The 58,968-nt window shown below is 40.1% G+C and overlaps 1 protein-coding gene and 1 pseudogene across 2 annotated transcripts; one reads left to right on the forward strand and one right to left on the reverse strand.

Moving 5' to 3' along the window:
- Positions 1 to 5,718: 5,718 nt before the first annotated feature.
- On the forward strand, positions 5,719 to 18,848 carry MFAP3L (microfibril associated protein 3 like). Of its 2 annotated transcripts, XM_010709485.3 has the most exons (4): positions 5,767 to 5,787; positions 5,996 to 6,066; positions 10,339 to 10,741; positions 13,645 to 18,848. In XM_010709485.3, the coding sequence occupies exons 3-4, from the start codon at positions 10,459 to 10,461 to the stop codon at positions 14,502 to 14,504; spliced, it is 1,143 nt and encodes a 380-aa protein (XP_010707787.1). In that variant the 5' UTR covers positions 5,767 to 5,787; positions 5,996 to 6,066; positions 10,339 to 10,458; the 3' UTR covers positions 14,505 to 18,848. The 2 variants fall into 2 exon arrangements, with proteins under 2 accessions (XP_019470019.1, XP_010707787.1); XM_019614474.1 differs by having other exon boundaries at positions 5,719 to 6,066; positions 13,648 to 18,848.
- A 33,865-nt stretch (positions 18,849 to 52,713) lies between these two features.
- Positions 52,714 to 55,108, reverse strand: LOC100540167 (annotated as a pseudogene).
- Positions 55,109 to 58,968: the final 3,860 nt, after the last annotated feature.

The following is a 58,968-nucleotide window of genomic DNA, read 5'->3' on the forward strand; positions in this document are numbered from 1 at the left end:
CCGCGGCGCTGGGGAAGGGAGCCGCCGCGGGGAGCGGGAGGTGCCGCGCTGGGAGCGCTGGACGGCTGCTCGGGAAGTAATGCCGGATGGAGCGTGAAAGTTCAAGGGATGGATTCGCAGCGGGACCGGGGCTTTCGGGAGGACGCGCGGCTTTAGGCAGGAAGACCTGGGGCTTCTGCCTTCCCGCTGCTCCCGGGGGGTCGATGCCCGCTCCGGGCGGGAGAAAGAAAGGGCGTTAGGAAATCCGCACGGGGACCTTTTCTATGGAGCTGGCCTCTTCAGAGAGCTGAAGTTGTGTTGCCTTACATTTAAAATAAAGGTGACCCCCTGCTTTTTCGCCGTAATTACCTTTTCATTTCACAGCCTCATGAGATAGAAGTCAATTTCCAAAGTGCCCTGCAGGTACTGCAGCCTGGCAGAAGTATCCAAAGCAGAATCTGGCAGAAGTAGCCAAAGTCGAGCAGCAGCAGCAAAGAGGGCTTAAAGATCAGAGCGCAGCGCTGCTGAGCAGGCGATCGTCCGGTGCGTTTGTCTGGGCGCCTAGCAGGAAAGCGTGCTTCCCAGCTGTCCTCTGAGAGCTGCTGGCGTGAAGCTCCCCTGCTCCAGAAACAGAAGTACCTGCAGGGCAGGCAGTGCCAAATGCCACATGCGACTTCATTTGGTTTGGCTGAAGAACAGCGAGGTCAGTTCACGGTGAGAAACACAGAGGAGTTTACAGGGGAAAAGTGGAGCGGTTGAGATGTTTGGAGGCGATGCGTTATGGAACAGTTCCTCTCTTCGCTGCAGTAGGACAAAATCTGGCAGATCTCCTTTCAGGGGAGGTGATGTTTGCATGGCAGAATCTTTTGTCTGGCTTAGTGTGTTCAGTTAGCAGCAGCACCATTGGAGTACTTGTGCTTGGTGCCGTAGGGATCCTTTTTTAGTAGAAAGGCTTCTAGTTCAGACTGCAGTGTGCCAATATCCGTCAGTTAGGAGCACAGTTCAGGCAGCATGAGTGCACAACTGTATGTGTGGCATTTCTTCTGAAGAATTTGAAGCTGAAAGTCTGGACAGACAGCAGACAATCCACCAAGAAAAAGCTTGCTTTCCACTTTAATATTTGGTATTAGTCCAGCACAGGCAAGTTTCCCATTGTGAAAGCTTGTAGCTAACACAGATGTGTTAATGTGTCACCAGAAGGCTGTGGTGTACGACCAAGCTCCTTAGTACTTCCTGGGATATTTCTTCCTCTTGCCTGGCCTTGGAGCTGTGCACCTTTGCAAAGCCATCTCTGTAGCCTTAATTCTGTTACTTAGTTGTGCTGACTGAAGCGTTGGCATTCTTCATCCACGTACAGACCCACCTCAGAAACATCATTTCCATGATAGTGGGCGTGCTGTTATTTTTTCCCCAGTTAATATGATTAAAATAAATCATAACAGCATTTTAGAGCATCGGATCTTCCGTCTACCAGGAAAGAGGTAAGAGGCAGACAAAACTTGTCCATGTTTGTATAGGTGCAGGATAGAGCAATTCAAAGAGGCGTTGTGATTTTCACTTAGCTAACACAGCATTAGACAGAGGACTGTCTTACTTCAGAGTCATTACCAGGAGCAGTGCTTATCAGAAATCAGGAGCTCTGTAAGGCACATAAATCTCCTACTTTGGAAGGAGACCACAACACGTGGAGGGATTGCATTAAGAACAGCCTTTCTCGGCAGGCTTAACATTTAATTAACACATTCTGCCACTCCTGAATGTGTTGTAGCCACAAATGATTTCTGCTGATGTTTTTAAGTTGCACAGGGACAGGGCATCTGTACTGCACTGCAACCACACTGCTGTGCGTGCAGTCCCCACTCACACACACACGATGTGTGGCACACAGTCCTACCAGCACTGCTGCATTTTGATCAGTGGGTTTTGCCTGTGGTTGGTGGCAGTGGTGTGATGTGATATAGCAGATTGCTCTGTAAGGGTTACATTTGTAAACTCATTTCTGAATGATGTTGCTACAATTAGTACATTATCTAATTGTGATGAGCTTGACAAAAGATGCTTAGAAATTTCTTATTTTGATGTTACTTTTTTTTAGCCCAGAGCAGATAAAATAGCAGAGAAGTTATAGAGGTCCTTCAGTAAACTCTTGATGAATTCTACCTAGATTATTTCACAGCAGTGGCCACAAGAAGACACACTAGGAGGGGGCTGTATTGAATCACAGAATCACAGAAACACCAAGGTTGGAAAAGACCTTCAAGATCATCCAGTCCAACCGTCCACCCAAACCACCAATAGTTCTCACTAAACCATGTCTCTCAACACAAAATCCAAACGTTCCTTGAACGCCTCCAGGGTCGGTGAGTCCACCACCTCCCTGGGCAGCCCATGGCAGTGCCTGACCACTCTTTCAGAAAAGTAGTATTTCCTGATGTCCAGCCTAAACCTCCCCTGGCGCAGATTGAAGCTGTTCCCTCTAGTCCTAAATTGATCACATTCGTGTACAAGCAAGGCTCAAGTTTCTGTCTGGTGCAAGGCAAACTCCTTTGAATAACACTTGCTGTTCCTTCTGATACTTGTGGAGGAAATAGGCACAGCACTTTTAATCTGAAGTGATCCTTTTCTATTGCACTCAGCTATGACTGGCTAGATTCGTTTAAATTCCCCCTTTACAAGTTTAATCCTGTCTTAGTCACAGCATCCACATATAACCTCTTTGCACTGAATCCCAGCAGCCAATACAATGCTTAAGCCAGTCATTAAAAATGGGTAAATAAAAGCATCTTGCAGTTCTATGAGGACACAGATGAATTAGTCATACTCTACACTGTTTTCTTCCTGTTTTTTATTCTGTTTTAAAAATGGGAGCCTTTTGTTAAAATATTGTTTCTAATGAAAACTGTATGCAGTGAATTGAAAACACTCAAAGCACATACAAAATTTAGAATTTAAAAAGTAGAGATCTCTTGAGCCCTGCAAAGGGCTAAATTCCCTACATTTAGACTTTTTATTCATCATTTGGGAAAAGAAAACATGCAGACGTATCTAAGGGATGGTCAGCTTTGCCAAACAGCTCAGTTGAAGAGAAAGCAAATGGAAATGAGTCGGGCCCCATTCCACATTGCTGTGTTCCTAGCACTAAGAATAGATAAGCCATCCCAAGAGCATATGAGATCTGTTGTTTTAGCTGATGTTGGTTACTTAAGCTGTTAGTAGTCATACCTGCAATGTGCTGGTATAAGTAGAAGGTAAGAGGTGAGTAAAGAAAAGGGAAGATAACCCAAAACTTGGTGAGGCCAGGCAGTGTGCAGATGCTTGTGGAAGTGTGGGACAGATCTCTGCATCTTCTTTGTTCCTGCCTTCTCAACAAAGGGAACTTCTAGGCATTGAATCATCTGCGTTTATTGCCGACAGTAAAACAGCAGCTATGCTGAAAGCTTGCAGGGAGTTGAGCCCCTTAAAGCTGTACAGGTGTTTCTGGAATAATAGCTTTGTATACAAAACAAGGTTGAGTAGGAATTATACAGCCTCCAAATAGATACAAATGCTAAGTAAATCTAAATCATCATCATGAAAGAAGCACTTACTTGGAAAATCCTGACAAGAGCTCATACCTAATCAAATGTGAGCTGGGCTTTAAAAAGTCTCTGCTACTGATAGCATTCTATCTGCTGTAGGATCCAGGTAGCCCACAACTCAGTAGAAGGACATTTCCATCGCAGTACTTGTGTTGATTTAAAAACAGCAAGCTTCTCCACTAAATATAAAACATTGTTTTTACTGCAGTCATTAAAATACCTCCAAGAGAAAACAATTGAATTGCTCATTCCGTATAAAAATGTGCACATATACTACATCTTATCTAATGAAAAGCTAAACGTCCAAGCTGCCTCAACAGTTTTGTTTTGTTTTAATTTGGTGTATTTCTTAAGAACAAAAGATTTGATCCTGGGATTACAGGAAGTGCAACATCAGAAGGGAACTTTTCAGAGGTTTGGCATTCTTGAGGTACTTTTAAATAATCTCTCAGTAATTGCCTAACAACAGCCTCCGTCTGTTCATTTTTAGGTTAACGGATTAGGGTCTTTGAGCATTTGTTGGAGTGAGGGGAACAGCCACCAGATCACTTAAAAACATGGCCAAATCAATGGAACCATTCAAGTGTTTAGAGTGAGAAGGGTTCAAATTCTCCAGGATTTCATATGCTGCTAGTTTTGCAATACCGAGGCATGAAGTAGAACAAAGAGGAACGATAATGAGGAGAGCTTTACGGTAAAATACTTACTTGCAATAAGGCTTCTAAAATATTTACAGGCTTGTGAAGGCATAATCTGGAGGATATTTTTACCATCACTGAATAGAATGACATATCCTTCCTTCCCTGCCCCAAGAGTCTGGATTTGCCATGTAGGAAATGTTTATAGGATATTTTTTATCACAAATATAGAACATGGGGTAACCACATTGCTTATTGCTTTCTTGCTGCAATTAATTGTATGGTGCGTGATCTGTGGGGAAATTCTGAGCGCTCAGGCTTCCACAACCCTGAAACAAATAAGCAGTGTCTCTCTTGAGTGTGTGATGATTGACATTGCACGCCAGGCAATGAATGCACTTTTCAGACAACAACATGAGTAAGGTGTGATTGTGAAATGAGGGGGTCTCCCTTCACAATCATCCTGTGTTACTCTCAGTCTTAAGGAGTTCTTGCAGGAGTCTTCATTTTAGTCTAGCCATTCTAGCTGTTCTCTGGTAGGAGAGGCTTATGGAAGTCTGGTAAAGACACAATCACACTTTAGAGTTGAATGTCTGATTGCAAATCCATACGTTCCGTCTGAAAATCTGCAGGTGATGTGTTTATACTGACTGAAAATGGAGTCGCAAACATAAACTGTTGATTTTTTTCAGCAATCTTGAAACCCATTCTCAAATTCCTGTATCAAAACACAATGCAAGGTGCATATTTATTGCTGTTCACAGGACTGTGTTTAGCCAATATATTAAAAATGCATACAATTATTTGCCATCACTTGAGTCAGCACTGCACAATGCCCCATTCTGGGCCTTGACTGACCTCCCAGTTTAAACAATCTACACAGATAGCCATAATTTCTGTTGCAGCAGCTTGTGTCCCTTGTCTGTAATCTGTGCTCCTGTGAGAGGAGCCTGGATCTGGGTCCCCATACCCTCACATTGTGTGCCTGAAGGCATAAGTGTGACACCAAGTGGCACTGCCAGTACGGCCAGGGCAGCATCATGCAGCCTTGACAAGAAGTTTCTGAAAGCTTCCCAGGCAGCTGCATTCAGCCAAAAAGATTGAAACACACCTAGCTGGGAGTTGCTGCCCAGCTGGAAGCTGCAGTCTGGATGGGCAGAAGGAAGCTCTTCAACCTACAAATGCTGCCAGCGTGTCAACTATTTGACACAGTAGCCAGGAAAGAGGAAGACAGTGAAGTTAGGATGGACTGAAATCCTCCCAAAAAGAATGAAAAACAGCTTTTTGAGAACCAAGCTGCAGTATTTTATTGACTAGCAAATAACTAGAGATACAAGTCAGGAAGTTGCTGCAAGATGTACGTGAGCTGTAGTTCTCTTCATTTGCTATCTGGACCCTAATAGCTGAATCATTTCATTGGGTAGTTTTCACTCTCCTAGGAACTGGCAATGAACTTTCCAGCTTGTGTGTCATTATGATGAAACAGTGTTCCTTCATTTGCATTCCTGTTCCAGTGGTTAGCTTTTACGTTGCCCACTTTGAAAAGGCATTGCCCATGGCAACTAAGAGATGGATTGGCCTGAAGAGGAAACGTAATATGTAGTTAAAAAAAAATAATTAGCATTAATTTTGTTTTGTAGCATCATCCTTGATTGTTATTTATAAAGTGAAAATCACTTCATTTTCTTAGTCACTTAAAAACTAAGCAAGACAGCATTGAGATGTTAAAGTTGTAGGACTATAATTTATGCATTGGAACTGACTTCTTGTGCTTCACTTCTGAATCGAATAACCTCACAGTTAATAGGATTACACGTTATTCCAAGTACAAGAACAGGCAAGTCTTACAGGAGCAAGCAAGCCAGGAAAAGGTATGCATCACTGACTTCTGTTCTTTTGTGCTGTCATTGTGTCATTCTGCACAACTGCTTATAAATGTAGCACCTCACTCACAGCACTTTTCCTTGGCAGCAGTAATACTGGGAAGCAAACTCATCTGGGATGTGAAAAAGCAAACGGTCAGTCAGAACATTTCTCTGAGTCATTTGTGTTTCCAGCCAGTCTGAGCTGAAAGTGTCTTCTATTAAGACCATCAGTGGTCTTAATTAGAGAAGTTTTAATCTCAGTTTTGGTCCATTTCACAGTCAGGACCAATACCATCAGCCTGAGGCTGTGCTTGCTCTCAAGCCTATTCCAGGCAACTTCCCTAGATAAAAAGGCAGAGATAGCACCACACAGACAGCTGTCCTGTCACTTAAAAGAAAAGCCTGTTGCAGTTCCATCACATAGCTCATCCTGTGCTGTTTTTCTTGGAAGTTAATCCTGTGAGCAGCCCTGTTACTTTCAGATTGTCATTTTATACCATGTGGAAAGAAAGAAACAGAATTATTTAATGTAAGGACTCCTGGCAAACATCTTGCAGTAGTGAATGTTGCTACAAATACAGTATGCCAAGGGAAGATATCTTTGTATTAGATGATGGTGGAGAATTTGGACATTCCTCTTGTATCATATTAGAGGTAGGCCTGTCCCTCACTAGCTTTGGGTGGAAGAAGTAGTTCAGGGTCGTTAGGGATGTTGCTTTTCCTTTTCATGCACCACAGTTTAAAAAAATAAAAATAAAAATAAAAAAAAAGAAGGAAAAATAAGTGTATTTAAGTATATAAACTTACCATAAACCTTTAGTTTTTCAGACAGCTCATGTTTTTTTTGTTTCTGGGGGACAATAGAAAAGAATGCATCCCTCCTTTCCATGTCCAGAAATGTAACTTTATATTAACTCCCATTCTGTGGCAAAAGTGCTCCCAGAGATTGAGTCTGTTCCTTCAGAGCAATACCCTATATTATGTCTCCCTTCACAATCATCCTGTGTTACTCTCAGTCTTAAGGAGTTCTTGCAGGAGTCTTCATTTTAGTCTGGCCATTCTAGCTGTTCTCTAAGAGTGAATTTAAAAGGTTATGAATTTGGCAGCCTTCATAGTTTTCATTATGGGCCACAGTTCAGTAAAACCTATCATGGCCAAGAACCAGAGTGATTAGCACTGAGCCCACTTCTCCCACACCCTGGATTCTCAGGTGTCTTTGCTAGAAGTGGGCTGACATCACTAGCAATCCTGTTTCAATACTCTTAGCCTGCCTTTTAGTTGTGTAACTGAATCATAACCCATTGCATCATTTATGTTTAAGAAAGCAGCTGACTCCCAGAGTTGCTTTCCTTAACATCCTCAGCTGCTACTGCGTGTGAGGCAAAAGCAGGATGGAAACTCTCAGGACATCTCCCTTTGCACCACAGTCTGGTGTCAGCACATTTTCTACTGTTTCCAGTTCTCCTTCCTGCTTTCCAAACCTGACTACAACGTTTTTGGTCCTGCACAGCAGCTTAGCAGAGGGTCCAGGATGGATAGCTACCCAAGTGGCTACCCTTTAACTTTCTCTTATTAGGTGGAGCTGAGAAAACCTTTGGTTTCTTCCATATTTTTTTTTTTGTTATCCACTAACAGTGCGTAGGATGCACACCGAAGAAAAGATTTCCTATTCTTCGTTGCCTAGGAACATTTGTCTAAACTAGCATCTTAAAACACTGCTCTTCAGAAAGATTTCTCTTAACTCTTCAGATAAAACCAAATGACCATCAATAGCCCTGGCACATGAAAGCAGCAGCCACCACTCCCAAACGTTCTGTGTTAAGATTCCTGCCTGGTTATTGCTCATAGCAGCCATCAAACTGTGTTTATTTCAAGCAGATATGCACCTGTGAAGGTATTAAGTGCTTTCATAGTAGAGATTTTTCTGCCATCAGAAAATATGCTCAAATACAACAAAAACAGGCTGCAGTCAGTAATTAGCAATAAAAGCTTGAGCAGTTTATGTTGTTCCTTTGCCCTTCCCATTGTCTTGTACCAGCCAGTCTTTGTTCCTCCTTCCCTTGCCAAGAAAGTGTGACATGTCTTTTGGCTTTTCTCTATGGTGCAATGCAGATCTATAACACTGTACACAAGCATTTTATAGACTGAATCTGTGTAACCATAAAGAATGGCTGTCTCCAAGGTTAATGGAATAGTAGAAATTAGATGTAAATAGTTACTGAAGTGAATAAGCAGATTTGAAGGACTTTTTCCAAGGCAGAGATTTAGACACACTGTGCCTGTCTATAGAGAATGTCTAGAATGTAGACCCTTCACAGTTTGCACAGAGGGAAATGGATTTCTGAAGTGACTGTTCATATGGCTTTATAGGACAAATGAGATTTGCATGTTAATTTAAGGTTAAAAATTATTCTGCCTCATCAAGGCACATATTTCCACGTTCAGTATTTAGGAAAACTGAGAGAAAATGAGGGCAGACTTGAAGCAATGACAAACATCCATACCATTCATGCAGCTTCTCTGAAGAAAAAAAAAAAACAAACATAGCTTTTTGTTTCCACTAATGATCCGTCCTACAAAATAGAGGAAACTAATTTGCTCTTGTAGTAACAGCTGTATCCATTTGTACGAAATCAACTTCATTGCATTACAGAGAATAGGGAATGGAGAAGAAAACAGCCTAAGACAAATAGAATCAGTGAAAGACAGTAATGTTGTTTTCTTTTTGAGTAAAGAAGAGGCTTTTATTTTAGTTTTTCATGTTTATATGTTATTTGCCTAACTTTGTCAGCAGTCATTTCTCCATGCTAAAGCAGATGAGGTACCATGACATCAAACAAATCTTCAGTATAATGTAAACTGTTTTGCAAGTGAAATGTTCACTTAGGGCAAGTTTGTTGGATACTAACTGTGACCTATGTTTAGATTTCAGATAGATTGCTCAAACTAATAATCACAGAATGGCCAGGGTTGGAAGGGACCTCAAGGATCACGAATCTCCAACCCCCTGCCACATGCAGGGCCACCAACCTCCACATTTCATACCAGATCTGGGGCTGCCCAGGGCCCCATCCAACCTGGCCTTGAACACCTCCAGGGATGGACGGGGCATCCACAGCCTCTCTGGGCAGCTGTTCCAGCACCTCACCACTCTCTCTGGAAAGAACTTCCCCTTGACATCCAACCTAGATCTTCCCTCATTAATAAGGTTCACTAAGTTTCAGTTATTTACCTTACAAAAACGTGAGCAAAAACCAATGTGGTTAGCTATTCTGATGTGATTTTAACATATTTTGCGGCCCTTAGACTGTGAGTGAAATTTTGAGAGGTGCTCATCTTGAGGCCAACATTGTGCCATCAGTCAGTAGCGAATGCCCGTTGTGTTCTCTGGGAGCATAATAAGGCCAATAGAGAGCACATTTGTAACTCCCCCTCCTCTGTCTACACACTGAAGTCATTGCTAAAGAAAGGGCTCATTGTAGATGATTAGTTGAGGAAAAATATTGTTGTGAGAGCGTGCAAAAACTGAACAAGCAAAATACTTAAGGCCACATAAGGAATGGAAAAGTCCCAGCTTCATTTGTACCTCAGAGCAACCCTGCCCATAAGTATGTCACTAGCAAGTATTTTTCTTTCCAAATCTGCTCTAAAAATGACTTTATGAACTATAAATACCCTCTTTTACATATCTCTTCCATGTTACGTTTTATCTCAGCAAACCTGAAGAAAAAAAAAGAAGAAGAAAAGTGAATGGTTTTAGATGTTCTGTTCTATGCTCTACTGTATTCAGACAGAATTGTGAATGCTAAGGACTCTAAAAGCAGCACCAAAACCCCTTCCTGGAATGGTTCTTCCTTCTGACACGTTCCACATTTCAACTAAGGCTGTGCATGACAGAGCTGCAACACTGAACACTGAACTGGTAGTGACAGCTTTAATGTGCTGCACCTTTGTTCGCCTGTTGATTTTGCAGGTGACAAAAAAAAAAAAAAAAAGAAATTCTGTAGAACTTTTGGTCTAAAATTGTAGCTGCTGCTGTAGCTAAATTGCTGCTAAGTGTCTAGGTGATAAAAGCTTTCTCCTACGCCTGCCACTCTGAACAACAGGAAAATGTATGCATCTTTTTCCAGTAAGAAGAAGGACTGTGATAACATTAGCATTTAGACAAGACGTTGAGCTGATGATTGTGAAATGCATTAATGGATGTGTCACTGTTTTAAAGGAGCACATCTAATGGATTGTTTATACAGGCCATCTCATTATACTTTTTTTTTTTAGGATATTAAAAAAATTGCATGGATCAAAATAAGGCTCTTTTGTGACCTCCTCACCTCAAGGGCCTACATTCTACAGAACCAACTCCAGTTTCCAGCCAGCTGCGTATAGCAGTGAAGGAAAATGAACATACTGAACAGCCACCACTCTTTGTGCTTTCTGCCTACCATACGCCTTGTCATCTTACTAGCAGCTCTGACAACTGCTGAGGATGTGACTAATAGCACTTTCAACCGCACTGGCACAAACACAGGATCTGTGCCTGTGGTCATCTCCCACATCGACCACATCATAGTCAAGGAGGGGTGTAGTGCCTTGATTGACTGCAATGTCCAAGGTAGCCCTAGTCCACATTACAGATGGTACAATTCTAACGGCCGCCTGCTCCAAGGGGAAGAGAATAAAGGTAAGATTTTAGCATTCTCAGCAATGTAGCCTGTCCTGAGACACTTCTGACTTCAGCAGGTTCACTAAAAGCCTTAATTTAATAACTGATATTTTCCTGCAGGAAAATATGTGAATCGTATCAGCTATAAATGGTGTGTACATCTCAGAAGAAAACAATTTTTTTTGTAGTGTGTTATTTATAGCAAAACATAGCAAGAAGCTGAAATGCTTATGTTGTAGGCAGGCTTCTTTTCATTGGAAGACTTCAGGTTTGATTCTGTTATTCATTCTCTCCTCTTTGTTCTTCTCTGACACCAAAGAAGACAGAAAAGCTGTTTTCCAACTCAAGGAAAGATTCTCTTGGCATATGGGAAGAGTTCATTGGCACAGTTTCAAAGAAAATAACTCTCTGCTAGCCCTCCCCATCTTTATGTACCTTGACATATGTGAGAAACAGGAGATGCCCTGAATAACCGATGGAAAAGTAGGGGCATGTTACAGTTGGTGTTACAGCTGGAAAGATTATTGCGGTGGAGATGGGAAAAGAAACAAACTGGGAAGGAATGCTCACCTGTATCCAAAGATCCAGGTTCATAGGAGAGACTCCACAGAGGAGAGATCTCCAAAAAGAGATCCTTTCCCAGTGGCAGTCAGCCATTAAACGGGGGTCTACAGCTTCACCTGTGCTCCCAGGGCTGACTCAGTCCTGTCCTCAGGTGATCAATCAGTGGTTCAGGCTGTGACTCAACAGTTCCCATACAGGGCAGCAGTTAGATGGACAAGCCAAGTCTGAGCAACTGTGGCTGCACTAAGACTGTTGTACTTGGCAGAGACCTTCATTTCACATGAGCTTGTTTTCCTTAGATAAAAGGAAAGTTTGGTGAATAATCGTAGTTATACTTTTAGGGAACATTTAGTGGGGGGAGATGGAAGATGTTTTGTTCATGTAATCCTTCTGTACCGACTGCTTTGTTCACAGCATGATGAAATAGACTCTTAATAATTCACAATAATTGCAGGACAGCTTGTCTAAATAATAGCTGAACTGAGAACAACTCTATGGAGTTATGCAATTATGGAAATGATTGACCCAACTGTAAGTGCTACAACAGCGTATCTATAACAACCTACTACAGAACAGATTATATTATACATTTCAATATTTTATCTTTTTTTTTTTTCTGTAAAGCTAGAGTAAAGAGGCTGCTTGACCTAGTTAAGAAGACTTTCAGATATAATATGTGCATGGTCATAGGAACATATAGAGAGTTTTACTAGGGCTCACCAAGAGAAGTTTTCCTGTTTAGCTAGGCATCCAACTTTTGGTCTTTGTGTAGCTGACAGAGAGGTAGCTGCTAACACAAGCATTCAGGTAGATAAGCAAAAACTTTGACCAAATCAATGAAAATGCAAATGTGGCATAAGAAAATGTCATTTTATCTTAGACTTTCAGCACTGCACTTCTTTAAGAATACGGTTCTTTTCACGTAAGAAAGCACAAGATGCATATATGTGGTTAGGCTGAAAAAGGTGTTGAGCTGTTATAAAAAAAAAAGCAACGATACCTTTTCTATTTATTGTGGCTTACACTGTCTGCCAGGGTCTTTGAATCACAGTTCAGTGCTGTTATCTCATTTGTAATAACTGGAGCCAGAACACATCAGCAAGATGTCTTGTCATTTTACAGTGAATAAAGACCTACTTTGCCAACATTGCAATTCAAAGAAATACACAGCAGCCAGTACTGTACATCTTAACCTAGAACTGGAGAAGGAAGTGTTACAGATATTGACACATCCACTGTAAGACAGTTTTACTCACAATTTCCCCATCTTTAACTGATTGGAGTGATTTCTTTTATGCGAAGTTCTGGTTTAGACTAAAGATTTTATTTATTCTATGCATGTTTAATTAGGAAAAAATAAAAAAAACCATGAAAATGATAAAAGCCCATACCTGCTCTGTATTAAAAATGTTTTTTTGGACTATTGAGTCTCAAAATTGCCCAAAGATTCTTCCTGGAAAGAAATAAGGTAAGAAATAGGAGAATCTTTTGAACAACAACAGAAAACTTTGATGAAAAAGATGAAATAAATGTAGATATAAGATGTGCAGCAGCCTACAGCAGGACTGCAGTCCTTGCAATGTGAATTTATATCCACTGCTTTGGGGTTTTGTGTTATTTTAGTCCTTTCATCACAGATTTGCCATCTTTGGTCAGCTACTTCAACAGATTTAAATTGCAACAAGCTAAGTTAGATTTAAGGAAAAACAACTTTCTGATAGTAAGGATAGGCAAGCACCTGAAATCTCTTGCTGTGGAAAATAATAGAAACTCCATCACTGACTTCAACAAATGCCTATCAGGAATGGCTTGGGGCTGTGTTAAGGAGGTGGAAAATACTTGAGTCTATATCTCTGGAATTCTTGTTTTTGTAGGTTTATATTAAGAAAATTACATAGCTTACTGTAACAAACCACCAAAAATAACCCAATGAAAATGCAATAAAATGCACTGTCATGGAACAAAACAAGGAGAGTTTAGTAAGTTTTTCTGTCTCATAATCTTGTTGCTATTGTTCTTTGAGTATGTGGGGCATGTGTTTGGGAGGCTCTCTGGGATAAGCTGCCATCCTTTTATCTGTCTATAAGATGTCCACAGATGTCATACGTATTGTCTAATTTTTATGAGACTCTTTTAAGGCATGAAATATAATATATTTGAAATCAGTGTCAATGATTTGTTAACAAGCTAGGATCTCAAGGGGAGAAACCCCTTTATGATGGCAAATTCTTTGTTTTCTCATCAATGTTATTTCCCTTTTCCAAAATCTGAGGCCAGTTTGACAAAGCTGATGTTTAAACTGTGCTGATCATGTGAACGAGATGCCTCTAAGCGAGTTATTCTGTTCTCCTTTCCAGCAGGAAAATGGTGGTTTCTTGACAACGGGCTCCTAAACATTACCAGCGTGTCTTTTGAAGACAGAGGTAAATACACGTGTGTCGCATCTAATATGTATGGCAGCGTTAACAATACTGTGACTCTGAGGGTTGTCTTTACTTCCGGAGATATGGGAATCTACTACATGATTGTCTGCCTTGTAGCTTTCACCATTGTTATGATATTGAACATTACGCGGTTATGCATGATGAGCAGTCACCTGAAGAAAACGGAGAAAGCAATCAATGAATTCTTCAGAACAGAAGGAGCAGAGAAACTCCAGAAAGCCTTTGAGATTGCAAAACGTATCCCAATTATCACTTCAGCCAAAACGCTCGAGCTTGCCAAAGTAACACAGTTCAAGACCATGGAATTTGCTCGCTATATCGAAGAGCTTGCTCGGAGTGTGCCTTTGCCACCTCTCATCATGAACTGCAGGACTATAATGGAAGAAATTATGGAGGTAGTTGGTCTGGAGGAGCAAGGACAGAATTTTGTACGGCAGACAGCAGAAGGCCAGGAAACTACTGAAACAGATGAGCTCTACACGATCCCGAACGCTTTGAAGCGCAGTGACTCTCCCACAGCTGACTCTGATGCATCATCACTGCATGAGCCACCTCAACAGATTGCAATAAAAGTGTCGGTTCACCCACTGTCCAAAAAGGACTGCGTGGATGGTCAGTCACAGGAAAGTGTGCAGTTGGACACCAAGGAAGAAGACCTTCCTCAAACACCAGCACTTCCAGCAGAGCCCTCTCCTGAGCCTTCTGCCGAACTGACTTCTGATGACACAGCATTGGCAAATGACACGTGTGTTATATATGAAAGCCATGTATGATAGTTACTCCTGAATCTATGCATAGCAGGAAAATCAGGTGGAGCTCTTTTAAAAATACATATTGTACTTGCCGCTAAGCCTTACCAGGAGACTATCATAGCAAAGCATGTATGTGGATTATTGGCACTTTCTTCTCGGTTTGACTTTAATTTATCATGATGTATGGCAGAGTAATTGCTAATACATTAATACTATTTGCTCTTTTGGATTAGGAGTATTTCCAAGAAACATTTACCTCAGCGTTTTCTAGGCTGGAGTCACCTGTATGGCCACCTGGAAGTCACTGGTAGTATTTGATGTAGGACACTTGAACTTATTGAACACAAAACCAGTTTTCATTTTCCTCCTTCACAGCCATTATTTTCCATTATTTTGCAAATATTGTCTTGTGAATTTGAATTATTGCCCAAGAGGCAGCGCTCCAGTAGCCAAATAAAATCCTAATAGATTACTTTTACAAAGCCTGTTTGCTGAGCTGCATTGTGATTGAAAAGGCCATTAAAGAAAGTTAAAATGTTTCCATTTCATTTGGGACCAGCCTGCTTAGGCACAAGAGAAATAGTTTTCCCTTTTCCACTGAATGAAGATGCCAATGAGTGGGTGGGTTTTTTGTTTGTTTGTTTGTTTGTTTTGTTTTTCTTGTCAAGAAACAACTTTAAGGTGTATTTTAAAGATAGGAAAGCCCTTAAGCATCTTATAAAAATTTGCAGTCAGAGCCCTGCGGGTTTTTTCTTGCATTTGTTTGTCTGTCTCCAACTTCGTCTGTCCCCGACCTTGCCTGAAGTTTGTAAGGAAAACAGTTGCAAATATGCAGGATGTCTTGCTTTTTAGTAATTTGGCAGGAATGCACAGTGTTCGGCAGAATGCAGCTGCATTAACAGTCCTGCAAACTCCAGTAATCAGATGATGACAAGGATGAAATGCAGAAGGCACCTATACTTGGATTCTCAATTTTGTGCAGATTTTTTAGTCGGGGATCAAGTCTAAATTTATCTGTGAGCATAAGTTGGAGGACGTTATATCCAAATTAAATAAAAAAAAAGAAGCGTGCTGTGAAATTACAATGACAGTCACACAAACTGTTTTACTGCGTTATAATTTCTTCGATATTTTAAGAACCTCCCGCATACGGTAGGATGTTTCCTACTTGAGAACATGTGATTCTATACCAGTAAAACTTAAGTATTACAGCAATTGGGACATATTAAAAAAGGATAAACGCTTATGCCAGGAGTTGCAGACAGACAATAAAAAGGACCTTCTTTGGAGTAAGCCTGGAAAGAAAGCACTTAAAAGGACGAGTTTCTCTGGGGTTAATAGCATATTACTTCATTATCTGACACATATTTAATTTGGAACTAAGGAACTTACTATCACCTAGTAGATTTTAAGGAAGACTGTGGTGTATGTATAGATATTTGAATCTGGAATCTGGTATATTGCAAAAAAATAAGTCACTTAGGTCTATGGAGAGGTGATGCATGGATGGCTCTCTGGATGTATTACTGAAGTAGTCACATCTACATAAGGTGTCCTTTGGAGGTAATCAGCTATGTTGGCTGCACAGCTCACCGAGACCAAGCAAAGTCAACGTGGCAGCCATCTAAAAAACACACTGATAACAGATTGAGGTTATCTTCGTATTAAAGAGCAGAACTTCACTAGCAGTGTAATACAGGAACACCTTGTGACTCGCCTTTCCATGGTTACTAAAAAAATATTTGTTTAATAAAGGACTTGAGATTTTGCGATAAACTCATGAAAATGACAGCATTTAGTTGCTTAACATTTGTGTTCACCGCTGTGGTAGGCATCTCTACAAAATGCATTCGCACATATCCAAAAGGAGACATGCAAGGGCAAAATCCCTTAAGGAATATGGCTGGAAACATTTTAGAGAGAAGCAATGTAAATCTAGAACGTGGGGTAAGAACAGCATGAGGAACCTCACACCTGACTGGTGTGATTTCAGACACTTGTGATGCAAGCTTATTTCCTTGTCTGAGTCCAAAATACGTTTCTGTTCACTGCTCATATCAGTTTTTCTTCAAATCACTCGCTTTGGTTCTAGTTTGAAAGAGGGTGAGGGCAGAAAAAAAAAAGCAGGAACTTGCATTAAATTCCTTTCATTCACCTTGATCTCCTGAAAAGAGGCATCTTGATTTTTCTACCTGCCCAGTATTTACAAATAATGGTAACACACTTTTTAAGTTAGCTGCTTGGTGCCCAACTAAGGCTGATCAGATGATAAAGGATGTTCTCCTTCAATAACTTTAAAATTACACTTAAAAAAAAAAAAGTTTCAAAATTAAACTACAGGATTTGTTTGCTTTCTAATTACAAATTTTTCCAGTGGAGACCAGACCCTTTCATGTATTCATGTGGTGATCGGTACTAGGCCATTCTGATCCTGACAGTGCCTCTGTGTAAACTTCCTTGAAGATACAGTTCCTATTTTTTCCAAAGACTGCCCAGGAAGAGCATGTGTTTATATACAGACATACCTTGGGAATCATTTGTGAGCAACAGTAACTTGGAATTGATGCATGTAATAGGTATGGTGCTGAATTTCTTGCTGTTGCAAGGTCAAAGGGAACTTCTCAACTGACTTTGCTGGAGCTGAAGTCACTGATTGCCAAGTCTTTACAGCCAGGCTGCTGTAAAGCTTTTGGACACAGAGCTTGGTGGTACTACTGGAATAAAAAACAGAACAGTGCTGTACTGAAAGAAAACACAGGCTGTAATTGTTTTGTTTTATGTATTTCTTCTCTTTAATGTGTCTACTATACTACACCTGAAAGCACAAAGCTTTTTCAATGCTTTCAGGGACTTCCTTTGTGGGAGTTATGTGGGCTGCAAGATCCAAACCCGTCTTTTCTCTTCCAAATTTTCTGGCTTTGTTTTCATAAAGTAATTATTTGTTTTTATTTTTTTGCAGAATTTCCAAGGGAATGGCTATTTTATGTCAAAAGAGCAGTATTAACAAATATAAAATTATTGATGGTTTGAAAGAAACATTAACATTTGCATCGTTATGTATTTTTGTTCACTCTAAGTACTTCAGGGACATTAAGTAATCTGTTGTCGTATTTGGACTCTGCACACCTTTTGCTGTACTGTTTTATTTATCAAGCAGCAATTGTTCTTAAAGTGCTCAGCACTTGGAAAATCCTGTCCAAGGACATTCACATTTTAAAAGCGTAAGGAACACCAGGCCTGCTCAGAAAGGAAATGAAATTTGCAGAATATATTTATGCTATTTAAAATGTTTTTGCTGAAACTTCATGAAAGATGACTACATTTCTGCAGCATAGCAAATCAGCGTTGGATTTGATTTTTTGACACTCACTGTTCTTTTTGCACTAAACATAAGATTGTATTCATCAGACCACTTGAACACTGTGCTCACTATTTACTGACAGCATTTTCTTTCTGATCAGCACTTGTTTACTGCTGACCCTCTTCTGTTTTCTGAATGAGTGTGCTTGTGAGTAAGTCTCTACCCTTCACTCATTTTTAAAGACTGTCATTTCAGAATTGTTAGAAAGGATAGATCAGCATTTTATGCAGGTTTGTTGGTATTAGGTGAGGCATAGCAGTTTGCTCCTTAAAAATTACTGTGTTATCATCATCAGTCTTGCTGAATGGCATATATGGGCAGATGTTGATTTTTACTTTTTTTTAACAGTGCCTGTTTTATTCTAACGTAGGTACAATGTCAGTTCCTCGATTTGCAGTTACCTTTTGGCAAAAGTACTGTAACGTAATCAGGGCTTTCTGACCTTCAGTTTGATTCAGAGCTCAGTTTGATTCTGAGAAGTATTAAGTGTTGAATTTTAAAAGTTCTCATGGCCTATCTTGGCAGCATGCTATTTTAGAGTATGTCATACTTTGTGGGACAACTGAAAGCTTCTTAGATGGAAAGGAAATGTTTGCACTAAAGTATCCTGTTATATTTCATTTGTTATGAAATCCTTTTTAATTTAATGAGAAATATAAGATAACGATGTTCTTTGGAGAAGCAGCTACTGTATTTTGATTTAAATAACTGCTACAGTTTTATAGTTCGCAGCCGTAAACCACAGAGACCAGTTCATGCTCTAGTGGCAAAAAGAATTGTGATCCAGCTTGTAAATTGGTCATTGTTTCAATAAAGAATTTGCACTGACTGCTGTTTGTACACACTCAAAAAGATGGCAACTGCCTTATATGAGTACACCGAGGCTACAGTTCAAATGAAAGTAAACTATGGCTTTCATTGTACATGTGCTAATACATCAGAACTTTGATCAGGAGAAACAGTTATTTGTCTAGACATGAGTTTTAATAAAGCTTTGAAAGAGAGCTGTTGTCATTATTCAGAATATAGACCCAATTGTTGTATTAATAGCCTTGACTGCTCACATTCGTAGCATTTTCCCTCTGGAAGCATGTTGGCACTTCTTTATGTAATCCAAAGGACTTTATGTCAGCTGTCTCCTCTCTGAGCACTGTAATTGGGCCCTGCCAAAAAGTCTTGCTGTTCTTTCAGAATTAAAGCTAACAAAGTGTCTCCTCTCCCAGAGGAGTACCGTACAGAGTACTAGAAGGAAACAGAAGTATCGATTGCCATACTGCTGAGGTTCAACAAGGCCAAGTGCAAGGTGCTGCACTTGGACTGGGGCAATCCCAGGTGTTTATATAGACTGGGCGAAGAACCCCTTGAGAGCAGTCGTGTGGAGAAGGACTTGAGGGTCCTGGTGGACGAGAAGCTGGACATGAGCCAGCAGTGTGCGCTTGCAGCCCGGAAGGCCAACTGTGTTCTGGGCTGCATTAAAAAAGGGGTGGCCAGCAGGGAGAGGGAGGTGATTGTCCCCCTCTGCTTGGCTCTTGTGAGGCCCCATCTGCAGCACTGCGTCCAGGACTGGGGCCTCCAGTACAGGAAGGATGTGGAGCTCTTGGAGCGGGTCCAGAGGAGGGCACTGAGATGATCAGAGGGCTGGAGCACCTCTCCTATGAGGAAAGGTTGAGGGAACTGGGCTTGTTTAACTTGTGGCCTTCCAGCACTTGAAGGGAGCGTATAAACAGGAGGGGGAATAGCTGTTTATGAGGGTGGATGGTGATAGGACAAGGGGGAATGGTTTTAAACTAAGACAAGAGAGGTTTAGGTTAGATACGAGGAGGAAGTTTTTCACTCAGAGGGTGGTGAGGCACTGGAACAGGGTGTTCAAGGAGGCTGTGGATGCCCCATCCCTGGAGGCATTCAAGGCCATGCTGGATGTGGCTCTGGGCAGCCTGGTTCAGTGGGTGGCGACCCTGCACACAGCAGGGGGTTAAAACAGGGTGATCATTGTGGTCCTTTTCAACCCAGGCCATTCTATGATTCTATGATTCTATGATCTTTCTCCATTCCCTCACCCACCCTAAAGGACATGGTGAAATGGCTTTCCTTTCCCACAGCAGCTGGCCGGCTTCACTCCTTAACTGCCCCAGCAGGACTTAATAAAAACAGACATAATAATGCCTTGCCTTGGCTCTGCTGGTGTTATGCATGCAGCAGCCAGTGACAGTCACTGACGGAGATGGAGATGATGGAGATGGAGATGGAAATGGAGATGGAGATGAGATGGGTGACATTTGTTCTTTCACATAGAAAGATCTGATCTTGCCAGATGCCTGTCTCCTATGCTGAAAAACACCAGCCAGTGCCAGAACGGGAGCTGTTTATTTCATGTGTTTTTAGTCTACAATCTTTTCTGTTTTAACTCTGCTCTTTGAAAGGGTGTTCCAATTTTGAAAAAATATTTTCAAAAAGCATTTTTATTCAGTGGTTTCAGTTGAACTAATGAAAGACATCCACAATTTATCTACAGTTATCTATCAAAAAATAGTGGAGAGGTCATAGAATAGAGCACACATGCCCAGAGCCACATGCTATTTTATTGACCCAGAGTGGAGCTAGCTCTGTCTGTAACTGGGGTAGATTGATAATGCTGTGACTTATTTTTAACACAGACTGGCACCACCTGAGGCCGCTCCTGTTCAGTGTGCTGAGCTCCTCCAGCATCTTGCTCAGCGTTTCCCAGGAAGACGTACCACCACACCAGTTGTCCCCACTGCCAGACCACAGTTAAGCTCCTGAACACTGTCAAACAGGCTCCTCCCAGACCCCGATGTTTCTTGTGAGGAGAAGATGTCTATCATGTGGAAGAAGCTGCCTTCCATGCATACCCACAGAGGCAATCAGAAACTAAATGCTGCTGAGGGGCAGTGTTTCGACAGAGAAAGATGGGGATGGAGGGAGGGGGATGTCTCTGCTCTCCTGGATTTGGAGCCAGGGAAAGCTGGTGCACAGCTCAGGGCTGCAACCCCTGCTATCTGTAGTGCTACCGCTCCACTTTCCCACAGAACTGAATATTTTTGAATTCATATCCTGCACCAGTGCCTGGAATGATCAGTCGAAAGATTTCAGTATCAGTTCCTTAACAGTGTTTATTTCTTCCATGTTTTCCTCTCCTCTCCTCCTGCTCTTTTCTGTGTCCCCGCCAGCTCTGTAGTGCTACTTCTTGGACAATAAATCTCAGAACAGAGCAAATGTAGTGACTGGGGCAAGAGTTCCTGCATTCCAGGCACTTTTGTTCCAAACTGGCTTTTTCTAAGTCCCCCCACTGGCATTCTTCCCCAGCTCTAATGCAATGCACTACATTTAGCCCTCCTGCTCCCAGGCCTGTTGGAAATATCCAAATAATTTTGCCAGGATGGTATCTCTGATAAAAGTAGATTTTATTCACAATTGCAATGGTGGGTGTCCTGCAAGCAGGAGTGCACCTATGGTTGTAATAGTACAGCTTTTGTACCTTGTCTTCCCCATGCCTTGCCCCTCTCCCTTGTTTTCCCATTGGCTGGGTACCCCAGGTTCATAATCTTATCAAAGATTTGCATTTGTTAATCACGTTCTGACACTTGCTGATTCATGTGCTATCTTGTGCCAGTCAGTCGCCATCAGGCTCAGAGGTATTTCTGAAGGCTAGACAGACAGGAGCTGCAGTCTTTGTGCCTATAACCTACTCCATCTACCTAATCTCCAGGTTCATCTAGTGGATAAGTGATGAAAACTATCAGAAACCCCCCCCAGTAAAGTAGAAAGACCCTCAAAAAGAACTATGGCAGAGGAGACCATGAAATAAAAATTCTTATCTTGTTCTAATGCAGAATCTACATTTGATTCCCACATGCCCAAACTGAGTCATTAAGCTCTTACAGTAAAGGCTGATCCATGATATCATGTACAAGTCTATAAGTTGGTCAAAGATAGTGACATAATCTGAAGCTAAGATACTAGTTTCTTTTACAAATTCTTAGTGTATGACAGCACCAAATAAATGTGACATATATAGGGCACTCAAATTCTATAACGAGAAGTTATTTCGTACCACAGCAAGAAGAGAGAAGAAAGAGAATTTGCAGCCGGCCTTCTAGAGCATTGAGGATATCTGCAAAACCTTGCCTATGATTTAGGAGAAATATAACATCAATGTCAAATAAATTTGCCTCCTATATTGAGCACAGATTCTTGTCACATCTGCTCTGTCCGGACCTCTCCTGTGTGGGCAAGCACTACAAGCAAGACAATACTGTAAGAGTTATCAGAAAGAGCTTGCTTCCTTCATCTGCCATACTGGAAAGTACTTGCAGAAGATTTTAGCTACGTACTGGAGGCCAGACACAGATAGCCCCAGAGCTCCAGAGCTCCCAGCCAAGGTGGGTGATTTGAAGAAGTAATTACATAAAATATTCTGTTAATGCTTGCTTGCAACACCACGGCAGTCTTTAGATGTTGTGGATGACAACTGTGATGTAATATTGCAGATGCAATGCTGTAAGACTGTTCTGATTGAACGAGGCAAAAGAAACAACAATGGAATGCCTACAGTATGACAGACAGCATCAAGATGTTCCCCTCTGCCTTCCTTCTGTGTGTGTGCAGACTCCTCTGATTGTCCTTGTTGTCCACAGCAATCCTTGGTGCAAAAGGAGTGTTGGGAGGAAGTAAACAACCCCCAAGGACTAATAGTGAACTATCACGATGCTAAGAAGCACGCTAGAGGACACTGAAGATAGCCAAATAAGGGCTGTGTCTGTTAGGCAGCCATTGGGGGTGGTTAGGATAATGAATATTTGAGAATGTAATGAATATGTAATACATGCAATAGCATACAGCTTCAGGAAAAGATGATAAATAAATTGATTTATTAATTAAAAGAAATTTAAGATTAAGATGGAAAACGTTTCTCCTCTCTCAAAAAATCCAGAGTTGTTTTTATCATGGAAGTACACCAAATTCTAACTCATTTAATCATTTTTTCATTTGTTTTTAAAACATACTCAAAAGGAGAAAAAGTAGATTCCTGAAATGAATGATATTTTCACCCCCAATCCCAAAGTAAATCATGACAAGAAAATGGAAAACGATAGCGTGAGAGTGTCTCTCAGAACGGCCTGAATCAGCAAGGTAATGCTGGTCCCTTTTTTGGCTTTGTTCAGGTGACTGCAGCTATCAGGTCTGCTGCAAGCACGTTTCTCTTCTGGCACCTTCTTCTTGGTTAAATATTATCTGCCCCTTTCTGTACAAAAATCAATATTCCACCGAAGGAGATTTATCTTCCTGCCTTTTTCTCCCAGGGTAACACTCCATTTTGATACCTTTCTTGTGTTCTGCTTTATTTTTTGTATTCTGTTTTGCTTGCTCTGAAATTCCTCCCTTTTCAAAATAAGACGATACGAATAATTTCTTTTTCAGTTTGCTACTTTGAGGCAGGATCACTCATATCCGTCTGTATAATCCAATGTTAATTATGCAGATATACAATTAACTACTGCAAGGTTGGTGCATGCTGACCTAATCAATAAATGGAAGTACTTTTGCAGAACAGCATCGACAGACCAGATGAAGACAGCATTCCCAAGGTAGATGGGAAATACAAGTATCCTCAGTCACATACTGGCATTGAATATGCTATCTTTTGTTTGCTCTCTTCAAAATCAGTCACATATGATACATCCCTACCTTAAATAACGTTTGGTTTTTCTTAGCCTCCCATCACTGATGGACTAACACAGCTCTACAACTGTACATCAACCATCCACTATTTGTATTGGTTTATCTTGCTCACAAAATAGCTTGCCAAGTACAAAGGCCTCTCTAAAGAAGAGACTGCAGTTTGTTGATACTACATAAATGATGTGCACTTCATATGCACTGCTAAATGTCTTTTTTTTTTCCTATGGAGGCTGATATCTACATTTTAAGTGAGTTTCTTTTTCTGTACTCTTTAAACCAGAAAGTTTTTCATAAGTATGTAGTAAAATGACAGTAATCTGCTGCAGAATAAAACTGCTTTTTGGAACTACAGTTTCTACATTTTATAATCCCTGTGTAATCTCTACTAAGCATACAGCACATTCTTTAATATATATGCCACAAATTAGGTTAAAAGCTCCAAACCTCTGTTATTTGTATAGTCTGCATTAGAATACTAGTTACTTATTAGAATATATAGTATACTTACCTTGATGCTGTAACTCCTGTTGCAGACAGGAGCACTAGCCAATGTTATATGATACAGCATCACTGAGAATGATGCTCCTACTATACATCAGTTTCAGAAAAGTTGGTCCAGAGAGAACCCATCACTTCTCAGTAGAGAATGAGGGACTGAAAGCCTCTAGAGTACACGAGTGTTTTTCAGAAATAAAGAAAAAGTAATTATTGGCGGTCTTTCTTTTAAAATTGATGCACGAGCTAAAATATCACCAAAGACAGAGCTCATCACAGCATGGAAACTCATCTCTCCCACTAATTAGCAGTCTCTTATCAGACAGAAGCTAAAGATGCTGCTCAGGGTAGCCTGTGATACTATAAGGAGGCAAATATTACACCAGCTCATGCAAATTGGCAATGTAAATGTGATTACAGATAGTGACACATGACACAGTCCCCAGACTGCACAGTTCAAGTGATAGTACTGCCTCTGAAATTTGAGTCTGAGTTGCAAATGTAACTAAAGACTCTGTGTTGGGCTGGTAGAGTTGGAGCCTTTCCCTAAAATTCACTTTTTCCTTTTGGCTTGATACTACGACCAGTGTACCCTTCTTCATTTGTTCTAGCACTTCATGTAGTTCTTCATGGGACACTCAACATTGGTTCTTCATGAGGCTACTGCTGCAAACCCACAGCAGCAGAGATGGGCAGCTCAGCAGTTCTGGCAAACGGGAGCTTGCTTTTACACTGTACCCAATAAAGATTCTCCCAGAGGCCTGCCAGCAGTTAGGTAGAACTATTCTGTTCTAAAGAAGGATGTGCAGAAGCCGGATACCTCAACATAAATTAATAGATGAACAGGTTCAAATGCACTGTCTGGTTAAGTCCTGTGCCCTTTTTCAGCTTCCTATTCCGTAATGACAGGATTCTTCGGTTTATGCCTTGATCTTCAAGCTGCACTTGAAAGTACAGCTCAAAGAGATTAGATTAGGGTTAAGAGAGTAGATTCAAGCTCGAAGAGGGTAGATTTAGGTTAGATATAAGGGAAAAATCTTTGACAGTGAGGGTGGCGAGGCTCTGGAACAGGTTACCTAGTGTTGTGGTTGCTGGTCTAGATGGCCTACAGAGGTCCCTTCCAACTCTAAGGAGTCTGTGATTCCATGATTCTATGACCTGTTGTTGTGTTGTAAAAGAAAGTTTTAAAAGATTTTTTTAAAAACCTTTGAAGACTGAGCAATGAAGGGTTAAGAGAACACAAATTCCACGCTTAATCACAACGCTTTCTTCTCACAATGACTTAAATTGTATTTGCAACTTGCAGAACAAACACAGGATATCCTAGAGCAATCAACATTTTCTCAATGAAGGTGTTTGTCCTCAGCTTGCCTCGGGTAACTACACAAAAGATTTTAAGGCCTGTCAATTAGCTGTATTGATAACAAGTGATTTCGTGAGTGGGTGACCTATTTGGAAAGAAATTTCACTGGGAATTCCCAGTTTGTAACTGAGGCTTCTTGTCTTTGCATTGACACCATATAATGGATTGTGAAAGGTCATTTTTACTAGAGCAGAATCACTTAATCTTTTTGACATCTGGCCTAGCGCTGTGCATTTTTCTCTTCAGAATTTGCTATAGGACAGAACATATACTAGAATACTTTTGTGCTCTGTCCATGCAATTTGAGAGATTTTATTCAAACACAGAATCGGAAAATAAGTCTTCCTTCATACTTCTTCACTCCAGAGATACCATCAGAGCAGCTACAAACACTGAGAGAGATGCTGGTAGCATTTCTGCCCACTTCAGCCTAGACCACACCACTTCATTAGAGTGCTGAGAATTTGCTGGCAACAGAGCAGCCAAAGCACACATTCTCAAGGGAGTGAAAGGAAAATGTTCCACAAATGCCAAGCTGGAACTTGGCACCGTGGTCACTTGGAAAATGAATGGCACTATACATAATAAACAAGCAGAGAGAGGGAGCTTAAATTCTAAACACCCTCTAGAGAAAAGATAGAAAACAGTTCTGAAGAACAGTGAACAAAAGCCATCGGAAAAGTAAGACATTGATTTTTGTCATGAATGACTTATGATTATGGCTATGAGGTTGGAAAGAGAATGGAAGATTCTGCAGTACAGAGCACTGCATTCTTTAATATATTGTGTGATATTTTATTTACACTTATCAAATAAAGAACAGTGTCACATTTGTTAGATCTCTCGGACTCAAAGATTATGTTTTACACATTAATCCAATTATCTGCTTGTTTCACTGAGTCCTTAGGTGACATTAATGTGCCATCAATTGATACATGCTCCTTTTAATTTCATATATATCTGCGTACAGAAAAATACAGTTTGGAATACCCAGGAAAGAAATTTTCTACTCAAATGACCTGCTTTAATATGAAACAGATCAAACTGCGATTTTGTTTCTACATCTCTCATATTTTTATTATGCAACACACAAACATTATGAAAATATGAAAATATATGACACCAGGCTACCATGTAGCTACCTGACAAAAGAACAGATTAAGCAAGGTAGCAGATTCAGCAGATGAAGAACTCTCATTTTGCCTTTTGCATGTCAACACTGCTTGAATTTAAAGAGAATCTGCCAATGACTTCTATGCATTTTAGTTCTACCCTGCATAGCACTCAGGTTGTTCACCAACCCGTTGTGCCTCCTCATGCCCTCAGTATCCTTCAAACTAGTCATCCTGGGTTTCTTGAACACTAAGGAAAGCTTTCCAGACCTTACTCTGCACAGAAACAGAAGTCATCATTTTAAAAAGTCTCTAGTCCACATCCAGCCTCATTTGCTTAAAATAAAACTGAAGATGGATAGAAAGCAGAGAAGCTCACCAAATAGATATCTTCAGTCTTAAATGCTAACACGAAACTACCACTGTGCAAAGACACAAAGTCTGCTCTCTTCTGTTTTGCAGGCCTTTTGCAGCTTTCCTTTTTAGTACTTGCCTTTCTGATTTGGAAGCCCAAACTGCACCACTAGCAGAGGAATCTGAGTCCAAGTTTGTCTTCTGCTTTTTCTTGCACTTACTTGACGCTTGAAAGAAAGCCAATTGAGCAGTCAGGCCCAGATCCAGAGAAACACATAAACATGTGATTTATATATATGAATAGTACCATTGTAAAAGGTGTTGGCTCTTTCCCAATATTTCCCATCAGTCTTTTCTCTGCTGTTGCTACTTCGTTCCACGTTACTGCATGTTACCTCTCTGTTTATTCCATGATTTGGAAATTCAAAATGTGTTGCAGGCTGTTTATGTGACCACCTCCAGAGCTCAGAGGATAAGGCTCTCTGGGAGGCAGCACTCGTATACAACTGTGTTTGAAATAAGATGTCAGAAAATCCTCAGCACTGCTTCTCATCTCAGTCGATTGGCATGGATCAGAACAACTATTAGCTAGCTTGCTTGTCCAGCTTGAAATGCTAGGAGATCTTAGCAGTTACTTAATCAGGGAAATAACAGTACAAGTACTGAAGATTTGTGTGTTAAAATACAGTTGGGGTTTTAAACACTAAATGCTCTAAAACTGCGTAAAATAGTGTGGATTTTATGGTATGATGAACCTATTAATATTCACTCATCTATGAGTAGTGATGCATACTTGGAGAAAAGACCAACATGTTTCTAACAGTCCCACAAGCAAAATAAACACGTAGGGGTAAGCTTTATAAGAGACTTATCATTAACATGAATTCCCCTGGGAACAATTTCATACAATTGAATTATCTCAATTATCCTACTTCAAGTTTAGGAATTTGTGTTGGAGATTCTCACATATTGAGGCAGACCCATCCCATCTAAGATAAAACATGCACCAGCATCAGTCTGGCTCTCAGAAAAAGGCATAATGGTTTTTCTAGGAACCTTTGCCTCAGCGAGGCCTACAGGGTAAAGGACAAGGAGCTGATCTTAGTGTAAAGGTATATTCAGTGCTGTTGCCCTAGTAAAATGAATTCTTATTTGCTCAAAACCTAACAAAGCAAAAAACCAACCAACAAAACAAGCAAACAAAACCCAAATCCTTAATTCAATATCCTCAGGGTGTTTAAAAAACAGACTGCTTTTGTGTTAAAGCTCGTTCTAGATGAATCTTAAATCAGCCTGTATTATAGAGTTGACAACTTACTAAATGTTTCTAGGCAACACAAGAAAATAGCAAAAAGGAAACAATTTAGATATGCTAAGGGAGAACAAACTGACACAAAATAAAACCAATTCTGGGCTGGAGCTCCTCTCTTCTGAGCAACATTAACTCCTTTCATTTCGTGGGTAACCAGAAGTACAGCATCTCACAAACAAAGTGCAGTGCTCGTCAGAGAGCTTCTTGATTGTGTTATTTTCACTATGGGCTTTCTATTTCTTTTCAACACTTGAGCAGACAGTTGCTTCCAATTTCAGTCAATCCATGCTCACCACCACCGAGTCTTCAGAGACTCTGCAAAACCACTGAGGCAGAATCTGAAGGCCTGCCTCTGCTACACACGCTTCTGCCATCTACATGGGGCTTAGGTGTTTCCCCATTACTGCTCCTGTGTGGTCTACATATTGGAGGGTAAAATCCAGCTTTTGATTCTTAGATGTGTATTTCTTAATGCTATGGTAAAGTAGAGGTGCTGAAATTGTAGTTCATGCCAGTCAGGAGCAGTTGCTGACTGTAGCAAACTCCTCTTGGGCCACCAACTGTAAGAGCAGTCTCTAGTTGTTTTTTTGTGGTTATCAGCAACTCTGTTACCAGTTCTAATCTACCACCAGAAAGACCTCTTCCCCTCCACATCCCAATAGTACACTCACCATCTGGACTTCACAGCTGTTCTCCCTTGGATACATGCAGAACACAGAAGCCAGTGGCCCAGATACCCCCAGTTATGGGTTTGAGGGCTTTAGAGATGCCAGGGTATTGGGTGAGGAATGTCTTATCATCCAGCTATTTGGAAAACACTCTCACCACAAAATAAGTTGAAGAAAGATGCAAATAAAAGCATCCTTCTACCTACACCGAGTTTAAATCACAAAGGTTTCTTTCTTTCATGGTACAGTGAACAGGGGTAGATTTTTCCTGAGAAAAGGTTGCCTCTTTCAGTGACACACATGTGAGCTGATTATCACCACAGAATGTTTTATCCTGCTGGGGAATTATAACCTCCATAAGCCGCCTCCTATTTAAAATCCTGCTGGGAGTCCATAAAACGTATTTTGTTTCCTCCTAATCCAGTATGTCAAAAGATCATTTCCACTTTGCTAAAATAAGCTCTGTTTTGTTCCTGTAGAGATGAAAAATATCTCTTTGCTAGATGAGGTACCAGGCTCCGTGCCTGACTAATTAACAACAACTTTTGTCAACAAGAGGTAAATATTTTCCCTTGCCCCTATTGATAAATTACTGCATGTTTCAGTTAAAAGCATGTCTCTGCTGAACTATACAGTCCATAATACATACTTGTAAATTTGTTTTAAATTTCTCTTATATTGCTTATTACTAGCAATCATGCTAACAATGTCACCGCTTTGGGCTGGCAATTGGTTTGGGCTGATTAATCCTCATCTCCCTTCTTCAAACCATCCTGTAAAATAACAGACATGCTGACCTGGGATACAAGAAGGCATTTTTCAGGATTTGCTTCCCAAACCACTATGCTCTTGCTCAGCTTAATGTACGTTGAAAATGAGTTAAGCTAAATGTGAGAAAGTCGTGCTAACCATGGAATAAAAATATCCACGTGTGGTGTTGCTCAGGAATAGCTGGACTTGAATGACGTCATATAAGCAAGCCTGCAAGATATTTTTAAGGCTTTCTTTACAATCACGACTGGTAAGATCTTGGGATATTTCTTTAATTAAACAAAAATTCTGTGGCAGAGAATTGCTTCAGAGAAATTGTTCAGAAAGACTGTGAGTATTCGTATCTCTTAGTTTTGCCCTAATCTTCTGGTAAAAACATCTCCACAGCAAGGCAGCTAGAAACCCAGAACGGTTTTTTGCACATTTCTAAGAGCATAGGAAGCCACACAGTGTTAGTGGCAGTGCAGGAAGTCAGCACACATAGGAACAAGTTGTTGATGTGAGCTTGGTGACTCAGGCACCATGGCAGGATTTCCTTCTCTCTAAAAATTCTTTCATTGGTGTGGATGATGAGGTGTCTGCTCCCTCCCAGTTTGACTCAGTGCAACCCTTATGGAAAGATATAACTGTTTTAGGAAAACAGATAATGGAAAAGCTTTTTGACAGAGTACAAAAGACCAAATCTGTAGGCAATTTCACTGTGGCCAAAATAATAGCAGCCTGTGCACCAGATGCTCCACTGCAAACTAAACGCATCGGAGTAACTTCACTGGTTTGATTCATAGAAGCACAGAAGTACTTAGGACATCTGCTCGAGGGTTTATGTTCCACTTCTAGGAAAACACTGATAACCTTTTTCTTAGGAAGATATTGGTTCTTCAGCCTTCCTCCTCTTCTCAGGCCCTTCTGAAAATCCATTTGTCCAAGCAAAGCATGGAATTAGATTGCTACACTCAGAAATGAGTGTTGAGCTTATGTTTTGCCCAGGAGTCAGGAGTGTTTTGAGGGGAGGCGAGGTGCTGCCATTCTCTCAGGTTCTAAAGAGACAAGAATTCACACACGCACTTTATTGGGCCACTCAATAAATGCTACAAATCATCTCCCTGAGCTGATCAGAGGTGCTCATATTAAAGCCACTTTGGACCTTATTGCACTAAAATACGGAAATTATGTTGTCAGATGAGATCTTGCACTGAAACTTGATGATGAAAAATGTGGGGACAGTGTTTTGCAAGACATATTTACAGATTGATTCTAAGCTCAGGAGAAGATTTAGGTTGGATGTTGGGGAATTTCTTCACAGAGAGGGTGGTGAGGTGATGGAACAGACTGCCCAGAGATACTGTGGATGTTCCATCCCTGGAGGTGTTCAAGGCCAGGTTGGATGGGGCCTCCTCAATTTGGGTTGGATAATGTCCTCCTCAACCTCCATTAGGAATTAATGATGCCTCAAACAATATTATCTCTCAGAAATTTCTTTTTACTGCTGCTTCTTGACTACTATGGCAACATCACAGCTCTGTCCAGCCCATATTATCAGGGCAAGTGATTTGCAACAGAAACAGAAAGGCACCAATTCCACGGGGACATCTTACTGATCCTCATAGTGCTTGATTCCATTAACTGCATATCTGGGATTCCCAGACTTTAACATTCCCACGGAGCACTCCACCATCCCTAAAGCTTGGAGAGGACAGCAAATATCAACCAAACCTCCTGAAAACTCTGACTTTGTTTCCCTTTCTGTGGGACGTGTGATTCAGGACTAAAACTTTAATTGATCCTAGATTGATTCTGTTAGCAAAATATTAGTTTTTTTGGACTAAATGGGTGAGAAAACTTTGCAGAATTAATGGAAGCACTCAACCTCTTCTAATTATAAACTGCATTAAACTTGTATGAGGGAAATCATACAGAAAATGCTTCACTTTGAGTGTATTCTCAAAGCAGCTAATTTAGTTTGGTCAGTTGAATGGATCAGGCAAACAAAAACTTAACCTAACAAAGTAAAACCATACATGCAAGGGTGAAATCCCACGTTAATCTCCAAGAAGAACAAAAATAAAGACAAAAGCTTAGTACTGGCTTTAAGAGCTAATAAAGAACATGCTGCTGTTTCATTAAAAAAAAAAAAAAATCCTAAAGGAAAAGTGTTGTTCTAAGGTACTATTTCCAAGCATGCATATGTGTCCTTTGTTCAGTTTTTTTATCTGCCTTTGATACGTCAGCTGATGCTGATTTTTATGTATATTACTCCATTTATTTATTCAGTCCGAACTCAGATCCATGTCCCTGCTGTGCTGTACAAGCAGGTACAAGATAAAATATTAACTCTGTTCCAGAAAACAAAGAACTCAAGGGCTAAAAAGGCGAGGCAAGAAAACTGGAAGGAGACTCTGAACACTCATTTCACATGTGGAGGATGGAGGCACAAGTCTGATCTTCGCTGGTACACTACAGGGATGTTCTGTCTCTGACATACGTAGGGACAGGGTTGCATTTTACACAATGTAACCAAAGGGAAATGGAACATCCATTGCAGAAGGGAGGATAACCACAATCTGCCGCACACTATTCATAGATGCTGCCACTCTTTCTCTGTTTATCAAGACAAAAGAATTTCTATAGCATAAACAGACACATTACAGACACGCTCTGTTACAGTACATAATGTAATGTATGATTTATAATAGTGTTTACAGTCTCTCATGTATAATATACATTACACTTACATTAATAAAAAACATCAAAGCCAGTGGTTTTGATGCCTGCAAAGTATTTAATAGAAACAAAAACAGCCAACAGTAATTTTGTTTGAATATACACCAAGCAATTTCTCAGTGTCACCTGCTGGATCAAAGAAAAATTTGCTGTTGCTGCTTTGTGATGCTGTGAGGTTGGTGGGTGGGCAGCCACCCCTCCAGATCTGTGATTTCATCATTTGAGAAATAGCAACAGTAAAGGAGAACATGGGCTCAGCTCATCTGAGCTCCATCCTCAGATCTGATACTTAAAGAGGTGGGTGTAGAGTCAAGGGACAGCCTGCCTCACCAGCAGCCACTGCCATGCTGGGCAAACCCTGTCACAGGTTTCTCCATTAGCAGCAAACAACAACAACAGAACTCCTTATTCTAAATGTGCCAAAACTTGTCTGCTCATTTTCAAAATGAACATGGGCAAAACCAATTTTTCGAAGTCAGTATCACCCAATGCCCTCCCCACCAGCTCTAACAGAAACACCTACTTCTGTGTAATTCTCTCAGACCCACAAACAAGAGGTAACATATTTGTGTGGCAAATAACAGTAGTTATTTCTGTAGTGAATGGATTTTATGCATTTTGAGCTAAGCTAAATTTTAAAGGAGAACTCCAGAAAAGCTAGGCTAACTTTTCTTGTGTGAGGTGATTCACAAAACCTGGCTACAACACCCAATACATTAAGTCCTGCAGCTCTGAATCAAGGCTTTTCATGACATTTTGTCCTTATTTTTCTCTTTTATTCCTGCTAATTGTTTTCTGGAAAGCCATTGATTTATTGTTAGCATCGGGGTATATGTTGCAGTAATTATTTTAAGGGATGCACTGAAGCTTCAAATAGTATTTCTTAAGTATTTATCTAGGCTTATCTTCCTAGTTACATTTCTAAAAAGACATAAAACAACCTCAAAAGGAAATGGGGTAGTGCAAATTATTTAAAGATCTTAGGCTGCAGCATGCAGTCTCGCTAGCCATATTGTTTTCTTCATTAATATTCCATCTTTTACTCATCTGTCTCAATGAAAACACTTCTTAAGACGAAAAGACCTGCTTCCTTACTGCAAACTTGGCAGTATTAGGAACAACTTGAATTCAGCTCTGGTGGAGTATGTGTAACCCCACTGAGGACAAACAAATCATCCCACTGACATGGGAGAACCTGGCTCCATGCTAAGCACTAGCTGGCCAGGTTGGTTGTTAGGAGTCCTTCCATAATCCTGTTAAACGTCCTTCTACCTGTTGCTGTAGGCATACACAGATGATAGGGCACACAGTCAGACGTACATGAACATCTGCCTGAGTATTTACAGGACAGTATTTCCTGATAACAGTCTCTTATTTTTTCCCCTACTTGCATAGCGGTCACTACCTCTGATGGCTGAAGTTTCTCACCAACTAATTTTCAACCAGCCTGCCAATGAACCTTGCTCTTACCTGAAGCAGCATTTGCAAAAAAATCTAATTAAATTGTGTTTTCACATATAGCTTTTCTTTTCTGTTGGATTTGCTCTTCAAAAATCACCCTTGAGTTCAGGACAAGGGTATGGAAGTCAAGGCGAAAAGAAAAAATTCTGAGAAGTTAGGAGTTCCTAAAACAGAGGCACAGAAAGACAGAACTGGCTTTTTAAAAACTATTTGCTTACCAGAAGTCATGTCAAAATACAAGTAGATGACTCAGTGACAAGAGACTTATGTGTGTAATTCAGTGCCTCATGTACTAGATTTTCTCCCTAGGTCAAACAGGTGTTATCATGTCACCTAGGTAACAGCCTCAGAACACAGATTCTACACAACGACAGCAAAAGCTTATCCCAATTTCACAAGTCCACACAAATATATACTTATAAATGAAATGGGAAAAGACTGAAAAAAGATCAATACATCAAATATGAGCTTTTATGAAGTTCAGACGGTACAAAAGCATTAACAGTAGGCACTTCTGCTTCAAGCGCAGGAAAAAAAGTAGTTTTCCTCTATATCCAAGTTTTATAGTTTTCCCCAAGCCAGTAAAATCTATTTTTATATACATAAAAGAATTACATAAAAAATAAGTGTTATTTAAGGACTATTTGTATAGTTCTAACATTTCTGTGCGTGCAGTTCAGTACTGAAGCACTTGCCAATGCCAGGAACTGGGATTTAATAAAGAACAAAACATTCTTGATAAAGAAATCAGTGGTAAAAACAGATGGACTTCTTCTGAAAAGGATTTTTGGTATGTCTCCTATTAAAATCCTACGTCCCACCATTTACAGTTGCTGTGAGTCAGAGATGGGAACTGGGCAAGGCAGACCTCACAGAGTGAAAAATGACTCACCAGAATCTGCTTAGACTGAATTCCCTCGTCCTTGTAGTGAGAAACAATAGTCACAGAGATACAGAAGTGATCAAATGAAGAAACAAGGAAAGAAAATACAGATAAAAGGCAAAGGTCATTGAAAAAAAAAACAGCAGTTACTTGATGGTCTTAGTCTTCACTAACTGAGAGAGAATGGTTTCATATATGGCCACTATTTGTGAATAGCAACGTTTCCTGCTGTATGACTCAAAAATGCCTTACTGTGCTTCAATCACAGATGTCCAAGTCTGGTCTTATGCTTCTATCCCCAACTCAACAGCAATTACATGAAAAAGCGAATTCATCTTGGAAGTATAAAGTGTCTTTCCAGAGACGCACTCAGAACAAGAGTCCTTCAAAGCAGTTATCAAAACACTCAGACCAAATGAAGGCATCCACATATAGCCTTGACAGAACCACAGAGTAGGACTGACAATGGATCAGTAAGTAAAGAACCCTCATCACACCCTATTCTAGACTAAATAATGTCTGGAAAAGGGATACTCCAAACCAAGAGTTCCTTTTCAGGTCACCATTGCTGGGTGGGGAGACTGCTGGAGGGCCTTGTGGGTGCTTAGCTAGGAGCTGCCCTGAGGCTGGCTCCTGCATGCCACTGCTGTGAGTCATTTACCATAACAGAAACAAAAGTTTCACTCCTTCCCAGGATATCCACGTGCAGTAAGCATAACAATCCCCATCCCAGGTGGATTTAACCAGTCATCAGGAACAGAAGGTGTGTACCTTTCACTACTGATGCAAATCATTGTTTTTCACGTTTTGCATAAGGTTTCCATCCTATTCTATGTGCATAAAGAAGTAGAAATTTGATTTAATTCATTTAATGTGAAATAGCACAGGGTAAATGAGTATCTCATAATGGTAGAGCTTTCGTTAATAATAATAATAATAATAATAATAATAGTAATAATGTACTTTAATCTTGGTGCAATCTCACTCATGTCAAATACTACCCTTCCCTTGTACTCCCAACATTATTTCTTTCCAGGGACATTACCAATTCCTCTGCAACTTCCTATTAGGAATGTTCTGACCATAACTAGAACTGGAAATATGAGTGAAAGGCTTCCAGGAACCCATGAAATCATGTTCTGCAATGATCCCTGCCATCTTGAGAAATACTGCACATTTCAAGCTGCCACTCAGCCCTCACCAAACCCAGCGCTGACCTTTAAGCACACTTGTTTCTTTACTATATACTAAATATATTTATTTGGGCTGGTTTGCTGCTTTGTTGTTGTTTGCTCGCTTTTCTGAAACAATCCACAATTATTTATACATTGCTTGCAGGGCTGAATGGCAGCTTGTTACATTACCAGCATTAACCATATGTCACGGTTTTATGATTTTTGTTATCGGTGTTCCATAACATCGTGTAGAGCACTGGGAGTTCAAGAGTTAATGCTCCAGCTCCATGGATTGACAACAGTTCTTAGAAGAGAAGAACTATCTATCCCAGAAGACGTTCATTGTTCCCTTTCTGTTTCCTGTAGAGAGGGAAAGATAAAACTGCTCACAAGTCACAAGATGTCCCTTTTTCTTTTACTGCTCATCTCTCTGCAGTGTGTGTTCTCCAGCTCTCTTGCCTTCAGCACTAGAGCAAGGCCTTTGGTTTTGAACAAGCTCATTTGATTTGATTGATTAGCCTCAATTCCAATTATCTTTCATTATATTGTGTTACCTTGCATTTCGATATCATGTTTAATAAATTAACTCTTTTCCTCAGATCGTTGCTGCTGTTCTGTTCCTAGGTCCATCTCCCATCTTCCTACCCTTCCTCTTTTCCCCCTTCCCTTTTCCCAGGGTGTGGGTCCGTGGGTCCCCTGCCCCATTAGTCACAAAACCAGGCTGAACCAGCTGGTAAACCACTGACACCATACTACTTGAATTTCCTGCTGTTTAACAGCATCCTAACTGATCAAAAAGGGGGAAATGAGCACACCCAGTGCCTCTGCAGGAGAACTGCCTGCCCTGACTGAAACTGTAGGTGGACAGCTGCTGAATCTCCAGCTTTTCTGGAGTTGTTCATACAGGCTGTGCTTAAAGAGCAGTGGTTTGAAATGAAAATGTTTCTTACTTGCTGTGTTAGTTCATCCAGCATCTCTCTCCCTGTTCAGAGGTCATTTGCAGTACTTCCTTTTAAGTCACAATTAAGAATGGTTATTATATTCCAGCTAAAATTTGAGTTGAAACTGAGACAACTACGAAGCTTTAAATCTAATAACAATAATAACCTATTCCCCAGAAATACAAGTGGCTCTACAATCCAAGTGTATATATCACCATTAAAATGAGCAAAGATGACACGAGGATTAAGATACATTTTATATGAACTCATTGCCACACGCTGCAAGCTCTTAACAGCAGTTAAAGACGTAATATTTTCTAGGAGATAGTCTGAAATATTATGGCTTTGGTTTACATCTAATAAGTTTTCAGTAACACACCAGAAATTTACAGTGGACTGTTGTCACTACCAGTTATTTCTTACTGACATCACCATAATAACCAGCACCTCTTCTGCTAGGCAAAGAGCCATGCAAACTTCCGTAAGAATCCAAGAGTTAACACCCAAAACAACAACTGACAAACCATCAGGCCAAAACCAGACCTGATTTACAAATTCACATGGATTAAACCTAAGAAAACCAGCTGCCAGAAAACAAGTGGCATTTGGAAAACAGCACTTCTTGAATTGATTTGGTACCGAGCAAGTACTCAGAGAAGGACCTCTCTTTGCACTGGTATTTTCCTAACGATTTTCTTATTTTCTCAAGCTTCTGGAACTAATGGGTAAATCACAGCCATTTTGTATTGCTGCCATATAAGAAATCTCAGCAAGTTCCATGCTTTTATTGCTCTCTCATGTATTTCCCAAATAATTTATACTTCATGTTTAACTTCTTGCACATCGCCGCTGAAGTTTTACCCTTCTGACTGCCAAAATTAAAAAGAATTATGAAGGCCGTTAATTTTAAAGTATATGAATCCATATTACTTTTGTTTTCGTAGATGACTTGTTATTAAATATTTTAATTACATCCAACGTTTTTATTTTACATCACAGAAAACAAAATTGAATGAGAAAGATGGATGTAGTGGTAACAGTTCTAGGTTATGCATCAGTGTGGGAATACATCTATCAGTGTGGGAAAAAGCTGCCTTTATAAAGAGATGATGTTATTGTTACAATGAAAAAAATGAATTTCGAAACATTGGACACCGAACATCTCAGCATATTTTTTTCCTAAGCTATTACACAGCACATAAATTGATTTTATTTGGCAGCTGCTCAAACCAGTTGAATGTTTCAAGACTGATTATGTTCTCATTTGCACTAATTTGCTCTATTTATAGCAACAAATCCACTTCTGTTTACACCAGTGAGAGAAATATGAATTCGTTTTTCCCTTGGTATAAGTTGCTTGATTTGATTTTGAAAGACACTGTGGGTTGTCTTCTTGTTTTTATTGACTCATTGCTATCAACATCATTTTATCATAACGGTATCAATGATATTATTGCAAAGGAAAATGATAAGTGAAAGATTAGTGAGTTATTTAAAACTTCTTGTAGGATACCCGTTATACCTAAACCTATGGATTTTATTTTGGTAGCAGAATTTCTCTTTAAATAATAAAAGCTGTGAATGAGAGATAAAGCCATTGCCAGTAACCATTTACAACTAATATTAGAAGTCCCGGAAAGTAGTTGTGTGCAATCTTGTTAGCCTTTTTTTCCACTCATCACTACAGAAAAAGACTGTCTTGTTATGCGAATCTTCTGTTGTGAGAATGATATAGCATGACACCTCTCCTCGGAGGACAGACTGAGAGAGCTGGGGCTGTTCAGTCTGGAGAAGAGAAGGCTGAGAGGTGACATCAGAGCAGCCTGTCAGTATCCAAAGGGGAGCTACAGGAAAGAAGGGGATAGACTCTTTAGCAGGGTCTGTGGAGACAGAATAAGGGGGAAATGGCTTCGAGCTCAGGAGGGTAGATTCAGGTTGGATATAAGGGAAAAATCTTACAGTGAGGGTGGAACAGTTTGCCCAGTGATGTGAATGATGCTCCATCCCTGGAGACTTTCAAGGTGAGGCTGGATAAAGCCCTGGGCAGCCTGATGTAGCTGTGTTGCCCCTATGCACTGTTGGGGTGTTGGTCTAGATGGCCTTCAGAAGTCCCTTCCAACTCTAAGGATCCTACGGTTCTGTGAAAAGTTGCTCTTAATTTTCAGTTCTTCTCTTCCAGAAATTGCATTTGTTTGAATAGCCAGAAACTGGAACTAGTCACTGAAAGATGGATTTTGGATTGAAAAATAAAATCTTTCTGTGCGCCTTCCAAGGTCAAATTTTAACTTCAGTTAAAATAAGATATGGAGTAAAGAGAACTGAAGTAAAAATACAAATTTAAGTAAGGGGCATATCTCCAGGAATCTTCATATCAAGAAGCAGGTCTGCATTCAAATAATATTTAACTGGAATGGGGATTAGCAAACAAAAGAATTATTTGAGATGATCCCACACAAATGAATGATAACAAAGCCAAAACCTCGGCTTTAATGAGGTATGTAAATCTTATCATGTCTCTCAAAATTAGGGAGATTCTCGATTTGTCCTCATTTCTTTACACCTGAAATGATATAAGAGGATTTTAGCTATACCTGTGAAATTATGTGTACCAAATCAGCTATCGAGTTGGTAGCTGAGAAGAAAAATAAACACCTCAGCCTGAAGTGTTTACTTCATTTTTCTCTAGAGAAACAAGTGAGTCTAAAGAGTGCTGCCACATTGGAAAGGCTAGACTTCCTTACTGCAGCCTGGAAATACGTGTAGATATAAAATGTTCTAAAGCACTTACTGAAACAAAAATAATTTTAAAGTACTTTGAATTTTACAGACTCTCATTCTTTCTCCTGGAACAAGCTCTCTGGTACTTGATGAACCCACAAGCCAGTGATGAGAGAGAAGAAAGGACGTGTCTATTCATTTCTTCTTATCATGTAGATTCGATCAGTCTTTCTCCTTTCCTCCCTCTTACTCTTTCTTTGCTGACAGGCAAAAACAAAGTTGTTGTCACTCCTGAGCAGCCTTCTCACTGTCACACGTATCGACCAGAAGTTCGTATCCTCTTATGTCTAAGCAGTTGAGTTGCTCACCAGTGGGTTTTGAAACTGGTTTAAAAAAAAAAGAAAGGGAAAATGGTTTCTCTCTGATGGATATATCAGATCAGCATCAAGGAGTGGAGGTGAGGAGTCTTGGAGAGCTAAGTATGTGAAGTTGGGAATTGTTTTGTTATGTAACAGATTCCCACTGGGGGAAGGAGGAAAAGGACAACTGTGCTTAATTCCCTTCACGAAAAGAGAGGTGCATTAGGTATATGTTACCCTTTTAATCATAAAATTATTTAGATCAGTCAGGGATTTTTTAGCATTCAAGGGCTAAAAGTGCTAATTCACAGAATGTGGGTGTTTCCACTTGTGAGCTAAGCATCTTCACTAGCCTCATAAAAAGACTAAGGGTGGATCCTAGAGCTGTTGTTCCAAACTGATTGTGATGAGACACAAAATGTGACACCAGTCTTAATCACTATTACATTTATGCCAGTAATACACACTATGAAGCTTGGTGGAGAACATGGCTCTTAGAACAGCCAAAGGCTTAAAGGCCAAGTTACAGTCATCTTTTCCATGAACGAGAGAGCTCCAACCAGGGAAAGCTTTTATGCACCGTTTGAGATTCTCCTTGAAATAGCACTGGAAAAGCTCCAGGGAAGTCTGTAGAAATTACACAAGGGATTCATCAGTTTGACAAGCCTCAAGGTTTAACATGGCAAACACAAAGACAGCATCAACAAAAGTAAAAATCTATTTTCAAACAGGACTGTAGTAAGGAAAATATTGCCAGTCCCACGCCCTCCTCCCCCCTCCCCCCAAAAATATATAAATATATATATCACATTTTTGATACTTATAGATGTCTTCCGATGCCAAGGCATTCACATTGACTTTGTCAAGGTTTTCTTCACAGTCACTATGACAAGAAGCTTTCTTTAATTAAAGACTAATGCTCTCATGTTGTATCTAAACAAAGCAAATTTTATAGCCTGGAGCCATAGCAGTGACCCTAGGTGTGCCTGCCAAATGCATGCAGCTCGTTTCAGTCCCACAGCACACTGAAGTAGAAAGGAGAAACAGTGCAAAATAAAGTCATAATCCAGCATGGAGCTAGGCAGGCACAGAATTCCTGTGCAGGCCCTGGAACTAGGAAGTGCTCCTCTCAAGAGCACTGTTAAAACTGCTGCTTCTAATAACAGAAAATGAGGATATGAACTGGCAAGACCCGAATGATTTTCCTACGACATATTCATGAAGCCTTTCCTGTGCTCCATATCTGTGAAGTGCAGCCCCTTTGTGGGAAAGCTTTAGCTTTCCACTACATTTGGGCAAGTAATTCCAAATTTACCACTTTTTGCAACAACAAAATTTGATCAGATGACTCAACACATCCAGGAAAACTGAAAAACAAAGGAGAATTAAAAGGAACAAATGTAACTTTAGGTTGTATCAGTTCAAGTCCTGTATTCCTCCTATACTTAAGCAAAACTCCAGTCAACTGCACCAATGAATACAACCAGCTCAGGACTTCATTGGAAATGTTATGAGACACATTGAAACCTTCTGAAGAACTCCCAGCTATACAGCAAACCTTTAACTTAAATGATCTAACTGTCAGTTATTGTAGTATTCCAGAGAGAAAGAAGCAGGGGAAAAAAAAATAATCAACTCTCTCAGTTCTCTTCCCTGGGGTGCAGTTATATGGCTTTTATTAACCACATGGTAACTCAGATCTGTTGTTGTTAAGTTTGGTGCATCATTAAGCAAGCTGTTAATGGAAATGGTTTCTTACAGTTTTCTATTTTGGAAGAGAAAGAGTTGTCTTGAAATTCATTAAAATGGATATTTAGCAAAAGCTCACTACAGATAACTAAAGTGTTGCTTATATGTGTCCAGATTCTGCAACTTCTCAATACAATGGCCAGTTAAAATGTTGCAGGTTATGCTCAGTTGGTCTACAAAATAGACTTGACAGCTACATTTGCAAATACAACTCAGCCTCTTGAATCACTAGCACTGTAAAATTCCACTTCCTAATACAGACTGATATTTTGTGGTGATATTTCTTTCTGCTTTCAAAGATTAATCAAAATCTAAGGAACATATAGAAACTATCAAGACAATAAGGAAATCTGCCTGATCACTACTACTCCTCTTAAAGCACTCTAAAACTCCAGTTTCTTTTCCTGAGGGCATCCATGAGCTACATGGACCAAGGGCTGCTATAATTCACCTTTACAAATGAGAATGACTTGCAAATGTCCAAGAGCTGTTTCAAATAATCCTTATGTGACTTCAACAAAACAGCCTAAGTAGGACAAACTGATGGCACTGTTCTAATACAACTGAGAAATAATAATGGTATCCATAACTGTCAACAGATTAAAATACAGTCTTTTAACTACCCACTGGAAAAAGTCACCGGGATATGGAAACAACCTCCTAGTTTGTTGAAGAATCACAAAAAACCATACTGTACAAAAAACCCATAATCAATTGGATCAATTAGATCGTCCTTTATGGGCTGTATGCAGTCATTAGTCTAACACTGTCTCTATTGCTCGTCCTGCATTTATGTAAATCCACTTACCTGAAGTAATAAAACTCTTACAAATTTCAATAAGTTCAGAATAAAGTTCCATTTCCTATGAAAACATGAGCTGAAAAGCATTTGTAGACATTGCTGCATTACGCATCACAGTACCTCTATTTACTACAGTAGCTCGAATTTTATTAAGCTTTTCCTGACTCCTCCAGAGGAAAAAGTGACACATAAAGGGCGGTAATATTTTCACCCTCCTGCTAATAAAACATCAGCAGATGCGTATCGAAGTAGGAACAATATGCTTGACTTTTGTGATGGTGAGCCAGTAACACATAAGCTGTGTTATGAAACAAATGAAACAGAACTTTTATTTAGAATGTCAACAACGTGAATAAAATGTTCCATGTACCAAGCATTAAGAGCCCAGTCCAACTTTCTCTGAAGTCAACAGGAAAATTCTAGTAACTAAATGTTATAAAACCCAGAAACATGGCACAAGTGTGGGAATGCCACTCGTAAGACACAGCTCTCCGTCTGACTTTGATTCTTACAGAATGAGAACAAAACTCTCTATGAGTTAATATTGTTAAAAATCAGAGCACTGAGCATTAAAACCTATTCACACATACCAACCAGCTGAGACTGCTTTCATCAGATTCCTGGTAGTTGGAACTGAGATGTAAATACACACTTGAAGATCTTCATCTCAGCACAGTACTTCAATAAAAGTGCTTTGGTTGTCAAAATAAAACTTATTCTAAGCAAGTTATCTTTACTGCTTTTTTTATCTTCTCCTTTTCTGCAAAACAGGCAGTTCTTCAGTACTCCACGCTGTTACCTCTCACATTCTCATCATTTATTGAAAATCTGCCTGAAGGCTGAATTCAGAAGAATGGCAGCAGTGCTGGTAAATAACTAGCCTCTCTTATTCAGCTGTTACAACTGCAGCATTGGCACAATCTAAATAGTTTATAGACCAAATCGAGAATCCCAGCTCTTCCAAAGGTGGGACTGAAAGCAGAGATACAAATGGCTCATGACCCAGTGGAGGATGTGTCTGAAGTGTGGCTGCTCACGGACAGGCACAATCAAAACTGGCTGCCTTATATTTCTGCTCCAAATAAATGCCAATAATATCCATCACTTAATCTGACTTCTGAATGTAAAATGTTTTGGGGATATTTTTTTTACTTGTTTTTTTTTTCCCCCTTCCACGTTATTCTATTTCTGAATCCAATAATACAAAATACATTATTCTTCTTTGCTCTGGAGAAAAGTCCTAAATGGCTCTAAAGTCCATCAGGGAATAGCTGATGAGGAGTCCACATATTAAAGTCCACAGATACTGAAGAATTTCAGTTAGCTGGGACTACAGTGAATTATTCACATCCTTCTTTCTATCTTACTCTTCTCCTGAGAAATAAAACTCCACCAACACAAACAAAACACTCAAAACTCTGTTTCTTTTTTCCTGTTACTTTTTCTGCTGACAATCTATGAAGGTATCCATATAATTTCACAATTTCACCTATTTTTTCTCCCTGTGTTCCCCATATCCCCATTATCCCATAATTCTCCTCTAAACCAATCTGCAATTTGACATTTCCAGGCAACGTGGATGATAGCAGTGGATGTGTAGTCTCAGGTGGATGGTTGGACTCGATGATCTTCAAGGTCTTTTCCAACAGAAATGATTATGTGATTCTAGCATTTTCTTCCCTTTCATTTCTATTCATCTTCCCTGCATTTTCCTTATCAGCTAAGTCAACTGTATCATTTCAGAGCTTCAAGACCTCAGCTGGGCCCAAGCAGCCTCCCTGGTTAAAGGTTGTTTTTTTCTCTCCTTCCAGTTATATACATGTGATACTGTCTGAATGCCTATTTTAGTGATGTTTCTGTAAATGCTTCTTATTGTACCTTGGTTACTTCATTTTCCTCTCCTGTCAGGATATTTATTTGCATTTTTAAACTACACTACCTGCTTATATTTTTTTTTCAGAGGATTAATTTCTATCAAGTTGTCTTAATTCAAGACTCCTTCTCATATGAAATCTGCAGTGAGAAGACTACCTAACATCTTTTTTGAGCTTCCCTTTATAAATGCAAAGTCAAAGAAACACACCTTAGTAAACACAAACTGGGACACTGCTACGAGCTGCCAATTTGCATTTGATCTTGTCATGCTCAAGCAAGATTCTCACATCCACTGAATTATTCAAATGTATCCATATGATATAAAAAACCCAGGTGCCCAGCACCAGAAAACCACTGAATTGAGACAGAATGAGCAAAGACAAAGAGAGACTCAGGAAAAAGAGAAGAAAAAGCAAACCTGAGAATAATAGATCCCCAAGCCTAAATAACAAATCTGAAAATGCAGATGCATTTTATGTGTAAAATGACTGAATTACTAATGGGAATATGAAATGCTGCATTAAATATAATTGCTAGGTTACAAAACGTCATGTATGTGGATAACATTTTGAAGGCTGCCCTCATTTTTCCCCAGGGAGCTGAGTTGTGGTCACTAATCATCAAACAAAAAGGAGGCACAGAGGGCAAAGTGCATGTTCTTGGCTCACACAGGACGAATCCCCCTGACTCAGGCTGGTGTCTGCATTTGCTCTGTGCAGCACACAGCAGTCACAACAGCAGGCCAAGCAGATTTACCAGGCACCATAAGCTTCCCTGCCCATGGTCAGTGCCTTTACCTTCCTTTCTGTATCTTGAAAGTTAAGTTTTCTTGCAGCCATCTGAGACAAAGTACATTTCTCCCTGGAGATCAACGAACACACTAAAATTAGGAATTTAGGATTTTCTACAGTATGCAAACAGTATCAGAATATTCAGTGACACGTAGCTGGCAAAGCAGCCATGACCAAGGTACTTTCTGATTGAAATGGAAGGTTTGCCCTTTCTAAAAAACGTATTCAGACTTTGTTAAATATGTTCTCCATATATTGGATATTAAATAAATAAATGTTACTACTCATTATTTTATTCAGCATGCCTTTCAGTAGTGAAAAGAAAAGGAAGCCTGAGTGCAGGGCAGTAAGTTGCACTCATGCAGGAATTTGTTTCATGGGAAATCTCAGGGAGGGCAATCTTTGCAAAAACAGCTGCCATCACACCTCCCATCTGCAACCTGCTTTCACCCCCAGAGGCATGACTGCCAGCTACTCAGCCTTTCCAGGGGAGAAAGAAATGATTCCACAGTTCCACATGGTAAGTTTGATCTGTATCCTTCACTCGATGCCAGGCTAAGCAATCAGTTATCTGTACGAGTGGATCTTATTCAGAGTGCTGTGAAGATCAAACTACAAACTCTGGGAGAAAGAGCAAAGAACAGATGCACTACAGGAGACTCCTTTTAATACCTTTGCAGAATTAGCTATAAAGTCATTTAAAATCAGACTCCATTCCACTTGAAAACACGTAAGAACTCATTCAAAAATTTAAAGATATGATCGGTTTTTCACATATATTGTAGATTCCCTTATCTGAATATATTATCATTTTGGATAACAAGCTATTCATCCTTTTTGGAGTGGATAAAGTTGAACAAATGGCTGCTCAAATTCAGAATAACATCTTTCTAGAAAACCTAGATAAAATGAAATAAATTAAGGAGCATTCAATCATTAGATCTCAGATTTCATTTGTATTATTTTTAATATCCACTTTCTGCCACTGCTAGTTTTTACTACTTTTCTGTATTTCTACCCATGACTCATGGTTGTTTGCAAACCTGAAGCACTTCCTTTTAAATGTTTGTCTTCTGGAGATCAGTCATACACTATGACTACAGAGACTGACAATGTCTTCAGCAAAATGTCACTTCCCTTCAGAAACATGGGGTTTTATTCTGCACTCTCTTATCTTTTTGTTATTCCCCTTAGTTGGACAAAGTTAGTCTTCGTTCTCATCAGCCTCGATGAAGAATCAATTCAATAATTTCAATGCTTGGTGATGAACATCACTTGGGAACAATGGATTGCAGACTATTTGCATGTGATATAGTAATGGTATGTTGTCAGCAAATGCTATTTTAAGGGAACTTGCAACTCCTGCAACAGAAATGTGTTCTTTGACTGAAAAACAGAAAGTATCAGGCCGCAGGAGTAACATAAAGAACAAAAATAGTCTATTTTAAAAGGAGAAGCAAACTTCTAAGCATGGGTTAAATGTGTGCACCAACTGCTCTGAACATGTGCATATTTGTCTCGTAAATCAAAACACAGTTTTCTATGTTGGTTTTTTTCCCTTGCTTTGATACTGAGCCAGTGACTTCCTGCGTTGCTGTGATGTCCAGCAAAAAGCCTGCTGGGATATCACAGCTATTAAAGAGTGAGCCCACACAGAGTGGCACGTGTCACTGCCACCATGTGAAGTGATCTGGATGGCTTCAAAAAGGTACATTTTTATCACACTGCCCATGTGGCTTCTTTGGCTGTAGACGTGGTGGTCAGGCTGGGTACATGAATACTTGAGTGTGAGAAGAAATAGAACTCTATGAAAACCAAGCCCAGAACACACCTTTCCTTTAGGTCCTCCTTATACTAGCAGAGTACAGATGCACCTGCCTGATATACTGCATCCTATTTGTTGTTGTTGTTGTATTCCTAAAAATACAGAACTGTCCTCATAATTTTACTTAGCAGCTTAAGTAATAACTTCTCTGAGACTATAAAAGAGGTTTTGCTTCATGACAACCTGACTAAAATGTAAGCTTTTTCTGTTTATTTCAGCTTAATTACTTGATGGCCAAGAACTTGATAGTCTATAATGAGAGTGAATGGACTTCCAGTCTGAGATCAAATGTTAAGTCTAATAGGTGGTAATTTGAACTGAATATCAGATGGGACCAGCAGATGGGAGTTTAACATTAATTCATCTTATGGTTGCAGTCATAAAGCAAATTTAGAAACAAGTGCTCTTTTAGCTCATAATTCACTAAAAACAAGTGGAAAAAAAACCCCACAGCTTCTGAGTCCATTCATCTCAGCAATGCTTACAATTAGACTTAGGCTACTGCCTAGAAATTTCATGTGATCTGCTTAGGAGAGGTGCTGATTCTACAAAAGACAGGCACTGGAACACAGAGCAAAGTTTTCCAGGCTGGGAAGTCCATTTAACTCACCATAACTGGATGTGAGCATTGTCACTAACCATTAATTTCTCTTCAAGTAATTCTTACTCGTTCTTTACCAGTCCAAGGAGAAGGATAGTCTGAGCATATCTGGGCTTCTTTCCTACTGTTCAATCTTACTAGCTGTGAACTATTTTGCAGTAGCCATTAAGCACTATTCAGTAGTGAGTCCAGAAAGCAGCTCCTACGGTGAACTTGTGGCTGCATTATCTGAATGCTGGGTATCTGAAAACCAGAAAGCAAAAGGTAATTTGGATGTCTGTCCCACAGACAAGAGAAGAAACAATAAATATGACAGAGTAAAGGAGCAACAGTGAGAATATGAGAGCCATGGAAGACAAGAGAAGAAAAAAACACATCTGAGGGGCTAAGGGAATAGCATCACAGCATGTCTGTTGAGGTGTGGATCTTCTGTGGCTGCAGATACCTACTGATCAGAAGACACCAACAAACAAAATGGTGAAAAAGGAAGAGAGGGCAGAGGAAGGTAGACAGAGAGACTCTTGAGGATGGGGACAGTGGAACACGGGAAAAAAGAGTGGGGAATGTTAAACAGGCAAAAGAATTCAAGGCAGGCAAAATTACAGGTAATGGGAAAGAAATCAAACTGACGTGGGTTAAAACAAAATATGGAAGGAAAAAAAGTATCTTTAGAAAGGAAAGACTGGGAAGGGGAGGAGGGCGAGGTGCTCTGTCAGTGAGAGAGCCGTGGGAATACGTGGAGCTCTGCCTAAGGATGGATATAAACCAGCTGAGAGTTTTCAGGCAGGGATTTGATTAGAATTAGTTTCCAGTGCAGACTATCTTGGGCAACATTGCAGTAGGTATCTGCCAAAGACTTCCTTATCATTAAGAATTAGTAGATGAGGTGTTCTTAATGCAACTAATAGTCCATGTGAATACCTATAAGCTCTCCAGAGGCTCTGGGTGTATAGTTTTGCTACCAGAGTATGCTGAAACTTCCAATTTTGTCAGCAGCAGTGGCTACATTCAAGTTATAAAAAAGAATGCTTGTCAGTCAATAAATATGCCTCTATTTTACCCAGTATTCAGGCACACTAAAGGGAATCTCAGAACTGATCCTAATGGTCCAGTTCTGATCCTCAGAACCTCAGAGCCTAATGGGAATCTTTCAACTGGTTCCAGAAAGAGATGACTAATAAATACTGCACCAAAGATGCACAAGGCAAGCTCACTGTGCAATATTCTCATAACTGACATTTTACAAATTACAAGGGGCCGTGAGTCATGCACTGACCTTAACAACAGACTCATGCACGTAACCATTACGTAGAATCACCTTTCATGACCAGAATCCAACTAGGTCTGACTCTGCCCCACATTTCTAATGTTTCAGAAGACTGACTCCACCCATGATTCCAACATCAACTGGAACACCTGATCAAGGTCAGCCAAAAGACTGATACATGTGTTAAGAACAGAAACACCACTGGACTCCTGCCTACCACGATGTCAGAATACTTACTACCTTATAACAGAACAGATGTCCTGCTAAAAGAGGACAAAGCCACAAAGTAATGTTATTATCTAATTATTAATACTATCATGAGATCAAGACAAACACTTTTGATAGCTTCTCTCATAGATTGTCCTGCATTATGTGGAGGAAAAGTAATGAACCTTTTTGCAAGGACAGACCAAGCTCGTGTATCAGAGAGGAAAGGCAGCACAGCACAGGTGTCATTTCTTACATTTTTTTCTTTATTAAAATAAAGTACTTTTAAGGCTCTGGGTGGTTCCACGTAAATGCTTGCAGAGAGGACAGATTCCAAGAAGCAAAATAACATATTTTCAGTAATTCAAAGCCACGAGGCAGAATGATTTTCCTAAATAACAGTGTGGAAAAGACAAGTGGTAGATGCTATGACAAGCTGACAGGGATCCAGGTAGATGCACATAAATGTGACTGGGACTGCTGAAAACCTGAAGCTCAAGTAACATACCAACAATTCTGACAGGGAAGTCTGCCCTCATCAATCTCTGCCCATCATTACTCACTCTGACCCATACATGTTGAGAGGATAGCACCTGCTAGCTGTCTCCATTACTTTCAGACACTGACTTGCTCTGCATGGAGTATCAGTTAGGCATAATGAAGGAAATGAATAGAAGAAATGTGAGGAAGGTAAGGAAGAGGCAAAAGGGAACACATTGATTTGCACTGACATGGGAATTAGTCAGATGAGGGGGAAGACTGAAATGACTTCTGGAAGATTCCATTTTAGAATGTGTCTTGCCTTAATGTTTTCATTCATGATGTGGGCAGAAACTGAAGTTTGCTGATGAAGATGGGAAGCAGCACCAGCCAAGATAAGAACTAACACGGAAAAACAAGCTCATCTCAATATACAGTGCTTTCCTCAAAAGCAAACAGGACAGGCATCCCTAATCATTTTTTTAACAAACCATTTTTTGAAGATGAAAAATGTAAAAGTGAATACACATCAAAGTAGGTTCCAAAGAGAAAGAGACTCCTTTAGACATACAAAGCAGTGCAGAATTTGCAATATATATAGAAGTATGGAATTCTATGGTAATTTTCAGTCATGGTATCATTGTAAAATCATTCACTAACCAAGCCTGTCTTGGAGGGCATTTATCTGACTTCTGGGCCATAGCTCCAATTTATTACATTTATTACTTGCTTTTACCTCATTCAGTTAACAGAGTGGTCTTTAAGTAGGTTTTAAACCTGATACACCTTTCATTCAGACACCCAACACTCTAATATTCTGGCCTAAATCTGTACTGAAATGCTATTTTAAGGCTGGGATACTCTCATCTCACAGATTCTTTTTTGTCCTCCAAGAAGTATTTGAAGCATTGCACAAAACTAACTCTAAACTGATCTTAAGCTAGAGGCCAAGCAGCAGGAGTCCAACCCATCGGTCAGTGAAGGTAAGTGTTAAATTTCCATTTCATTCTGTAACTACACAGGGATTTTACAGAAACTTTGGGCACTCAACCTGTGCTCTTTAGGGAGACAAAAACTTTCACACGTGGGCCCTGGTCCTCAAAAGAAAGAAGTCTTGGCTGAGTTTGTGGTGGTAGCACTACTTCACATCCAGCTTTCACACAGCTTTTTTCACGGATCAGATTCTTGTTTTCACCAAGTTGATATCTGCTTAAAGGAATTTTATTTAAGGGGGCTCACAGAGAATGAACCTCTTGACTAGATCCACTGATGTGCCTCATCCATGCAAGTATTTGACCAAAATTGCAAATAAACTTTAGCTTCCTTATTCAGTCTGTGAAGTCTTGAAAGCTTCCATACACCTACATTTTCAGTATTTTAATTCTAAAACACTACATTAAGAACAGATTTACCACGTAAAAGAGCTGCAGCTCCTGCTTGAGCCCATTTACACTGCACAGATTGATGTGTTCTCAGTGTCATATGACAGAAGATACGTTGTGCTGTTCAATGGCACCCTTATTCACATCCTAACTGCACCCAGGCCTGATGTATAGCAGTACTGTGTGAACAGATTGCTTTCGTGACAGTTTTGAAACTAAGGAGAAGCCAGTTTGAACTGCAATTTTATTTTCAACCATTCTACAAGTGATGCCTACAGTCTGTGACACAACTGACTCCAACACGGTGCTGATCACACCTCTGCTAAAGTGTCAGTGTAAATAAGCAGACAGTTCTGAATGGTTACCTCATATAAACCACGTGGCTTTAAAGGGCAATTCACGGCCATGGAGAAGTTTAGAGTCCTAGAAGTGAGTTGGCAAACAATCGAGCCACTTCTTTTCAGTCCTCATCTTCTTTCTCAAGTGGTAACTGCATAAAAACATGTCAAATTTAACAAACTGCCCCAAAAAATACATCAAGGACAACTTAAATTCTGGGCTTCTAAATAACCAGAATGGTACTACCCAAACTCTATAAGCTTTCCACTATTTAACAAATACAGCTGAACTAATCTTTTAACATTTCCAAATACAAGCACATGATTATTTTAGCCCTTTGCATTTGCACTGTGAAATACTCAACTTAAACAAGACTGATGACACATCCCTTTGACACAGGACCATACTTAAGCACTGTAGTTTGCACTTCTGTTATGTGCACCCAGTGTAATGCAGTAATGCACAGATACTCACACTAACAGGAAGGAACAAGGTCATGATAATTACTGCAAAAATGCAGACAATGAGGAATGGGGAAGAACTTGGAGCTAAACTTCCCTCCAGAACAACATTTTCTTCAAATAAAATAATGACACTAATTAGTATTGTGATAAAAGACTGATTTAAGAATTACTGATAATTACTTGTTCATCAGAGATGCTGCTGGATCATACAGTACTTCATCTGCTCTAAAAAAAAATGAAACTTCAAGAGGTTAGTGTCTTTTTTGGTTTATAGAAATTTAACTACTCATCTCATATTCCCATTATCAGCCATGTGATTGAATCACCATGATTTACTGTAAAGGAAAAAAAAAAAAATAGCAATTTCTATAATGATTACAATTCTGAAGGTCTCTCAGGACAACAGCTGTGTCTTGTGGACATTTTCAGTTTTGTCTCATACCACAGAAAAATACTTGTATATAACACTGTGCATGTAGTTGCTAATGTGATCACTGTGCAGTCAACTGTGTGTTTTATAACTGCACACACACCAACAGTAGGTTGATGAGCTCTATAACTGTATTCAAGCATACGTACACACATTCATAACAAACCTCCTGTCTACTTCAAATTATATTTCTGTTGGCTTAGCTGTCTCATTCTGGATGATGATTATTTTTTTTAATGAATGATGTCAACTCAGAAAGTATTTTACACACACTGTTGACTAAACAGTTATGAAGACACAGATTTGGGGTCAGAAAGAAGGAAAATGGCTTTGCCACACTGCAAAGCTATTATGTTGATGGTGAATGTGAAACAAGAAACTGCAAAATTGAACAGTGGGTTGTAAGAACACACAGATGAAGGTTTATTTACCCAATTTTCTTATTCCTCTAGCAATTGCTATCAGCTATCACGTAACTGGCTGAGTTTGGAGCCCACTTTTCACAGGAGTTTTAAGAAGATCCTTTGCTGCACATCCAGCTCTCCCATCTGAAATGCAAATCTGGATCTTTATGTTTACCTTTTTTTTTTTTTGACATACATAGGAAATAATACACTGCAGGCTTCTCAGCTCTTTCACTTTCCTTTGGATTCTTGGTTATCAGCCCAATGGGTGCTTCTATCAGAATCTGACCCACATCAGAAAATACTTTTATCATATTAAAAAGGCTGCATAGTATGAAGAGGGCTAAACTGAGAATTGTAAAAAAGTAACTTTTTTATTTAGGAAACCAACCTCATTGCTCCAGTCCTTGTCTTTGAGGTGTGCGTGGGGGGGGGGGGTAGGGGGGGGGAAGAAACAAATAAAATAACCAATCTTTGATCTTTTCTTTAACAAGATCTACATAGCAGATGCTCTCCCACGACGTTTCTGAAATGTCACAATTATAAATAGCCACAATGTTTGACAAAAATCTGTAGCCTATTTCCTCCAATGGCTTAATCTTACCTGCTCAGCTGAAAGTCACAGGAGTCTCCACATAACAGAACTTGCTACGGTGTTGTAAAGCTACAGCTGCCAACATTTTTTCTGAGCCAATTACGATGAGTTCTGGTCATAACATTGCATTTGCATACAATGAAGTACAGATATAATATAGTTAGTAACTATAATAATTACTAACATTTGCAAGACAGAGGCTTTGACTATTTTTTGCCGTATCATGTGAAAACTGCTTAAGGTTCTTATTGTGCTGATCATTAAGTTGAGGCTTATAAAGCTGATATGCTACAATGTGCAGGTAATGAAAGGCAGTTTCAGTGTATTTATGAATATCTCTCATCCCTAAAAGCTGTGTTTGTGAATTGTGAAAAGTAATACATCCCAGTACAGACAAACCTTAACTTTTCTGAACAGCAAAGAGCAAAGCTACTGAAGTCAAAATCCTATTGTGAATGAAGCATTCACCAGCTTCTGGCCCATTAACCTATTTTTAAACCTCATTGTTGATACTAAAGCTGTCTAAATTGCTCATATATCCTTACATATCAGAACAAAAATTGCAGGCTCTAGAGAAATGAAGTTGAGAAATAATGTTGGCTCCTCAAGGTTGAGGAAGCATGTCATTTTCTTCCTGTGGTGTGAATGACTGCAGTTTCCCAGTGATGTCTGCTCTAGGTTACTGCACTAAGGTCACCTGGTGTGAAAGGGGTGGTGAGCCCAAGGCTTCAGTAGGTCTGCATCAAAGGCAAAGGCCAGACACTACCTCCTCCCACTGTCATCCTGGTGAAAATAGGGTTGTTTCCTGCTACTGGGTGTAAGCTTGCCTTAGGCAGTACTTTCTATCTTTCAGTATGCCTTAAAAAGCCCATGGGGATGGGCTTTTTTTTCTACCTTGGCACTTGTTGATGGTAGCTCACCATATCAAGACATGAACAGGAAGTGGGATGACTTAAAACAGAGTTGGATGCATTGCCAGTGTTGCAACATGGTAATCACAGGCAAGCATCAAACTTGCCTGGTTCCAGAACTAGAAACAGCAGAGCTGTGTCAGCACTGTGCTGCACTTGAATTGATTAAGCTTATAGCTGGAAAGCTAAAGTGTTTGGGAATGAACTGTGCTGATGCTACATATCTGTTAGCTGGGAATGGCACAGTAGAACACCAGGTTCTGCACTGCTTTCCGGAGATGTTTCAGTCTGTTGTGTTGTTGTGTTGGAAGCCATATGGAAAGGAAACCTCCAAGCAGGTCTGAGAGTAGTGCTTTAAATATGAACACAAGTCCAAAGCCAAAATTAGACTTCAGTGCTGTTTTAGCCTATGCTAAATCTAGCTTTTGTTCCTTTTAATCTCTACTGCTTACGACTAAATATAATTGGATTGCTCTCCCTTAAGCATTCACTAAATCTGAGGACTGAGCATGGTAAGCTTTTGCTGACAAGATGATAGCTGCATAGTTTGTGAGTGGGAAGTGTATCTGTGGGAAAGGCACCAAGCTGGTCTGAAACTCAGTTAGGTCAACACTGAAGGCACCATCAATCTCAAGGAGGCAGTGATAGATGAGGCAATCTGCCCAGTCAGCCTGTTGAGGTTTGTGTAGGTGGGATCCTCGATATCCAGCTTGCAGTTGCAGATGTTAAAGATGGCCTCGTTGTCCACCATGAAGGAGCAGTCAGTGTTCCAGAGAGGTGTGGGTGCTGAGGATGAAGTTGTAGGGCGGGGTTGGGTACAAAGAGAACTCCAGCTTGGATTTCTGGCCGTACTCCAAAGAGAGCTGCTCCATAAGGCATGAAGTGAACCTCAAGCCTTTACCTCCTCAAAGTTGTGAAAGGTTGGGGAACTCTTGGAGCCTCCACTTGTCAGCCATTTTACAAGCCCCGTCAACAACAGAATTGCTGACCTCCTCACCCATAGTGTGGTTGTCCCAAGAATAGTTAGTAGAAGCATCTTCTTTGCCATGGATGAGATGCTCCAGGTGGAAGAGTGAGTAATAGGTCCCAGTCCTGATCTCATCAATGAAGATTTAACTTCCTGGGATAATACATTTAGCTGGACTGAGCCTGATGACAGTGCTGAATATACACTGCTGTGCTTCACAGTAAACCAGGTAACTTATAATAATCAATTTGTCAGCTATAAATCTTAACTGCATTTGCTTAATTGCAAATGATCTTGCTTGAATTATAGTTCTGTACAATCACAGGAAATTAGTAGGACAGATGGTAGGGGTCAAATTGCACACTTATGTAATCAGAATGGTTTTCCTATACTCAATTCAGAGCAAAAAGGGAGGCAGGTTTGGGGTTGCAGTAAAACCCTACTGCCAACTTAAAAACCATAGTCTACTGCTAGATACCTGATCTAAATAAACAGTGGTTCAAAATGCTGGATTACAACAGTACCAAGCTGTGAGGTTTACATTCCTGTCAAGAGTTGTTATTTTAAGGCTCTCTGAGTTGATGCCAAAATAATGTTAATCACTACACTAAAAGGTATATGTGATTCCAAGCCCTTCTCAACCATCTACTTATATCCTCATTCATGTTCTATTCCAGACATTCCCAATACAAAGCAACACGAAGCCTCTAGGATTTCTCAGGAAATAGATGGCCTGCAACATCCTTACGAATTTTATTCCACTGACAAGACTTTTTTTCTCCTCCCACCGTGTTTTCTTCTCATTCATCCTGATGTATACAGCCTACCTCACAGAACTGCAAGGAGAGCTGGCAACAACCCAGCCCAACCTAGCAGCCCAGTCAGCAGAGAGGTGGTGACTCAGCAGAGGCTTTGCAGAGGTCTTTGCAGTCTGCTGCAGCACTGCTCACTCACAACCTTCCCGGAGGCAGATCCCTCATCCTTGACACTGACTGTGTACACCACAGTTCTTGCTCATCCTTGGTTTTTTATGGGAGGGAGGACACGTTCTCCTCTGAACTTGAAAACATGGAGCTGTCGTACAGAAGCTAATAATGCTAGGACCAGTGGCTCTGTGTGACCTAAGGATTATTTAAGGCATACATGTCCAACCCACTAGTTATACAGTTTTGTTGCCCTCTTCTTTTTTTTTTAATTAAAAAGAAAAAAAACCATAAAAGGTTTGTTACTTACACACACCGACTATATTATATTTTTATACACAGCTCAGGTAGGCCAACAGGTTGCATGCCCATGATTTAAGGCTTAACTTGGTAATTCTGTGAAGTAACTCATTAAGAACCAGACTTTCACTCAAACTGTACTGTTAAAAACTAATTAAAAATAGCATAATTTCACAGTATGTCCATACAGCCACACAAAACAGACAAACAAAAATCCAACATACTTGGTACATATGCTGAGACTGCGTAGAGTAAGACTAGGTTATCCGAAGCTAAGAAGCAGCTTTTCTCCCAAAGGAGCTGCACTGAATGGTGTACAAGGACACATGGCCTGGCCAGGAATGGATTAAGATACTTCTTTGTCTTTTCTTTTTTTTTTTAATGATAAGAATTTTAATGGCTCCCTCTTGTGGCAAGTGAAGCACAGTAGCACGTTCCTCTGCAACAGAATTTGTATATTTATATTGCATGGTCTAATCACCAGTACATTGTGGAGACCAACGAGAAGACTGTGCACACCTACCCCTTACTGCTTAGGTACCCTGTAAATTATCTAAAAATACGACTTGAATGTAAACAAAAGGGTGGGGAAAAATAGATGAATTCTATGTGTCACACAATTAAATGGGTAATGCAGGGCAGATTATATCACGCCTTGCAGGAAACTCAGCTCTCATGACTCTGGAACACATGAGCACAGACTATCTGACAGCAAAGACGTAAGAGTCCGTTCATCAGTAGGAAGGAGAAGGCTCTAACATACTTCATTGTATATTCTGCTTTAGTTGCTTATGTTTTGTGAAAAGTCTTTTATGTTACAGCCTTACAAGTTGTTAACAGAAGGAATGCCAAAATAACTAGCAATATCAAGTTATACATGTTTTCCAAGTCCGTGACTTTAGAAATCAGAACAAATTATTTGGAGGTAGATACAGATTGAATTATTGCTTGTTTACAGGGAGAAAAAAATACTGATGATCATTTAGTATTTTAAACGTTTTTTTCTGCTGTTGTTTTCTTTGGGGAGAGGACCTACATGGTGTAACTGTGGGATCCCACAAGCTCTCTATCTCTAAAATTCAAAGAAGAACTGATGAGGATAAAGACTTTACAGAGGAGTAACTGCAAGAGTTTATTAAACCTTAAGTTCAGAAGAGTTGTTGTGAAAACATCTTCTTAGCTACTGCCTGAGAGTAGATACCTCTGACCTCAGAAATGCTCTTTCTATCAATCCAGTCATTCAGAGATAGATTTCTGAACATACCACCAAGACGTTCTCAGCTGAACCAAGCTAACTGCCTCACAGCTAAAGCCTGATGGGGTAGGATCAGGCAACCGAGCCCATTTCTCCTGAGGTACTCATTCCAAAATTGTTTGTAACATTTATATAAAATGCATGAGTTACACCACACATATATACGTCTATAAATGTATACATCCACAGACAACATGAGTTCTCATTTTAAATATGACCAAACACTGTTACTCTTACTCAATAATCTAGTGGCTGCAGCACCTGCCTGGAAAGCATGAGATGATTTCTTACCTTTTCTCCTGGATACTGTGCCTTTCTTTCCTGCGGTATCTCTGCAGACTACTCTGGAAGAGAGATGCTCTCAGGCTTTTATAGCTTCTGCGGAGAAAAGAATGAAAAACAAAGTGATCTACAACGTTCACAAGAGCTGCATCTGTACTACAGAGGAAACAGCCCTCCCAGTCAGGCTTGTGAGGCCTCTCGCTATTAACACTATAAAATGCCCAACTACCAATCCAGGTGATAAGCATTTTTTTCTGGTATAGTTTTGCCTTGTGAGGTATTGGCATACTTAAAACGTGCCCATCACAAGTTCACTTCACACCTGTGTTACATCTCACTCAGTGCTGGAATGCAAAATATTCTAAGAGGCAAAACACCTAACTGAGGTTGTGAAAAGGTCCTACCTTCTCCTCGACTCAAAATGCGGAAGCTCTCACGATGACTTCCTTCACTTCTTTTGCAGCAGAAGACTAACACAGCAGGAACACACACTTCAGACTATGGGCTGTTTGAGCTACCCTTCCTACGTCGCTCTTGTGTTCAGCTTAGAAGTGTTTTACTTGTAAAACTGAGGATGGTTATTTGGAACTTCATTTTAGTAAAAACGGATGAGGAGGCTTGAAAAGTATCCGCAAAACTGTAGGTTTGGAGGTGTGGTAAATTAAGGAATTGAGTCCTTAAGGCTGTGTCCTGAAGTAGCTATTCTGAATGGCACAGAATCTCAGCCTGGCCAGTCACGTGTTAAGAAGTTTTTCCTTGGTTCTTCAAAATTCTTTGCTTTTTAAATATCTAACGAATAACAGCTAACTCCTTAGCTGACTTCACTTTGCAATCACGGAAAGCAAATCCTGAAACAGTAACGGATGGCAGAAGTTAGCAGTCGTTAGATTTAACACCGAAATGGGAAATACAGACATCTCTGGCGCCACTGCATCATTCCAGTGCTTGAGGTTAGAACACGGTTGAGCAAAGCTATCTAACGGATAGCGACGTGAGGGGATATGGAGCTTTGTTCTCCTGAGAACCAAGACCCAAGTCACCTCCACCAAGCTGCTGGGGAAGCCATTCCTCCAGGTGCCATTCACCCAGCTTCCAGCACACCTCAGGTCTGCTATGCTGCAGACTGCAGTGACAGCTAAATCAGCAGCACCCTGCGTCTAACCGCCTTCCCGCGCCCTTCAGTTCCCGCCCAAGGCGGAGCGCGAGGAGCGGGGCGCGGCGGTCGGGGGGGGAGGGTGTGCG

This window comes from Meleagris gallopavo, chromosome 4 (assembly GCF_000146605.3).
Source record: "Meleagris gallopavo isolate NT-WF06-2002-E0010 breed Aviagen turkey brand Nicholas breeding stock chromosome 4, Turkey_5.1, whole genome shotgun sequence".
NCBI lineage: Eukaryota > Metazoa > Chordata > Aves > Galliformes > Phasianidae > Meleagris > Meleagris gallopavo.

Bases quoted from the DNA above. Each gene is read 5' to 3' on its own strand.
- MFAP3L (XM_010709485.3), top strand. From the start codon at position 10,459: ATGAACATACTGAACAGCCACCACTCTTTGTGCTTTCTGCCTACCATA. The intron at 10,742-13,644 runs GTAAGATTTTAG...TCTCCTTTCCAG, and splicing joins CCAAGGGGAAGAGAATAAAG to CAGGAAAATGGTGGTTTCTT.